General features: G+C 45.4%; 3 protein-coding genes and 1 long non-coding RNA gene across 11 annotated transcripts; 2 read left to right on the plus strand and 2 right to left on the minus strand.

Annotated features, from left to right (window-relative positions):
* Positions 1-3,377: 3,377 nt before the first annotated feature.
* LOC120664096 (APETALA2-like protein 1) lies at positions 3,378-8,448 on the minus strand. Of its 2 annotated transcripts, XM_039943099.1 has the most exons (10): positions 7,369-8,447; positions 7,247-7,272; positions 7,120-7,150; positions 6,940-7,027; positions 6,692-6,837; positions 6,376-6,420; positions 6,141-6,244; positions 5,912-6,042; positions 5,393-5,500; positions 3,378-3,953 (listed from the first exon to the last, which is right to left on the minus strand). In XM_039943099.1, exons 1-10 carry the CDS (start codon positions 7,908-7,910, stop codon positions 3,714-3,716), a joined length of 1,461 nt encoding a protein of 486 aa, XP_039799033.1. In that variant the 5' UTR covers positions 7,911-8,447; the 3' UTR covers positions 3,378-3,713. The 2 variants fall into 2 exon arrangements, with proteins under 2 accessions (XP_039799033.1, XP_039799034.1); XM_039943100.1 differs by lacking the exon at positions 6,376-6,420 and having other exon boundaries at positions 7,369-8,448.
* Positions 8,449-18,563: 10,115 nt separating this feature from the next.
* On the plus strand, positions 18,564-19,548 carry LOC120664097. The gene is made up of 2 exons (XM_039943101.1): positions 18,564-19,012; positions 19,148-19,548. The coding sequence occupies exons 1-2, from the start codon at positions 18,621-18,623 to the stop codon at positions 19,473-19,475; spliced, it is 720 nt and encodes a 239-aa protein (XP_039799035.1). The 5' UTR covers positions 18,564-18,620; the 3' UTR covers positions 19,476-19,548.
* Positions 19,549-42,258: 22,710 nt separating this feature from the next.
* On the plus strand, positions 42,259-45,134 carry LOC120664100. 2 transcript variants are annotated; one of them, XR_005670729.1, is made up of 3 exons: positions 42,271-42,832; positions 43,964-44,047; positions 44,530-45,134. It is a non-coding gene; the product is annotated as an uncharacterized LOC120664100 (long non-coding RNA). The 2 variants fall into 2 exon arrangements; XR_005670728.1 differs by having other exon boundaries at positions 42,259-42,832; positions 43,964-45,132.
* On the minus strand, positions 42,934-53,085 carry LOC120664098 (DNA repair protein RAD51 homolog 2-like). 6 transcript variants are annotated; one of them, XR_005670724.1, is made up of 14 exons: positions 52,906-53,085; positions 52,693-52,806; positions 52,422-52,571; positions 51,760-51,863; positions 51,598-51,661; positions 51,363-51,418; positions 50,834-50,914; positions 49,857-49,922; positions 49,630-49,721; positions 49,431-49,547; positions 48,626-48,769; positions 48,486-48,536; positions 47,575-48,314; positions 42,934-47,110 (listed from the first exon to the last, which is right to left on the minus strand). XR_005670724.1 is itself a non-coding variant. In XM_039943102.1 (12 exons), exons 1-12 carry the CDS (start codon positions 52,987-52,989, stop codon positions 48,514-48,516), a joined length of 1,095 nt encoding a protein of 364 aa, XP_039799036.1. In that variant the 5' UTR covers positions 52,990-53,085; the 3' UTR covers positions 42,942-48,513. The 6 variants fall into 6 exon arrangements, 1 of the variants encoding a protein (XP_039799036.1); XR_005670727.1 differs by having other exon boundaries at positions 45,341-47,110; positions 47,575-47,609; positions 47,773-48,536; XR_005670726.1 differs by having other exon boundaries at positions 45,341-46,673; positions 46,978-47,110; positions 47,575-48,536.
* Positions 53,086-71,578: the final 18,493 nt, after the last annotated feature.

Below are 71,578 nucleotides of genomic sequence, written 5' to 3' on the forward strand. Positions count from 1 at the left end.
TGGGTCGTTTAGTACCGGGCGTGTTGACCGGTACTAAAAGACGTCTCATTTAGTACCGGACAACCAGTACCGGTCGGGCGCCTGGTACTAAACCAGGGTTCCCAACCGGTACAAATGCCGATTTTTCTAGCAGTGATAATTTGAATTCTCTATGGCCGGCCAGTCCTGATCTAGTATCGTACAACTTAAGTTATACTGCAACTGGCATTAATCTGTCACCATCAACTGGATCAGAAAATAAAAAAGGAGAGTGTATTAAAACTAAAAGAATCAGCATCGGATCACCATTCCAGACATTAAGAAAGGCACAAGCTGGTTCGACTTACAACTGTCATCTGACTCTCTGCATGTATTTTATATTAGCTTAGCAGCTTGGTTGAGCAGGTTGATGGACGCCTTTTACTACAACCGATTAGTGTAGTTTGGCAGGAAATTAATTTGCATGATGCCGAGTACAAAGTTTAAGATCATCTGTCACGCATATGACCGAAGGTACTAATCATGCTGTTTAGAAAAATATAGCAGCATACTAAAAGAAGCAGTACACTAGTACATGCATGTGTAGTACACTGCTCTTTGCACAGAGTATAGAAAAGATTATCTCCAACCAACAAAGAGCGTTCAAACAATGTATAGAGCTACTTTTAAAAAGGAGCTCAACTGATCCTTCGAGTACACCTAATACAAGGAATCAATCACACCAACAGAAGATAAACAGACGCCATTATATATATTTGGACTAGGCTAATATGGTACCAGCAGTACCTGTCTGATTTGTTTTATGTTGGTCCATGATACATGTCATGCAATAAGGTTGTGTTATATTATTACTATCCGATTGGGAATTAACGTAAGCAGTGACGTAATTCGGGGATGCATAAAATAGCAATATATTTCCTCTCCGAGGGGGAATGGAATCATGCCAAAAGGAGAGAGAGACCCACACCCCATGGAAGAAAACAAGGACACCTCCAATCCTTAAAAAATCCAAATAGGGACTTGTCAGTTTTCTTCTCATTATTGCTATGGGTACAAGCAATTTTCTTTGAATTCAAAAGCGGAAACTAACATCAAAGACCCACATTCTTTTTAAAATAATGTGGGCATTATATATGCCGCTATTTTCTCATCTCATCTCACGTAGCTCATTAATTATACTAGCCTACTAACTCATGCTCCCCCACGGGCTATTTAGAATTTATATAAAATAAGGGTTATGGTTAATAATTATAATTATCTATCTCACGTCCTCTTTTATCTATTAATTATTCTAATGCATACTCTAAAATACATATTTATCATTATCTAGCTGCAATAGATTTTATTTTGCATGACACTTCCACGTGTGTTTGATATATATTCAATTGTTTATGAATTGGCATTCTTATCTCTTCTATATATATCATACATGAATATATAGTGACACATATCGTGGATAGTATTTTTATATAAATAATATATTAATAATGATGGAACCAGTAATTTAGAATGTTATACATGCACATCAATATTTAGTTATAATTATATAATTTCCATTCTGATTTAGGGATTATTTTAACTTTTAATAATGACATAATTGGATAATTTATATACAAATTTAGGGGGTTATTTGTGTTATTTTTATAATGGCACATGTGGGTAATTTACATGAAGATTAGGGGTTACTTTAGATTTTATTTCATAATAGCAGAGGTGGGTGATTTAGATACATGTTTAGGAGTTACTTTAGTCTATTTTTATAATAGCTTTGGTGAGTAATTTATTAGTAAAGATAATAGATTCAGTGATCATTGTAATTAGAGTTGTCAGATTGATAGCCGGATGTATTTTTATTTTTGTGAGAATTTCTCTATTTTTTAAATGTCCACTTAGAATTCTAGGCGGCTTCACGTGGAGGCTTCAAAAGAGCCTCCAATTCGTAATAGTAAGATGTTGGTTGATTTTGTTTTTTTCTCTCTTTTCGGACACCAAGAGGATATGGGGTCAAGCTGACATATTTAACGGAAATAATCTTCATTAATCTAAAAAGGACATATCATACGTACTACGACGACTTGTTGTTTGTTTGATGCCTAGGGTTACTACTATCTGTCTATCTCGGTGTTGCAAAAACGGGCGGTTGTACTCTCAACTTTGTGGCTACTTTTTCGATGGTACCTGATGGTCGTTTGTCGGTGATCTAAAGGATGAGCTGTTCTTTGAATATTTGTATGGGTCCTTTCTAGGAGGGAATAATGAAGGGGCAGAGACTTGCAGGTATCAACAGACTACTTCTCGCTTAATTAGCTATTATTTATTTGATGTTTCAGAGAATCCCTGTGGTTAAACCCTTTATTACTGACAAGTCGCATGGACCACTTATATAACCAAAGATTGACACATATTATACCTCATTGCTCAAAATAAGAAGGAAAAACAAATGAAGATGAAGATTTGGAACTATTAGGAATATAGAAACTAGAAAAATCAGAAGCTTTGACCAAGCTCTTCATTATTATTATTTTTGTTAAAAGAAAGGCACGATTTATTAACTCAATGTCTTATACACTAGACATTTCTCTACGGATTAGATGAGATCTCATATAAATGTTGCTTAATTCCTTAGTAAAGTTGATGCCGTTCTCGTTCCTCCCCATGAAAAACAACAAAGTATAATGGCCAACTTGTGTGCCGCGATCACCGTACTCCTTCAGAGGCACATGGAGACACGTAAACAAGAGATCGAAGGGAGCCATGGGATTGGTCCTAGTACACTACACATGCAACCATACCACATGGATGCACTGCACCTATGTTGGTGTGCATTTTTATCATCGACAATTCCGGCACTGAGACCATGATCGAGAGGGAATGAACGAATCGATGAACAAGCGGCAGCGCGCGAATCTCGATGCGCCCTCGAGTTTGAAAGGGAATCTATCCAAGTAATCTAGTACGCATCTAGTGGGCGTCAAAAAAATTGTGCCCTAGCACATGGCAGATTCCCTTCGCCTTTTCGCCGACAGTCGTTGCTGTCGGCATTTCTCGCGATCATTTCCTTGACAGAAGTTATTAGGGATGACGGCAGGGTCAGCAACATACGTTCAAGGTAAGAAAAGTTGGACATTTCTAGCGGATTCTCATTTCTAAGTCATACTTCGTTCGAATGACCAAAGTTAAAAGGTTACGTCACTAACGGCAGTCCCCTCAAAAAAAAGAAAAAGAAAAAATGCAGTGTCCTGTATGATTTCTAATACGGACACAAGCAAGGATATTATAATGCGTAACCGTCCATTCAGAGATTTCGAGCTAGTAATAAATCTGGTAACTCTGCAAGAACAAACAACGACAGGACGAGACAGTAGGAAATTGGCTCCAAAGCAAGGACAAGAACCGAATTGACAGCCAAGATGAACTTTGTCCACAAGTAGAGGACATGGCTTATGATACCTATACTGATCTGTATGTTAATAGTTCAGAAATGATTCTCTACACAATGTATAGATCAATCTCAGATGTTGAAGTTAGTCAATCTCCAGCAGCAGCAACTCCCAGAGCTAAGGATGTTGAAGTATGTGTAAAGAGAGAACCATTTCACTTGGGCGGTATGAAAATGCAGTTACCAATCCAATCCACTACAAGAAACCACCCCGGCGCAAAACCGAAAAAGTTGCAACGCCCAGAGGGGGAAAATGCCAGCTTCCCGGCAAATTTACAGCGTGGCTTCTTGATTTTCAGCGGTGATGGCTCGACGACGGCGGGTCGAACCGGAGGGAGGCATACGATGGGGTGGCAAGGGCAGCTGTCGTGGCGGTATTGGAGAATCCTGATGATGCTGCAGCGGACGACGACGACGACGAGAAGAGCGGCAATGGCAGGGTGGGAGGAGGGGCTGTCACCTTCCATGCCCAGCTGGGAACACCACCCCCTGTCCCCCCCTCTGATGGCCTCCTGTTAAGATCTCTTGATGCACTCTGCATAATGCAACAACAGTTATTTACTCAGCATGCTTACTGATATATATAGGATATGAGTTCAAGAACAATTGAACAGTTAAATCCATATGCTTTCAGATGGAAGCAAGCTTTGTTCTTAATTAATCTCTCCATCAGTTCAGTTGGATAGAACGACGAGCTTGAAATGTCAAGCTCAAACTTTCCATCCAATAGAATCGGAAAGCGACACATGTGAGCCTGACTGCCTGACCTTAAAGTTTAGGAGGCTAGGATCCCAAAGGTTCGAGAGTTCACTTTGACCAAACTCTCTAGTTGAATAGTAAAAAAAAATAAGTTTGTTGAAAGAACCGGCAAATTTAGTACTTCTATTCTATAATCGCATTACAAGAATATGTTTTTTTTTGTTCTCACGGAAGGTTTGAATAGTAGTCACACTTCTATAACAGGCAAGGAACCATTCAAAGGTTATTGGCCGCAGCCAGGAGTAGTTGACCGATGATTTGAGTAGCTTAATGTTGAATTGTCGTCGGCCTAGGATGTTCCTTTTGAAGGAAAAAGAAAATTCAAACTATGTCTATTCATAAGACTTCTAGTACTTTATTCCCAGATTAGGCCAACCCAAAATATTCAATCCTATATGAAACATTGTGCCGTGCATTAATATCTCCGAAATCGACAGGGAACAGGTGGACTCTAGAATTCAAGAAAACTATGCGTACAGCCCGCGCATTTGCGCGGCTAGTATTGAAAATTCAAAAATAGCTATATTGTTGTAAACTTATTTCCTACCATACATCACCCTATTCATTATCGTAAATTATGTCTTATTGTTTAACCAATTCAAATATAATCTACCTATAATAACAATTTAATTTGTTGAGTTTTAATAATATTATGCATATAATTATTCTTATTTTTATTTTATTTTGATTGATTGTTGTTAGCTTTAGTTTTTATTAATAATATATGTTTGTAACTGATACATAGCTAATTGGTATTTTATATTTAATTTTTTATAATGGTATTGGTGGGTGATATTTAATTAGGCACAGGGGTATTTTAGGCTAATTTTTATCATAATGGCAGTAGTAGGTAATTTTATTTTTCTATTTTTCTCCGATTAATGTGGGAATTTCTAGCCTTTGAGAGCGAACGTGGAGGCTCCGTTTGTTGGCCAAATAATAAGATAATAGATGAAGTGTTGATGTAAGACTAGAACCAAACTAATGGCCGCACAAGAAATGCAATTGGGTGAAACTAACTAAAAATCTATGTCTGAAATTAAGTACACCTTTAGGCTGTGCATGATCTGCTCGTCGGATGGTCAAGATCACACATGACAGATTTGTGCAATACGGACAACTTGACTCAATCATGTGACGCTCATCAGACAATCCTTGCAACTATAAGAGCTAATTTTTAGCTGTCGGTATTTCAGTAATTTAGTACCACCTAACCTCATTATTTGTAAAGAAGGGGTGAGATTGGGCAGGCCAGATCGGTGGATGCTCAGTCATAACAGGAAACCGATGAGGGCGGCCGGCCAGCTCATGGGGAGTATCAACCTGCATCAGAAGCAAAAGATTTTCAGTTGAATTATCAAGACCGTACCTAAATATTTGCCCGCGCTCTATAATTCCTTAAAAAATTCATTTTGGTAGGAAAAAAAGATGTTCTGCTCAACTGTCATGATCATTCTGAAAAGAGAAACTTGTTTGTACGCGATAAAATAATTTCCCTACTGATTCCGACTTGTCAGGGCAGTCAAATGTAGTAGATTGGATAACAGCTGTAGAAATAGGATCTCCTACGTAAACTATGAAAAAGACTTGATCCATAAGAGGTATCGTAGTTACGTCATTAGCATGGTGAGAGCGAAACTTTGGTTATTTTGCGCAGAGCGCATCAGGTAGCCACTAGAATTCAACAAGAAAATTTCACTGCTTTTGATACATGTCAAAGGCGTTAGCACTTGCCTTTGTTCTTTTCAACTCGGAGCCCTCAAAGGATCCATGGTGGAGTTGCAGACCGAGGGAGTTCTTATCTCTTTTCGGACTCTGAGATGCCGGTTGAGATATGCTCAAGTTCAGATCAACATCAGCACCCGCTGAAAAACAAAACAAAATTCGAGTTTATTCGATACCTCAGTTCAAACAAGTTCATCAGCTAGTAACTTTATCTGAAGATTGTGAGAAGAGTTTCTACCTTCAGTTCCAACTTCGGACAGCAGCTCCCCGTCATATGTGCTAGGCTCGAAGTTCGTCACGGCCTCTCTACCATTGCATTTGATCGCGGCCTTGTCATAAGCCCTGAATTTGGTAACCAAAAGAAGAGAAACAAAAGAGGAGAATCGAGTCGGTACTCAACCCTTTGGAAATCAAAAGACAAGGTAAAAGAGAAAAAAATTTGGGCATCAATGGCAGAATCCAAGATGAACAACCTTGCAGCCTCTACTTCGCTGTCGAATAGCCCAAGATATATGTACCTGCACCCAAGCATGGCGTTCCAATCGATGAGGACTTAGGAATTCCCTATCCACCTCCCTTTTTCTTTAATTTCTTTTGTTGAAACAACCATTAAGCTACATGCATCTAGCCTATACTACTACTGAACTATAAACTTCTACTGAATCTTAGGAGTTCATCTGCTAGGAGCTCATAGCTCTAGCATGGGAGTAACATATGAAATTCACAAGGATTCACACAGTACAGCAGCATCAAGGAAAATTGATGATTCAGGCTGTGAAGTGTTCTTACTTCTTGCCGAGGAACTGCCCCATGCGCGCCTCCCAGCGGCCGCACTTGTGCAGGGTCACGCCTCTGTACTTGGAGCTGCCCCGCGAGAACCCCGTGCTCTGCCGTCGCAGGACGTGCACGAACTCCTCCTTGGACAGGCTCTTCATCTGGAGCACCAAAGAGGACAGGACAGGCCGTGTCATGTCATGCATATTCAGCTGCAGAGACTTCACCGAATGTTGCAAGAACATGGGTTGCTTGCTCCTCACCTGCGTCATGTCGTCTTCGTAGTCACTGAGATTGAAGTTTATGTCCGCGTCGACGCCGCGGAACTTGATCGCCGCTCGATCGTACGCCCTGCGAGTTCCAAGATTTAGTCCGGGGTGAAACAAAAATGGATAGGATGAATTCAGCACAGTACAGGGTTCAGAGCACAATTCTGTGCATACCTTGCAGCAGCATGGGCAGTGTCAAATCCACCTGTGTTAGTCAGATCACTCAATCAGTTAGACCGTGGGCGATTACAGATAGGAACGGGAGGATTTGTAACAGAGCATTAGTTGGCAATCTGCTCACCTAAGTACACTTGCTTGCCGCAATCCCTGCATTTCCGATCGAGGAACAAGAAGACGAAAAGGTTCGTGTCAGAAGTGATTGGTTGGCAGCTGAAACAATGAGAAGATGGCTGGTGTACTGACCAGATATGGGACTCCCAGCGGCCGGTGCGGCGGTAGAAGGTGACGCCGCGGTACTGCGAGCTGCGGGAACGCGGGCCGCGGCGGCTCTTCTTGGCCGCCTGTGGCTGCACGGGCGGCGGCGCCGGCGGCGTGGCGTGTGGGTGCGGCAGGATCCTGATGTCCGGCTGCGGGCGCGGCGGCTCGGCGCGGAAGAAGCCAAGGTCGGCCCAATGCTGCGGCAGCGGGCGCGGCGGGCCCGCGGCGGCCGGAAAGAGCTCCCGGGTGATGAGCTGCGGCTGCTGCTGGTGGTGGTGGTGCGGTGGCGACGGCGTGGCGTCGTCGTCGTCGTCGGCGCCGGCCGCGTCGCTCTCGCTCCTGAGGATGCTGAACTCGAGCACGGCGGGCGGCGGGGGCGTCGAGCTGGAGCCCTCCTCCGCCGGCGCGGCCCCGCCGCTGGACGCCTCCGCGTTCAGCACCGACGACTCCGATGAGCCGGAGTCGCTCGTGGCCATCGCCGCCGTCTTCTCCGGCGCCACCTCGGCCACGTTCAGATCCAGCTCCATCTCCTCCCTCCTTCTCGAAGCACCTTGCGATTCTTGCCGGAGCAAACAACCAGGAAAGAATCACCTCAGCCTCACACGGACCAAACAACGAGACAGCGATCGATCTCAATCGCAGTCGAGTTGCTCTCGCTGGGCCGGGCTGGTCTATTTCAAGAAGAAGAACCAGAGGAGGAAGAGGTAGAAGCAGGAGAGTGCCGAGTCGTTCTTGCGGTACATTTAGCCTCCACGACTGCGTTGAGCTGCTTCCTCACTCCCAATCTTTGACGACCATCCTGCACGCAACCCTCAGGCGGCGCGAGCACGATCCTACTGTACGGTCGCTTCACGAATCAAGAACGCCCCACCAATCAACTAGCTAGCTAGTACGGAGCAGGCGAGGTTAGTTGGCTCGATAAAGCAAGGTGGGATCTTAGCAGGAAAGGCGGGACCTTTCCGAGCTCGGATGGCCGGCGCCGCCGGCGAGCGGTGGCGGTGGCCGACGGAGTCGAGGAAGAAGGATGGGATCAGAGGCGAGACGGGTGCGAAGGGAGGGAGAAAAAGAGGCGGGTAATATATAGAGGCGGGGCCGTCGAAAAGAAGGGTCCCGGGCAGTAGCCGGTGGCAGCCGGTTAACCTTAACATCCTTCCTGATTTGGGCACCCTGTGCTCGGCCGGCCGGCCCTGCGTCGTCCGATTTGGTGGGTGGTTGCGGGCCTGGATTAGTGGATTTGTCCAAGAATAACAACACGAGGGAGCGAGCAAAAAAAAAGAAAAGTGCTGAGGTGGCAGATGATGCTATGGCTTCGAGAAAATATCTTTTTTTTTTCACACCACCCCGGGTACAATTCTTTGGTTGGCTGCTAATTCATGACCGCGTGCAGAGCAAGGCTAACCTGCATAAGAAGAAGATACTTGAAGATGCTGTTTGTGACCTCTGTGGGTGCACTTAGGGGTGGTAAAGGGCCCAACATTTTGAACTAGAAAATCTAAGGATCGGGCCCTAAAAGGGCCGGGCTCTAAACATATGTATTTTTGAACTAAAAATTTTAAGGATTTTATTGGGCTGTGAAGAAACCATTAGGGCCATGGCCAATTACCACCCCTAGGTGCACTGCAGAGACGACGGCACACATGATGTTCGGATGCTCAGTTGCGTCTAGTTTCTGGAGGGCAATCGGGGTACAGGTCCCGGCTGGCTTTGAGATCAGCTCTCTGCACGAGATCCCGAAACCACCTCAAGTCCCTTGTGCGCATTTTGAAACGCTAATCCTTCCCTGCTGTTGGCAACTGTGGAAGCAGCGAAATGGAATCGTCTTCCGGCAGGAAACCATGACTCTTCAACAGCTACTTGCAGGATGCAGAACGGAAGCAAGACTTTGGGCAGCACGGCTGCCCCGGAAGGATATCGCCGTTGGCGAGCAATGGTGTAATTTCTTTTCTTTGGCAATGTAAACCAGGGAAAACTCTGCAAATGTAATCATCTCATGGGCCGTGCTGGGCCATAATCAATCAAATCAGGTGGGGGATCCTCTCCCCTTCCATTGACCGTCAAAAAAAAAATCTTTTTTTTCTGTTTGGGGCAGATGCTTCTTGTTCGGCTTCTCCTGCCTGCATCACAGCATGGGCAGTCTCTACCGTTAGTTAGACTTGGTGAGCTGAGGGTTTTCCTAATTTTTAATCTACTTTTAGGAAATTAGTTAAGCAATTTTGTAGGCCCAAGGCTGTCGAGAACAAGGTTAGAAAATGGACTTCATGTAAAAATGCTACGGAACAAACAACTATAGTGATGATCTTGTATGGCACCTATTCTATTTAGTTATCTTATTAGTAGTAATTGGCTAACAGAAGAAGTCTGAAGCCTCGTTTTTGGCTCCCAAGGTTAAGAAATTATCACATTAATCAAAATAGAAAGAAAGATAAAATTACTTGCCACTATCGTTATAAAAAGATTATTTTTCTGTTGGGCACTAATGTTCCGTTAAATTTGTTACGCGACACAAAATAATGTTTTTGTAGGACACACCTTTTATTTCCAGTAAAACATGTCTAGTGTCCTGTAACAAATAATTTTTTGACGGTCTACCATGCATGGCAATAAAAAGTTGATAGTTTGCTTTAGCAAAATTGACCTATGTAAAACTAGCAAGGCCAAGATATATAATTTAGTTATATCAGACGATGCTATTTGCACACTCTATAGCAAACCGAGGGAACGAGTTCTTCGTTGGGTTGGCGGACGCATCTTACTATTACTAATTGGATGCTCTTTTGAAGTCTCCACATGAAGTCACCTAGGATCCTAGGTGGACACTCTAAAAAAATAGAGAAATCTTATAAATTCTCATAAAAATCAGAAACATCTAGCCATCAATCTAACAAATCTAATTATAATAGCCATCAGATCTGTTATCTTTTCTTATAAATTACCCACCTCTGTCATTATGAAAATAGACTAAAGTAACCTCCTAAACATGTATCTAAATTACCCACCTCTGCCATTATAAAAAAAATCTAAAGTGACCCCTTAATCTTCATGTAAATTACCCACATATAACATTATAATTCAAATAATCCCCTTATTTTCATATAAATTATCCAATTATATCACTATCAGAAGTTAAATTACTCCTAAATCCGAATCTAAATTATATGATTTTTTTTATAGAAAAGGGTCTTGCCTGGCTTTTATAGAAAGCGAATGACAGAGTACAGTCATACTGGGGATGCCCGTTTACAAGAAAACAGAGCCAACAACAGCAGTTCACTACGAGCTGACAACCCAAACACTAGAGAAGAAAACCAGAACTTAGAGAAAAATATCATCTACTGGTCGCCGTCTTATTTCCTCCTGGAAAGTCTCCATCTAAATTATATGATTATAATAGAATATAAAAGTGCATCAATATAAAATTCTAAACTACTATTTCTATCATTACTAATATTATTGTTTGTATGAAAATACTAACCACGATATTTGTCATCATGCATTCATGTATGATGGAAAGAGATAAGACTACCAATTCAAAAATAAATATTCAACAGAATATATATATCGAATAAATATAGAGGTGTGATACAAAATGAAATATAGTCACTCCGTTCGGCTGGACAAAGGACGGCTGCTGGCTGATTCTGGCTGGCTCCAGCCGTTCGGCTGCCCACCCAAGAAGGCAGTAGCTGGCTTCAGCTGCTACAGTGCCCGGCTGGAACAAGGCAGCTTGGTTGCTGCACGGCTGCTGCTGGCTGCAGCAACTCCAGCCTAAAGCAGCTGCTACCTGACCAGCCGAACGGAGTGATTGTAACTAGATAATGATAAATATATATTTTAGAGTATGTGTTAAAATATTTAATTGATGAAAAAGAACGTAATTATAATTATTGATCTTATTTTTATATTAATTTTAATTAGTTCGTGCGAGAGCACGAGTTGATAGCCTAGTTAATACTAATTATGTATGTCGAATTGGGAGATGGCTTGGACCACATAGCCAGTGGTAGATAACTAAGGTGGATTCAACAAAAGGAGAAAGCCAACCATCCACCATGTATTTGATCAAGGCGAATGCAAAGAAAAGGACAATTTTTGTTTTCATCACTGGTCTGCCACCCATACCTTCTGAATATATATTTCCATGCTGTGCCAGTGATGATGATGAGGCAAGTAGTAAAAAACAAATGGAAACCGTACCGAAGAACTACTGTGCTTCTGACGAGATCAATCAAGGAAGTGAACCGAGGAGAGATCGATAAACTGGCAGATATATTATGTATACTATTATTATATTAGTATAAAGACAGGTTGTCAGAAAGAATATGGTCATGTGTCCGCGACTGACTCGCTGACGTGGCCCTCCATGAGCTACGTGTTTTCGAGTATTCTAATGGCCTCCTGATGCGTGAAGGCTGGTGAGGCGTCGCGGCCCCTGTCCCAATTCCCAAATTGTAATGGACCACGAGGAGCACGCACCTCGTCGATCGCAGGGGTCACGTGCCAACCAGGGCACCCTCTCGTCTTCGATCTCTTACTCCGTTTGTTAGTTGTTGCCTAGGGTATTTGGATTCAAATGTTAATGTTCATATGTGCTAATAAATTTTAGCACTAATTTATTCAAATAGAAGTGCTAATGAACTAGACTAAATTTTAGTAAAGATTTATAAAATTTGCAAAAATATAAGTGTTAATAGGTACTAAAATTTAGCTGGTGAAAAAAATTAGATTTTGGTACTGTAGCATATTTTGTTGTTACTTGACAAATAATATCCAATTATGGATTAATTAGACTTAAAAGATTCAGCTCGTGCTAATCAATTAGACTATATAATTAGTTATTTTTTCAACTGTATTTAATGCTCTGTGTATATGTAAGAAGTTTCGATTTGCGGTACCGTGCAAAATTTTTTGGGAACTAAATAAGGCCTTAGTTCATCCAAACAAATCCGATGCTAGTGCATCTAGCTGCAGACCTGTAGCGTAGTATAGAGCTCCACACCTCAAGGCCTCCGCGATGGTTAAGTAGCTATTTAGCTAGCTAGATCTGAGGTGGCAGTAAAAAAATAGAAGAGAGAGTAGTCACTAGCGATGAGCAAATAACTGATCTATTTCACGTAGTCCAAGAATATGTAAGAGGAGCATGTGAGTCCATTAGTATAAAATAGTTTTTTTTTCTCTCCCACTTTCACATCAGCAAACTAAATACCTAGAACCCTCAGAGAGGATCGAAGTAACGATGCAGCAGCTGCGTCAAGTTGTGCGGCCACTTGCCATTGGACAGCTAAGCTAGGCCAAGCTGATCTCATCATCCCCGGCCGGTCCAACGTCGGACACTGTCAGAGCTTTTTTTAAAGCAACCAGGAGCATTGGGGGAGTCATTTAAGAATTTTAGATGCACACGTTAACCGGACTCAACGCAGACGAGGCTGTCCGAGTAGTCTCAGAATACGCCATACTGAGGCACTCACACTACATGCACGCACACACTCATGCCTCAACACCCGTGGAAAAATCCCGCGCCGAGTGACACTCGAACGCGGGATCGGTGGCCTCCACACTTGGAGCGCGCACCACCCGAGCTACGGGATCGATCCATGCTACATCATATCCCTCATCATTGTATACATGGTAAATCCCATGCGTATATATGGATTGTGATACCAGTAATTTCTTCTCTTTCATGGTGACCGGTAATCAGGGTTCACGTATCCGACCGGTGACCGGTAACCGCCGGCCTCCGGTTCCGGTATACCGGTCCGGTTTGGCCGGTTACCGGTCGGAACCGGTGGAATTCAAATTTGAATTCAAACTTCCCCGTTCAACCGGTTCCGATCGGTATGCCGGTCGGTTAGACCGGTATACCGGCCGGTTTGGCCGGTATACCGACCGGTTTGGATGGTAACCGGCCGGTTTGACTGGTACAGATCAAATTCAAATTTTTTTCTTTTTTTTTAAATTCAAATGCCCACAAAGTATACTAAATAAATGTTTGTACAACATATTTTAGTCTAAATGAACCCTCCAACTCTTTTTTATACTACTTTTACATTGTATTTGTATACTTTCGTATGCACGTTTTTTTTATTTAACTTATAAATTCCGCAAACCATACTAAATGAACGAATTTTTGAGAAAATTTGACACCATTAGATTCATCACACCTTGAAATATTTTTAGGAATTTTTTGAGAATTTTTCATTTTTTTGAATTCAAATTCAAAATTTGAATTTGGACCGGTTGGGAACCGGTCGGAACCGGAACCGGTCCGGACCGGTTTGACCGGTTACCGGTCAAACCGGACCGGTTCCCACCGGTAAGGTTAACCATGCCGGTAATACGTAATATATAATTTGTTTTCAAACACGTGGTTTTACGTTAATCCATGTGCTCCGTTGAGTCGATCGCCGCAATTAATAGCTTATGCACCCAAAATTTTTAGCTGAAACAAATTTTTTTATACTTGATGTCCTGTTCATAATTAATATCGTAATTTATCAGATATTATAAACTATGATGTGGGTAGAAGGTTAACATAATATTCAAGTTCCACCTTGAACACCGCGAATAGTCAACAACCTCGAATACTTTCTTATATTATCAAAGGGAGCTATACTGACACATCTTCATTATATTTTGAAATTATAACCACGAGACACCAACTCGAGTGAGCAAGTAGTTTTACCACAATGCAAGAAACCATGAAGTGGATCAAATTGTTACAAGTGGACAGTGCACACGACACAATATATACATAGAATGCGAAATGGCAGCAACAATCGGTCACACGACGCAATATATTGCTTTCAACCTTGCCTAGCTAGCTAGAAATTAAATCGTGTGGGCTGCAGTATTGACCACAGAAATTTAAACAATTGTATAGCCCATAGTAAGGTAGCAACAACATTTGTTGGTCCCAGCACGTGCTCATAATGGACAAAAACGTACTGGTACTAATTTCACAACTGCACGCTGCGCATATATATTCCATAGAACTCAAGTTACCTACAAATTGTATAATCTTTTGTTTTATGACCAAATCGATGAAGTTATATACTATGGAAATTAAACACTGTGACTAATACTTCCTCCGTCCATCCATTTTTATGTCACTTTAATCATTTATTTATCATATATTATATCACTTATGGTTATAAGCTTAAAGTCATGGTAAAGTATATTTGATTATGAATCCAATCATATAAAGTTTATTATAAAACAAAAAATTTAATAGTCAAATTATTGATCAAATATTGCAAAATTTGAATGTTAATATACGTGCACACCTTATAAAAATAGATGAAGGGAGTATATATCTATGTGCATTCCGTTCTTATGGTCAATTAACTCGATTTCCACGGCTTGTTTTGATAGCCTATAGAGTACATTTGCACACAATTTATACGAAATAAAAACGCGAATTCAAAAGAAAATCCAATGGATTTTGTGCATGTATATATGCCGGAAAAATCTCTATGAGAGATATAGAATCATTAATTGCGACCGACTGATCGAAAACGTCGCCATCCGCGAGAAAAGCGTGTTTTGTTGATTGATTTGGCGCATACTAAATAAAATAGAACGGGTGTACCTGCGCAAGTGTACGTGGACTTGGAAGCCACTAGGAAATAAACTAACCTTTTTTAGCATCAGGAAATAAACTAACCTAAACAAGGGATTATATTCTCGTGGGTATGAACTATGAACATTTTGATGGAACAGGAACGGTGGGTGCGTGTGGCCGCTTTCTTTCGGTCCGGATGGGCACGGATTTTAATGCGATAGCACTACTGAAAACGGAAGGTCAACGTGCTCGCTGCCCAGAGCGCACTTGCTGGTGTGGGGTCGCCAGTAGACGGAGAGGCCAATCCATATGGATGGACGGATGCGTACACCCACAGCCCAAATTTGACCAAAATTTAGTTCCTTTGAATAAGACTACATCTTTTCCAGACAATACTAGGCTTCATTGATCTGCATGTAGAAGAAGTAGAGGAGTTAGGCCAAGATCAGTACGGTACGCGTACGTGCATGTGTGAGCGACTGCGCGGTACAAAATCTCGTACGCTCTGATTGGCTGGGATCACAGAAAGGATTCATTGCAGGGCCTAGTCTTGGCCTTTGATCGATGACCCATCATCCAACAGGCGTCGTTCACTACTCGTCACCCATTCATGACCCGATCGACGCAGATATTTCATTCGCCTCTTCTTCTCGATGGATGGATCGATCCCCAGCAATCGACGAGCTGAGCAAGAAGGAACACACGCATCACGAAGGGGTGGTTGGGACTGGAACATCATACGAGATGTGAAAGCGCACGCGCGGTGTGTTGGAGAAATCTTGTTGTGTTCATGCATGTGTGCCCGCACGGATTGATTCGTCGTGTAGGCGATTTGTAGCATGAAACTGATAGCTTGGATTTGTGGGGGAACTAATTAAGCTAGCGTATGACTCATGTCATTGTTTAGAGTCTATGCGTCGATCGACCTCCCACTGATAAGTGTGTGTGTGTGTGTCACTGTTATTGTGTTGGCCTGGTCCCACAACTCCTCTTAACTCTTCCTATGCACGATATAGGTGGTTTTTCAACGAACGTGCCCGGACATGTGGTATGCGCGATATAGATCACCATACCCGTCCAAGTACCACTACTACAGAATAGGCCTTTGTTCCAGGTTATTTATCCCGGTTATCTTTGGGCCCGGGGCAAAAGGTGGCTTTTGTCCCGGGTCCAACGACTAGTCGGGCCAACATGGGGGACATGGGCTTTTTGTCCCGAGTGGAGCCACCAATCCGGACAGAAGGCCCCCCTTTTGTCCCGGTTGGTGGCTCCACCCGGGACAAACCTTTTGTCCCGGGTGGTAACACCAACCCGGACTAAAGGGTGACCCTTTTGTCCCGGTTGGTGTTACCAACCCGGACAAAAGGCCCCTCCACGTGATAGTTCAAAAGAAAGTTATTCTATACTGAGTCACGTGTACTACTTAGGTGAGTTGGCAAGGAAACCATGCGCTAGGCAAGAGGTCTTGGGATCGAATCCGTGGTGTGCAAAAAAAATTTTAATGTCAGACACCTTTTATCCCGGTTCTGCCACCCGGGACAAAAGCCAGTTTGGAACCGGGACAAAAGGCTAATGTGTAGTAGTGTACATACTCTCTCCGTTCCATGAAGAGTACAATTTTAGATTTTTTAGACAAATTAGTAGTAGCGTGAAAGACTCTCATACCCTCATTTATTTTTCACATACGGTTAGTTTTGGTATGCAATTCAAATCTGACCACCTAATTAGCAGGCCCGGCCCTGAGGGGGGGGGGTCGAGCTGTGCAGCCGCCCCGGGCCCCCCAAAACCAAGGGCCCCTCCCCACTTATAGAGACTGGCAGACTGCAGGTGTGTAGTATAGGCTCAAGCTGTAGTTTGGACTAGCGCAGCAGCATCCGGACAGCACGGGGCAGCAGGCCTGCACACGTTCATCCACAACACAAAGTGCATGACTGGGTGAACTCCTTTAACCCCTTAGATTTATTGCCGTATCGAATCTAATCTCCTGAGTCCTGACTCCCCGGCAACTCCATTTTCTCCGTGTCTCCGAGAGCTCGACCACGATCGACTGCCGAACAAGTAAAGGCAATGGAAATTGCCTCTATGTCTGATATGTGAAATTCAAAATTCATCAGTATGTCTTATTGCTTGATGCGCTATTTTCCATCTGTACAATCTTCAGAGTTTAGACTTGAGAACCCATTGTCCATATCTCCATCAGGGGCATTAATTTAGCCAAGTGGTTTTGCAACTTGATAATTTACTAGTTTTGTGGAGTTGATCATGTATGGCATTACATTTAGTAAATTACTAATTGTATTTTCAAAATTTTTAGAACTGTCATGTTGATAGAATGTATGTGTTAGAGCGTGCAAAAAGGGAAAAGATGAAATAAGTACTACTATTATTAATCTCTATCTCTACTATTTTTAAGGCAAGCAATGATTTATTAGTCCGTCAATTGTTATCTCTTCTATTTCTAAAACAAACAACAAATAATAATGTATGTTTAATCTTCAGCCGTAGCACATAGGTATATATTTGCTACTTAGTAATAGGAGGGCTCTTATTTTAATTTCGCCCCGGGCCACAAAAATCTCAAGACCGGGCCTGCTAATTAGATAGGTAGTTGAGATTCAATCTCTAGAATATTAGAATAACTTACAATTTAAAATGGAGGGAGATTCAATCACGTTTTCACGGCGTGCCCATATCGAGCAGAGGCTGAGTGCCCCTGCATCCAATGGAGGAGGGTGCGCACCACATCACTGCACTGTGGCCGTGTCCTGCAGCCTGCAGAGAGTGCCCCGCCTGCCGATTATTGAGGAGACAGCCAGACCTACTACTAGCCCAGACACGCAGGGGCCAGAAGTGGTCCTGCTCGCTATTCCCCACATTGCCATTTCGAGGTTTCAATCGCTCTGCAGCGTGCGGTGCTCTGATGCCCCCCCCCCCCCCCCAACCAAGCTCAACGCGAGACCATCATCACTTTCCTCTAGTACTGCACAAGTGTACAACGCTACTACAAGTAAGCTAAGAGCAAGTATTATGGAGAAGTTTGAGCCGGCGACATCTAATAGGAAAGAGAGAAAAGAGGAGAGAGAGAGGAATAGGCGACTGCCGAGTCGCCGCTTGAGCCGGCTAAATCTGAAACAAGTCAGATCTTCTCCATTCAATTGCTTCCATGTATTGAGCAACACATTAAATAGCTGTGGGACCCGCTGCCACAACTCGTAGCCGAGTCGCTGAGTCGCCCACAGCATACGAAACCATAAACCATGCTCTAAGCATCACCTGGGAAGTAGACATGAGTAGCTAGCTAGCTTCTCCTATACAGGAGTACACATTGCCATCTGCAACCTACTTTTTCTCAGTGAGGTTAGAGTGTGTTTAGTTCGTGAACTTTTTTGGAATTGACTACTGTAGCACTTTCGTTTTTATTTGATAATTAGTGTCCAATCATATACTAATTAGGCTCAAAAGATTCATCTCATCATTTCCAGCTAAACTGCGCAATTAGTTATTTTTTAAAACTACATTTAATGCTTTATGTATGTGTTCAAAAATTTGATGTGACAGAGAATCTTGAAAATTTTTGGGAACTAGCATTTCTCTGTGAGTAGCACAGCAGATCTATTGCATGCATCCGGTTTTCGCGTCCTTATCCTCTCGTCAACAGTAAAGACCAGGCGAAAGGGCGATGGAAAGCGAATCCGCCGGCGATTCCGCCGGCGCCTTTCCTCTCCGGTGGCCGGGATGCCGTCGGAGAGGGAGGGGGCCGGGGGAATCGATGGGCGGCCTGTATAGGGTAGCTAGTTTTTTAGCTTCTCCTAGGTTTAGCTCGCCATCGTCGTCGATGGCGGAGCTGGTGATGCCGGGAGCGGCGGTTGTGCAGCAGCTCCGGCGGCGAATAAGTTGTGTTGCCGGCCTCGACGATGACCCTCACGTCCTTGCCGGCGACAATTTTGGATCTCTTCAGCTCTCTGGCGATGATGGTGGTGGCATCGTCTCCGGCGTCTGGATGAGGTCAGATCAGGGTGCTCCTCTCTGTTTCCCTGGCAGTGGCGTGGTCTCCGGCAAGGATCCAAAGAGGTCAGCTTTTGTCTTTCTCCTTGCATTGGGGAAGGTTTTCCTTTGCTCCCCCGTGGGCTTCTCTTTCCTAGTTGGTGTCGTCATGAGCGCTGGCTGCGGATCTCTTGCTGGGCTACTGCTTCTTCCCGGAAACAGTAGTGCCGGCTTTGTCTCTGGCAGTCCAGGGATGGAGCTGCTGGAGACTTCTTCTTCTCCTCCGTCGGTGGGATTGCCGATGTTCGTTCAACGATTTACATCCACTTCGGCTGGAGCTTCGTGGTGGTGGGTTCTGCGGCTTAACCAAGGTTTGGGATCTGCTGATGGAGGAGCGGAAGATCTGTGCTTCGATTTGGCTTTCGGTGCTCGCCGGACTGAATCGGAGTTGGGGAAGATGATGAACGGGTGCTCCATGGACTTGGTTATAATTTTAATTTTCTTTTTGGACCTATTTGTAAAAGGGGAGATGTACTGTGCTCCAGTTTAATATTTCTTCCCTTTCGCAAAAAAAGTAAGTAAAGCACCCAGAGTCACCAGCTATACTACTACACCCACAACAACTTCTATGTGGTGAATGACTTTTTTTTCGAAATATAGGAGTATGATTTTGTCCTAGGAATATCCTAGTTGTGTGTAGCGTAGCACAAGAGCAATAATGCATACTACCACTCTGTTCGGCAGCTCCAACAGCCTCCAGCCCAATAGTATTTTCCTCTCACACCGCTCCAGCATCAGCTTCCAGCCACCAGCCAGCCAACATTATTTTTCTCTCACACCACTCCAGCCACCAGCTCCAGCTCCAGCCCAGCGAACAGAGCATACATCTTTTGGCTGTGCCCCACTACCGGCAAGATTCCTACAAGGAAAATGAGCGCCGGCCGGCACAGGGCCCAACCGCAGCGAGAAGGAGGCGCACCGAGTGCCCACATGGAGATGAGGGCGGACGATCGATGGGCCCGGTATCTCCTTCTTCATTGGCTCCTTCCAATTCGGGCATCTGATCTCTTGGGTAAATCAAAGCGAGCGTGCGTGTGTGATCCTCGGCGAGTGCAGCAAAAGGGGTAAGGCGAGGTGCGGTGCGGGCGCAGCCATGAGTGGTGAATCCATCTACATACGCATCGATCCCGCAAGCTTTCTACCGACATGGATACCATGCATGATACCATCTTCTTCCATGGATAAGCTAGGCATAGCCTGGCAAGGGCGACACCACGGTCATTTTTCCTGGTGAAGTGCAGCAGGGTCCAAGTGAAGATTTAAAGCTACTCCCTCCGTATCGTTTTAATTGTCGCCCATAGTTCAACTGAAGAGGATCCAAAATAAATGTCGTCGTTAGTTTAGACATGAGTGATTGGTCATTTTTGCCCTCCTCTACAGCTGCTCTGGAAAGCCTCCGCCGCCGTGCTTGGATGCCTCCGCCGCCGCTGTCGCTTCCATCCGTTGATTTGATGCTTCCGGCCGCAGCGGGGAGTAGTTCGGATATGGCAGCCACGGGGAGGAGCGGAGTTCGGATATGGCAGCCACGGGGAGGAGCTTGGATGGGGCGGCCGATTGGAGCAGCTTGGATGAAGCGGCCGCGGGGAGCACCTCGGATGGGCCGACTGCAGGGAGCAGCTCCGACGAGCCGGCGATGGGGGCACTAGGCGACCACACGCCCTGTGGTGCCATTCTCCACCCGACGCAGATGGTGGCGGTGGCCGCCGGTAGCAGCACAAAATGGATTTGAGCAACACGAAACAGAGGACACGTTGATTGGAGTAAGGGTATCAATGGAATTTCACAAGCTTTTTATTTTTTCTATAGCTGTCGGAAACGACATTTAAAATGATACGGAGAGAGTACTTAGTGGAGCAATTACTTGATGATTTTTTTTTGCGGGTTACTTGATGATTATTGAGTTGCTAGGAACATGATAATGAGGTGGACCAGGGTTCTCTTCCATCTAGCCTCGCCCCTGCCCCGGTAAAGTATCCTGCCGTCTATCCTCGTGCTTGCTTGACCGTCAACTAGCTTTTACGTGTCTTCTGTCTCTCCCATAATCCAAAAGAGGGAAGCTAGGAAATTAAGTACGTCGCGCATTCACTCATGCCAGCTCTCGCCAGTCTCCTCTTATGATCCGTTCTTCTCATCGCAGTCACCAAAGTCTTCTCTCTCTCTCTCTCTCTCTCTCTCTCTCTCTCTCTCTCTCTCTCTCTCTCTCTCTCGTTCTGCATCTGTATCCTGGCAATTTCCTTAATTATTCCCATCGCCAGGCCCACGTCCCAACTACCGGCCCCTTTGAAACGACGTGCATGGCCCCGCGCGGACGCCAATCCGGAATCGACAGGTCACCGCCCGGGCCACGGGCCCACGGACCGTGACACGGCTGATTTGGACAGTCTAAACAAACAATAAACCACCACTTGCATAGTAGTACCACGAAGCTCCTGATTGTAAGACATTTTGGTTTATCCTAAGTCAAAATAGTGTAAATTTGATCAAATTTGTAGAGAAGAATATTAACATCTAGTATATCAAATAAGTAAATTATAAAAATATATTTCATAATTGATATAATTATTCTCATTTGATATTGATAATATTATTACTCATTTGACTTAGAACAAACTAAATGTTTTACATTTCAGGAGTACTACATCCATAAAAAGCAAAAAAAAATCAAGAAGAAAGACCCCGCAGGATCCGACGGACGAGGAAGATTTCTTGGTCGCCGCATGCAGGCAGCCGGCCGGCCCTTGAGACTGAGAGGCGGCAAGAGGCATGCAGGCAGAGACGGGGTCCGCGGCGCCCGGCCGGTGAGGTAGATGGTCGACGACGAGGCCCACCGGTCTGGCTCCAAATCCTGCGCGCGGATGCGGATGCTGCCTTGACCTTGGAGTAAGATCGAACGGCCAGAGCCGTCAGCCCAGCCGGGCCAGGGATTTGGATTGGACAATATTATTGCAGCCAGTAGCCGATCATATGGATGCCGGCGGGTTCAGGCGTGCGTGCGCGTACGTCGAGGCCGCGTGACTGCCGACCCGGTACCAGCAGTACTGTCCATCCGCGCACGACGAACCAGTGAACCTGCTGATGATAACTATGCCATGTCGGTCGCCATGCATGGTACTCCTCGCATGCTTGGCGCTTCTCGTAGCCAAAATCACTACTATAGATCCGGCCTTTTGTCCCGGTTCGAAATTGGTTTTTGTCCCGGTTTTGGAACCGGGACACGGCTTCCGGGACAAAAGCCTCGAAGCTTTTGTTTCGGGTGGCAGAACCGGGACAAAATGTCCCTGACGCTAAATTTTTTTTCACCCCGCGGGATTCGATCCCAAGACCTCTTGTCTAGCGTATGGTTTCTTTGCCAACTCACCGAAGTAGTATATGTAACTCAGTATAGAATAACTTCCTTTTGAACTATCACGTGGAGGGACATTTTGTCCGGGTTAGTAACACCAACCGGGACAAAATGGTCCTTTTGTCCCGGGTGGAGTCACCAACCGGGACAAAAAGGATTGAGCCTTTTGTCTCGGGTGGAGACATCAACCCAGGACAAAAGTCACCTTTTGTTCCGGGTCCAAAAACAGTCGGGATAAATAGCTTGGAACAAAGACATATTCTGTAGTAATGGATTTAGATTGGCGAGAGGGGGTTCATCTCCCCTCTCTTCCACCTCCTCTTCTCTTCTTCTTCCTCCTTCTTTTCTCTTCATTTTTTCATCCCAAAATGAAGAGTAGGCTTTTGATCTTAGAGAGGTAGGGGGCTTGATCCCCCAAACCCCATCCCTGGATTGTGTTGGAATTTATTATTTCGTTCATATTTATTAGGGAGATTAACATGAACACAAGCACATATTTTATCACCAAAATATCATTTATTTATGTCATAAATACATAATAACTGGGGCCCAAATGGAGCAGAAATAAATGGGGTACGCCCCGGGCGCACAACAGCCCTGGTGCACCCCCGGTGAATCTAGCGTACAATATTAATCTTAATCAGATGGTGAATCATGCGCCGAAGCCAAGCTGAATGGAGCCACGAGCCGAGCGGATGCTGCATCTACGCCGGAGCCGAGCTGACCGTGTGGGCGCAGAATCGTTAGATCTAGGCACACGGGACAGGTGGTGGTCATCCGGGTGGGGTCGCACCAAATTTTCTTCCAATGGAACGGGGTGTCAAATAAGTGAGGGTGGTCCTCTCACGCTCGTTAGATTAGTACATCCTAGTCCAAGATACTGACTTTTATTTCTACCATTTTCGACTGTACACACATGCATGCCTATTATTTCTCCGATCGGGGGCGGCGGAAAATGAGAAAGGAGGTCCAGGCGCGTCGATCAGGTTTTTATGGCCCGAAGACGGCCGGCCGGCCGGCCGCGGGGCCCGCCACCCTAGCTGGAAATGGAAACACGCCCTGCTACTACTTCCGGAATAAGGGTGGTACCACCGATACGCGCGCGCGTGTTCCATGTGTACGTGCTCGTGTACTTGCTCCACTAGCTGGATCCCGACACGCCAACCACCGCCGGCCCCGTACACGTACGTGAACGATCCAGAAAATATTGAAACCACCGCAGTTAATTTCCATTTTCCAACGGTAAATATATAGTACTAGTAATATCCAATGATTAACAAAATAAACTCTGCATGATTATCCTGTGAGTAATCTACTGGTTGTCCCGGTCATGATGATGCAGGTACAGCCGGGTACGGTACAGGTAGGGAACAGTGCCTTGGTTGCTAGGGGCACGCTACAGTCTGCCACTGTGCTGAAATAATTAAGAGCAAGCAAATTGAAAGGATGCGCACATGTATATCTAGAAACTCCGTGAACTGAAAAAAAAAGGCACACGCACGCGCCATGACTCTTGCTGGACTTTTATAAGGTGCTAAATATATACGTATATGTATATATATACTCGAGCATCATGAAGAAAATAATAAAAGAACTGAAAAAAAAAAGTTAGGGAGGGAGGAACGGGAGAGATCGGAGGAACAATTAGTTGAATTCGACGGACGTGATAGCCAATAATGAATGGACAGGCCGGCTGGCCGTGTCGATCGATCTGATATCGATAGGGATAAGGAAATCAATAAAGGCGAAGGCGAGAGAAAGAAAGGGTGGAATAGTTCGTGCTGTAGACACACCGTACCACAGGATGTCTGTGTAGTGCTGAACTTTCCTTCAGCTGTACCTATACGTAGCAAAGATTTATAAGAATATATGTATATATATATATGCATATATACATTATTGACCATTTCGATCGAGGAGCACAACTATTGTATGGCTTCGTTCCAAATTGTAGATAGTTTTAGCAAATTGAAGAAAATAGTTGAATTGATTGGTTGTTGATCTCTGTTAATATAAAGCAAAGTCGGCGTTGGAACTCCTCCACAACTGGACCGTAGGCGTACCAGATACGAGATTAAATTCAAGAGCCGACTATCCTGATGGATCACCCGCCCCTAATCACTCCGTTCGGTAGCCAGCTTCAGCTCCAGCCCAATAATATTTTCTTCTCACACCACTCCAGCCTTCAGCTCCAATTACAACTAGCCCAACAATATTTTTCTCTCACACCATTCCAGCTCCAGCCTCCAGCTCCAGCCTGCCGAACGCAGCGCCTGCCCGTACACGGTTGATGCGTGGGCGCACAGTATTGGTCGGCAGCGTACTTACCAGCAGAATTGATGAGGGAGCTAGAGTACCGATAGGTGCGCACGCATAGCATCATTTTCTCCCCTTCTTCCAATGCGCAGTGCGGGCCTCGATCAATGGCTATATATCTACGAAAATAGCAAAACTGATGTGAGGTCTATTGTACGTTATCCAGCAGAAGTTGACCAACAATACTACCTCCGTCCCAAAATATAATCATTTGTTGACTTTTGCTGGTTTTATTTGACTATTTGTCTTATTCAAAAAATTTGAGAAAAAATAATAATAATATATTATTTTAATATAATAGTATTAAAAAAAACCACCATGTTCGCCGATAGAATCTAGAAATTCCCACATTAATCCAAAAAAAAGAATATGCACCGTTGGATTTTATAAAAATGTAACAGTCTAGATTAATCTAAAGAGTCCATGTCAAATAAAACTATAAATATATAGACTAACCTAAGAAATCTTACTAAATATTTATGAATTGAAAAATAAAAATAAAAGGTATATGTCCTTTACAACAATAGGAGAGAGACTAGAACTTATGTACATATTATTTCCTAATTAGATTACATCCCACATTGATGACGAGAGAGAGAGGAGGCGTGCAATTATATAAACTTATTTGCTAATCAGATTACTTTCCAGGAGACATAGGACTAGATATCACCTACCATAATTTTTCTTTATTATTATCACCCGCTACTATATCTTAGCAGACTTCGATGCCGCTGAATTGCAAGTAAATGCTTTGGAGAAAAGCTAGAAAATTATATATCGAACCATACAGCTTGGAAACCCCAATGCAAAAGTGTTCAAAGTAGGCTGCAAGTTAAGGCAAAACACATATTGTTGTCTCACTGGAGTTGTTAGCACTAGCCTAGCCAATAATTCTCTACATGATACACTTTTGATCTACATATGCAGTGGCAATAGCCAGTTGATGAAATGTATGCATGCATCTCCATGTATATATGTCATGCATATGGCCGACCGGCAAGAATACGGAGCCATCATTCTGTCCACCTATTCAGATAACATGGATCTAGGATATGGTGTACCAGTGGTCTAGCAAAGTAGCACGAAATAGAGATATGACAATGGTGTAACCAAAGTGTCATATGCATCACAATAATGTGCTCAAAGAATAGGGCACCCACCTCACCCTATTAGCACTTTCACATCTTCTGGCACAACCACTACTGGTGCACCTTATTTTGCTGCTTTTATAACTAGTTTACCACATAGGTATAGTCTTGCATGAGTAGTTGTTGGTGTCGCAAAAAACAAAAAACAACATAAAAATTGTCACCTTTACAATAGAGGAACTCACCAAATAGTGATGTTGTAGAGTCGAGATGGCGGACTAGAGGGGGGTGAATAGTCCTTTCTAAAACTAATTGCGCCGGCTAACCGAAACTTATGCGGAATTGAAACTATTCGCTTAGCCAAGACTTCACCCCTCTAACTATGACTCTAAGGCACATCCAAAAAGATCCTATACAAAGCAAATGGAGTGCCAAGCTAGTAAGAGCTCTCCTAACAATTCTAATGCTAAGTCACACAAGCCTAAGCACTAGTACTTCACAAACCGAGGGAGCTCCTACACAATTCTAATGAGCAAAAGCACAAAACCAAACCTAACCTCACTAGATGCTCAAGGACAAGGATACACAATCCAGATCCAAGAGCTCAACTTGCTTAGCTACACAATCTAAGCACGAGCAACTAATTAAGCTACACAAGCTAACTAGTTACACTAGGATCTCTACTTCTAGCTACACAAGCACGAAGATGATTAGCAAACTACACAAGCTAACTAATCACTAGAGAGCAACTACACAAGCTATAGATGAATGTAAATACAAGGCTTGTGATTTGGAGAATGCAAACCACCGAGAATAGTAGACAAAATTGACACGGTGATTTTTATCCCGAGGTTCACTTGGTTGCCACCAAGCTAATCTCCGTTGAGACAAGCTCCAAGGTTGCCGCCGATCCTCTTGCTAGTGGTGACTCTCAAGTCACACTCTCCCACGTGGAGAGCTCACACCGAGCTCTAGCACATGATCCGGCCGGACCACTTATTGCTCTTCACGTCTCGCTCAACTAGAGTTGCTCTTCGCGGCTCCCGCGGGGTGAGCACAATACCCCTCACAATCTCTTCTCTGGAGCACCGCACAATCTTCTTGCGGGCTTCAACGGAGCCTCTTGCCACCAAGCCGTCTAGGAGGTGGCAACCTCCAAGAGTAACAAGCACACCGGCTTGCAACACGATCACCTAGTGCCACTCGATGCAATCTCTCAAAGCATTCGCACTAGAATCGCTCTCTCACTCGATCGGATGATTACTATCAAGTTAGAGTGAGTAGAAGGCTCTCAAGCACTCTCACACATGGACACCAAGTCCCCAAGGTGCTCAGCCTGCTCAAATGGCCGGCCACACCCTCTATTTATAGAGGGAGGCCCCAAACTAGCCGTTACACTCAAAACCCGTGAAAATAAAGTTTTCGCGGACTGTCCGCGTCACAGAGATCGGACCGTCCGCCATTCAAAACAAACGGCTAGAACTGCAATGATTATGTGTCAGAGTCAACCGTTAGAGCCCCGAGCGGACCGTCCGCCGCTCAAAAAGTGAGCACACACAGAAACAACAGTGTTTCTGTCCCAGAATTTTCAGTAGGAGGCGGATCGTCCGCCCCCAAGGGCCGGACCGTCCGTAGTACAATTTGGACACCCAAGGCAACTACCAAGTTTCTGCGCCCGTTTCAGCTTTTAAAGGCGGGCCGTCCGCCCCATGGACTGGACGGTTCGCAGTTTATTTTGGACCACCAACAGAGCCAAAAACAGTTCTGTTCGAGCTCATCCGAGATAACTGCGGACCGTCCGCCCCCCAGGAGCGGACCGTCCGCAGGTCTATTTACAGCAGAAATGTGCCTCGGTAAAACGGCCATAACTCATAGCTCCAATGTCCAAATTTGGTGATCTTGGACTCTATGGAAAGCTTATTCAGAGGGCTACACAACCCAACTGAATATTTGATCCAAAAAATAATGGATCAAAGCACTATTTTACTCCAAGAGCCAACCTAATCTCCGAAGAACACCGAAAAGCCTTTCTTGCTTCCCCAAGTTGATAAACATCAACTCCAACTCTTTCTCCTTTGCAAATGTGCCAACACCACCACGTGAACAACACCATGTGCATGTGTGTTAGCATTTCACAATCATTTTCAAAGAACTTTCACTTGATCTTACCACGCCACTCGATCCTAGCAACATCGCAATGTTAGATCGCTCAAGTGGCACTAGATGACCGATATGCAAACAAGTTTGCCTCTCTTGATAGTACGACCATCTATCCTAAATCCAGTCATGCACTTCTCTACACAAACTTTGGCCGGTGAAATGAAATGGCCTACAAGTCATACCTTTGCCTTGCACATTCCATTTCATCTTCCCAAATGTTGATGTCACACAAGCACCAAACTCCATCAAGCCTTTTGATCATCATCATGAGTCAACACTTGGCTTGATCTTCCTTGAATGATATGATCCACTCCATATCATCACATGACATCTTTGGTCCATTGATCTTGACCTTGCTCGCTCTTCACCGTTGCCTCGGTCCATCGGCGCCAAATCTTGCCCAAGCTTCACCGCCTCGCGGTCCCTCGCTTCAAAGCCTTGACTTGTCCTTCTCCATTGCAACCGGTCCATCAAGCCAAGTCTTGTCTTGATCTTCTCCACTTTGGTCACATAACTCCATGTCATGTCTCATATGCAATGAGTTCCTCCATCACACTATATGAGCATAGCATCAACCCTTAGCCATTTTTCCTCCATGGCACATGTCGCTCATACTAGTGTCTTTGTGTGGACTAATCTCCTGTGTATCTCGACATAAACACTTATTAGTCCACCTAAGTTATCACTCAATTACCAAAACCAAACAAGGGCCTTTCAGATGTCCAACTGTTGATGCAAAATCTGGTCACACACTTGAATGCGCTAGAATGCGCAGCAAGATTGTCAAAACGACCAACACCAGCAACCTCTCTGCACAGACCGGTCATACCGGTGCTCCAGGGAGACGACAAAAAACCTAGAACCACAAGCTCGAGAGGGGACGGTTGGAGCTAATGGAGCTAGGGTTGCTCTGAGGTCGGCAGGCCACTCGGAATGCCATCAAACGCCGTAGAGATGAGCGAAGAACAACAGATGGGGTTGGAAAAACTATGATTTAGAGGTAAAAAGTAATGGATAAATGTGTGGATCAATTGGGATTACCCTCAATCGGCTGTGGTGCTTCAAATATATAGGGTTTAGAGGTAAAAAGTAAAGAAGAAATGTGTGAATCGATTGGGATTACCCTCAATCGGCCGTGGCTCTTCATATATATAGAGTGGGGAGGTCTGTACCCATTAGGAGTCGAAACCCTAACAAAACCCGTGTAAAAATACAACTTCTAATTCGAATTGGGTGTTTCAGACCGGTCTGATCGGTCTCCAAATCAGTCTGACCGCTGGTCAGACCAGGGTGCAGATCTTCCGGGAGACATAACTTCCTCATCCAGACTCAAAATTGGACGTTCTATATAGGTGTTTCGATCATCTCGACGAGATCTACGCAATGGTGAAGTCAATTTTATAATTTGACAAAGTTGTACTGATCAGTTTATATGACAGGTCTGATCAGATTGTCCAGCAAACCTGAATTGTGCCAATTTTGGGTGTCAACACCAACATCTGGACTGGAAGCAGCAAGCTAAAGACTTTCATGTGCGGGTGCAACATCAAACAGCTCAAGGTGAAAAAACATATGAAACAAAATATGAGTGTTACAATTTACTAAATTGTGAATTTGAAGAACAGTGCAAAGATGCATGTTTTTTTTTCGATCAAGCTACCAACAAATAAATAAATAATAAATGTTACAAATAATTCAGTTTGTATTGGTAGCTAAGTAGTAGCTAAACAATATTTTCTGCTAAGCCTAGATGTGCCCTTCATCATATTGTTAATATCTCAAACACCACTGCGGATGGTGATGCTGCAAAGAAGTGGCTCTAACTATAATTAGATTGCTGGCAATCTAGCTTTTCGTGGAGTAATTCTAAACTTAAAGAAAATAGAATAGTGTGCAATTTAGAGAGAATCATGACAAGTATGGATAAAAGCACCATAACTTAATAACAAAATCTTATAGGGAAAAAGTATTACCAACACAAAGGGAGAGAGAGAAAAGGCAAGATTAGTCATATTATTATGAGAAGGTGATGTCAATTATGAATGATAGGTTCGCTTCGCTAAGAAAAACTGTAGTATCATAGGAGCAAATAGAAAATAAATACACAAGAAATAGAAGGAAAAACAGCAATAACTAAGAAAAGACTTCGATCTACAAAGCAATGAGAGTCGCTAGAGTTAGAAAGCGCAATGATAATCGGTTACAGAAATAAGGATCAAATGATAGCACTACATCATAACCACGACACGATCCCAACACAGTTGTTGGAACGACTATCACCCTAACTTAGTCTACACTGTCATTGCCATTAAGGTATGGTGATTACCACTAATAATAATGAAAAGCAGTGAGACGGTGATGTCTTCCTGCGTAGAATTGTGATCAATGGTTTTTTTATGTAACATTGTGATCAATGGTTGTCTGAGAACTAAAAATTTAAAGAAAAAATGATAAATGATAGAGCTGCAATTAGGTGTTCGGGAAGGTATAGACTACAAATGTGAAGTGTCTAGAAGAGTTTTTTTTTCAAGCAAAACAACAAAATTGTTGGTAATGGTGCACGATTCTTGGTGAGGAAAAAGTGCTGCAACTATGAGACAAGGGGAGCTGTATGTACGAGGATGTAGTAATTGGAGCTTGGAGAACAAAGAAAATAAAAGAGATATTTAGATACGTGACTTGAGAGGTCGCATCCAATTTTTATTAATGTTTAGATTCAAATGCAAAACTAAACTTCAATTATTATACACGGTAGACACTCATCTAGATCTTTATAAAGTCCTAGGATAATTTATCACCATAATTAAAAAATAAAAAATTTACATAGCTGGCCAACAATTAAAAATTATATTTATATTAAAATATAAAATATTTATTTTAAAGTAAAAAACTCAAATGTCAGCATAAACAATACTAGGTACTCGCGCTATTTGCGCGGGCCTCCTTGCTAGTTAAGATATATTTCAAATATATACGATGATAAAACATGTCATAACAAAATAAATAATATTTTCACAAATTTTTTGAATAAGACAAATGATCAAACATGATTAGCAAAAGTCAACAAATATTTATATTTTGGGACGGAGGTAGTACTAGACTTGTGAGCGAAGCATATGAGTATGCCCCGTTGTGGGAAAAAAAGGTCGCGACTTCGCGTGCAGCGCGTCGGGACGGCCCTAGGCATAAACGCGCCAATCATTGTGCACAAACTTGGTAAGGGCGGCGGCGTTCACAGCATCATAGGTACTACGAGTAAGTAGATCATCGTGTGCACTCGGGTGCATAGGACATCGGTGGAGCACGCTCGAAGCAAACCCCAGAATGGTAACCACGCACTTGCACTTGGGGATCTTAAGGTTATACCATGTCCTCGCGTGTGTGTGTGAGAGAGAGAGGAGCTGTGGTGCACGTCCAACATTGGAAACCCCCCTTGAATTGTACTGTACCGGACCAGTGTGTGGACACCAGCGGAGGCAGCAAGATAAACATGAATCTGTCGACAGCAGAGCAACGAGCCAAAGACGAGGCAAAGACAAGCAAGGGCGGGCGGGCGGGCGGTAGAAAGACAACCAACCGGCGGCCCCCCCTGCCTGACAGCCCAATCACGACAGGTCGACAGCTGCCTGCGAGTGAGAGCGAGAGCGAGACCAGCCATCCCTCCCAGCACCGGGGATCCGTGTGCGCGCGGCCCACCCCCCGCCAACCCGAAACCCACGACCCGAGAGTCAGAGAGAGGTAACAGAGAGGGGCTCCCAGGTTTCGGAAAAGAAAAGGAGGTTTTGCCCGATCGGGGTCTTGTTTACATGCATAAATTTTTTGGCCTAAAATACTGTAGTATTTTTATTTATATTTGGTAATTATTGTTTTACCATTGGTTAACTAGATTTAAAAGATTCGTCTCGCAAATTACAGACAAACTATATAATTAGTTATTTCATTTAACTATATTTAATATTTTATGCATACTTTCAAAAATTCGATATGACGAAAAATCTTGTAAAATTTTGAAATTTTAAAGACATCTAAACAAGAGCCGGGTAAATCTTGGAGCGCCCCCATCCGGCTGCCGGATCCTTGTATCGCGCCTCCTTCCCGCTCCGGCAAGCCTGAGGGCCACCGGCTACTCCCGGTGGCGGAGGCTGGCTACGGGACAGCGACGCCACTGCGGGCGGGTCCCACACGGCGCGCAATTATTCGCCGGGCGAGGGCCTGGACCAAACACCGGATGGGGGCCGCCGTACTTGTGTTTTTTAATGATTTCTCTCTCTCCCTCCTCTCATCGTCCGTCGTCGTCAACCCAACCGGCGTGTGGACGGGGTTGCGCGCCGTTTGTTTTGCTGTTGCGTCCAAATCGATCCTCTTATGCCGTCGCTCGTCGACTTCTTTGATGTCATTGTTAATCTTTAGCTCCACTTCACCATCCATTTTTATGAGGAGATCGAGTGGAGGTTTGTTCGATTATATTCTTTTTTCTAGGACGATTTGAGGGTACTGAAAGTGAAAGAGATTTTGATCCGTCGGGCGATTTATTTTTCTACAATCATCTCCATCAATCTTCATCGAACCAAAGAAACCAGCAAGGTTTTATCTTTCTCTTCTACTCTCTCCGTCCCGCAAAGGTTGTATATTTCTCTTCTACTCTCTCCGTCCCGCAAAGACTGTTCGTTTAGCCTTCAAATTTTATCAAACAATCTTTGTGGTATAAAATTTGAAGGCTAAACGAACAGTTTTTGCGGGACTGAGAGAGTATGTCTGAAATTTTCTAGACGAACAATCTTTGTGGGACGGAGAGAGTATCCTCTACCTCTTGTCTTGCTCCCTCCCTCTCGTATCAAAGGTCGGCACAAATCCAAAAGTATACCTTTACGCGTGCGACAATAATAATAACAAACGTAGTATAATTATTCGCATAGACCTAGTGGTCTAGATAGACCCTCCACAAGCCATCGACCCATACTACCTTCCTTTTGACATTATACTTGCGAAACACGAACCGTTTCTTTTACAAGGAATGGATTCCGTATTCAAAGCACACAAAAAAACAGCTTGTCATTTCTATGATGAGCACGCAAAGTGTGGCAATGGGATGGAGAAGTAGGGGTGAAGGTGGGGAGCACAGTACAAAGGCTATCGTACACCGCAAATGCCTTCACAAACCAGCCACGGCATGCACGGAACTTAACTCACTCCGTCCTAGGCTAGCAGCTAACACAGCAATATACAGCAGCACACTTGCAGTTGCAGGGATGCAGCTCTAGATTCAACTCATCACTTAACGTGGGTTTCGGAATAACCTCATAGCGATCGAGGATAGATCACGCATGAGCGTGACCTCTTTTGCCCCCCGAGAGCGAGTCCGTGACTCCTCTCGGCCACACGTACGAGAGGCTCTTACAGACTCATCAGCCCAGGCAACTTGCAGCTCTGATCTCCAACGCAACCATGCTGATCACCACCCAACGCAAGGATACTGCATTAGAGTACCAGCTACCACCGGTACTAAACAAGTGCACATATGGGCTGCAGATCATTATTGCCTCCATCACCTGTCTCCACAGTATTCGTCCTGCAGAGCATGTGTACGGAGTACTTTATACTAACCTCCGTTCACAAATACTTGGCAACTTTGATTTTTTACTATTACTACTTTGACCGCTAATTATTTAAAAAAATATCTTGTTAACTAGAACACTTAGAGTATCATTGTATTTAGTGTCAAGAATACTTTAAGTATGATGCATGTTTGAAATGGCATAACAATGAATTTATGAGAAAATTGAAAGTCAAACTTTGAACAGTAAAGTCAAAGTTGTCAATTATTTGTGAACGGAGGTTAGTAATTTAAGAAAAGAAAAAAAAGGGTTAGGGCCAGGTCGTCCTACGTTGCTGGCAGGCGAGGCAGTCCCGTGGTCAAATTGGCCGCAGAGCAACTGGGTCTCCTGAGCTGAGCATCTCTGCTGTGGTGGCGTTGTACAAGGATCATTGCCGCCGCCGATCTTGTAGGAAACCGAGGGTTTTTCATTTTTTTAGCAATAGCAAACGATCCAGCGGGGGCCAGGGAATATACATATATATACTACGGCGCGTCGGCGCCCAGCATCACGCAACGATACATATATATGTATCTTTATTATCAGAAGAGGGTGGGCGTGCAGCATGAGACAAGAAGCAATAGGAAATGCCCGCTAGCCACACTGGGGAGGGAGGGAGCTGGCTGGCTGGCTGGCTGCTGCACTTGGAAAACCTAGGAGCTCGCCGCCATGGTTTCCGTGGCGCCGCCCATCGTCTACCGCTCCCTATCTCGGCTGCTTGCTACTCGTACTACTATCTTAATCAGTAAACGCAGGCGGAAGAAAACTTTGAGATCGCTTTCAGTTTTTTTCCCCCCCAAACCGCGGCACACGGGTTCGTCCGTCCAGGCGGCCCTTGGGGCGAACCAGGAGGCGGCCCCGGCGAGTGTGGGGCCAGACCGGGCGACCTGTCGCGTGGCTCAACGGCGGTGACCAATGCGCCTACGATCATATGGCCTCCGGGCTCGGCGTCAAGGCGGGCCAACAACCAATGACTGCGCGACAGCTCAGCAGCAGCATCGGTACCGATACGCCGCCGTGCTGTACCGCGGAGCTCGATCGCCGGTGGAGATCGCCGTGCTACCGGTCTACGGAATACCATGATATGATGATGATGCAGCAGCAAGCTGCGTCCTTTTTTTTTATAAAAAAAACTTCTGAACAGATCATCGTACTACTTTTATCCCTCGAACCTGCCGTCCGCCGACAAACCCGGAAAACCGTGGGGGCGGCTGCTGCAACCTGCAAGCATGCAACTACTGTGATCAAATCCTTGTTTAGTTGTATAATTCAAAATTCCAAATTTTTTTCGACAACTGCATGGAGATTTAAATTTAGAAGAAATAAAAACGCATTGCACAATTTGTCTGTAAATCGCGAGAGGAATCTAATAAACCTAATTAGGTCGTAATCAGACACTAAATTGCTACAATAATGCTACAGTAAACAATCTCTAATGATGGATTAATTAGGCTCATTAGATTTGTCTCGCGATTTACAGATGAGTTTTGTAATTAATTTTGTGATTAGTCTATGTTTAATACTTCAAATATAGAAAAATTGTTTTTCAAAAATTTTACACGAGGCAACTAAACAAGACCCAAGTCGGGTCGTTGATTGCGGCGGCCTAGCTACGAAAAGATCCCACGGTAAGAAATTGGAAAATAGTACCAAAAGGTCACGGAAAAGCAATGCATGAGACTGCGCCCTGCACACAGGTAGGGAAGTAGTAGCAAAAGATCGTCGACAGTGATCGGAACGAGCTAAATTGACAGTAGTGGATTGGAGAAGACATTGTTTGTTGAGTGGATGAGAAGATGAGGCACATCAGATACGGTTCCCATCCGCTGCCGTCCCATCCACGCGGCACACGCAGCGCACGCATGCGATGCGACACTGTTTGACCCCCAAATGCGGTGATCATGATTATGGAGAAAAGGAAACTCAACATATCTCCATTGAAAATAGTGCTCTCCAGACGTTGTACTAGAATCCGTATTAAGCCGCCACGACCGACGTTTCTCTTCCTTCAAATAAAAGAGGAGAGTTGCCCGGCCGAGACGCTAGCTAGCAGCCTGAAGGAGCCCGGCCAGTCCAGGGTACGGCCGGCGTGATCTTATCACGAGGGCATATGGTCCCAAGCACGGCATGGCACAGAACAAGGACATCCAGAAGGGGTATGATGGTGATGTGTGCTGGTGTGTCATATGATTTTTCTGGGGGCCATGGTGTGGTTTTGTTCTCGCCGCCGGCGGGGCGTCCGGGAGCCAGGAATGGTAGGAATGGTGGTTTTGTTCACTAACAGGAGAAAGCCTTGATCAGAACAGCAATGGGAAATGCCATGTAAGTGGACCTTTACTGCATTCTTGGATGGATCATATTTACTACTATTTTGGTTCCACAAATGCACCAATGATAAAAGTGTTGCCCACCATATTTTGCAAACAGTTTGCACATGCTAATTTGTCAATTAAGTTCTAGCATCGACTTTTACTGGACTTACATTCCTACGCCAAGCTCCATGTATTCTAATCGTACTGCACTAGATAAAGAATCACTTAAAGTATTCCTGTAGTGAAATGAAAAGCAATACCTTGCTCCGAAACTGCTATCCTACTATTTTCAGATTGACATAGTTAGACATTTGTAGCCTATTAGTCTACTTATTTATGAAACTCTGAAATCTGCAACTTTACATCTCACCATGCCTTCTCATTTTTGTGTTGTTTACATAAACCTTCCTGAAATTCTTCTGCTTCAAGTACCTCATTTTTTTCATGCCTTTGTAACTAATTGCTGTGATATTACGTGTTTAATAGAGATCTTCGAGATGTGAAGCATATTGTTTTAGCTTACGAGGTGCAGTCTTTTCTGCTTTATTTCAACTGAAATGCTCCAAATTCTAATTACTACAGGAGTTTCTCTCTCAAACCAATCCAGCAACTGATAAAACATTACAATACTCGATCTGTTGATTGTACGAGGTCCAGTAATATAGTGGATATATTAACATCTCCATAGCAAAGCTTACTATTTGACATATTATTATCCTGCTACTGCATAAATATTTTTACAATATATTAGATACTTTCTTTCTCTCTCTTTTTTGGTTTGGTACAGGAAGAAATATCTGGGAGGCTTCTCACATTTGGTCCTTATCTTTCATGGCCAAACAAGAAGGCAGACTCAAAAAAGACATAGAAGCACATGTACTGTCACACCCGGTTTTAAGGACAAAATCGAATGCATAGCTATATGTATGTCAGGATCAAGTTTCATACATATAGAGACATCATAAGTGAATAATCAGTAACATAACAGTATCATGTAAAAGAGAATTAAAACAAATAAAAGACTATCAGAGTTATACAGCTTATCCTGGAAACGAAAGCTCCAAACTTCACAGGCAATCGACTGGGGGTTGCGTACGCTTAGAACTCAGCATCATCTTCAAAAGACTTCACCACAACTTTCTCCTTCTAAGCAGCAGTAAGCAAGGGTGAGTACACTTATGGTTGGTACTCAGCAAAGCCACAAGAAATAACCAGAATATGATTTATATCCATCTTTAAGTTTATTAATCATGTGAGGGTCCAAGCCGCTCTTGACCGTGAGCACGGCTAACCGGTTAGTTTTAACTCTGCAGAGGTTGTACACTTTCACCACAATTCGCGTAAAAGTTCCGACGAACTTTGAACCCAACCATGCAAGTGCGGGCCAAGCACCGTATCACACTTCCTTAGGTATGACTGCATAGGGACGCTACGAGGCCTTTACAAAGATTCCCTAACCTATGACAACCCGCTAAGGTTTTCAGTCAAAGTGGTCATAACACTGTCCTAATGAGGTGATACCTTGCCAAAGGACCATAAACAATACCAATTGCCCCAAGAGGACCGAGCTATACCCCATCAATGCATCCCCTCTTACCCTTTCGGTAAGATTGTCACAAGCTAGAGTCTCTAATTAATCAGCCAAGACCAGAGCCATACGATATTGTGGTTGTACAGTTTTCTTGGGTGTTTCTCCATGTTCCAATTACCACATATGATCTTGATTACAAAATTAAGCCATCATGAACATGAAGTAACAAGTATAGCATTTGTAATATTATCCACCCATATCCAAGGTAAAGCAACTAGCATAGCTACCCAACATGAAAATAAACCCAAGTTGATCAAGGAATAAGGTAAACAATACTAGGCATGTCCTTAACTCGGTTCCCATCATATTATAGACACATGCATGAACATAAAAGTAAATGTGATAGATTTGGTGATCTCATGGGTCAAAAACATGATCAAGGGTCCACTTGCCTTCCTCAAACTGCTGCTGGTCCGGTCCTCCGAAGTCTTGATCTTGCTGCTGCTCCTCGAACTGCGGATCGTCTATCGCATCGAACACGCACATACAAGCAAACAAGTACAAACAATAAAAAACAGTACACCAGACAATATAAACAGTACAAAAAGAGGTTACTAAACTATACTACTCGTTGCAACGATCGCGTGAGCGTAAAGATCATCGAAAACGGATCTAAAACGAGAAAGTTATGGATAAAACAAGATCTAAGGGCTAGATCGTAATTAAACCTTATACTCAGGGGCTAGATCATAAAAACAGGGGCTGTTTTGTAAATATTTTCCAACAGCAGTGGACGGCGGATTCTAATATGGAAAAATAGAGGGGTTTATGTGCAAAAACGGCATGGTTGACCGGCCATGGCTGAGTTGACTTACATTGAATCTAATTCGGGCCGTTGATCTCAGATCGAACGGCCACCACGCGTTGAGGCTGAGCGGGCGGCGCTGGAGGCGGCGCAGAGCGCCGGCGGCGAGGCTGCGGCGGTGGCGCATCGCCGGACTTGGCCAAATCGGTTGTCCGGGGCTCGATTTCGAGCGCACCTGGCACTGGAAGCATGAGCGCGGCGCGGGCAATCGATCTAGAGTAGCAGCGCGAGCTAAGGCGGGCGGAGCAGAGCTCGCTACGGCGCATGGCGGACCGACGGCGACGGAGAGCTCTCCCGGACGGAACAGAGCGGGAGGGAGGGATATAAGCGGTCGGCGAGGTTCCTCTCACCACAGCGAAACTCCGGAGCGGCGATGTCGTCGAGGGAACAGAGCGGAGTGGCGGCGCGACGGCGGCGTTCGAGCTCGGATGAAAACTCGACAATGGCGGCGGCTGCGTCTAGGGTTTCGCGAGGCAAGAGGCGGCGGCTTCGGTTCGATGGGGGTTCAAGGGGGTCTCGGGTTCCTTTTATAGGAGCGACCCGGCGCCTGGGCGTGTGGGCCCAAGGGAGCACGGCGGCGCAGAGATCGGACTCGGGGAGAGTCCTTCCTGGATACGACGCGGGAAGACGGAGCATCCGATGGGCGGGGCCCACGCATCGGTGAGAGAAAAGGAAGAGAAGGCCGGAGCAGGCTGGGCCGCGAGGAAAAAAAGAATTGGGCCGGCGGCGGTGGTTTCTGTGCCGCGGGAAAAGAGAAAAGGAAAAAGGGATGGGCTGGGCTGGAAAGGAGGGAGAAAGAGAAAAGGTTTTGCATTTTCCAAAACGATTCAAACACTTTTAATTTAAACTCAAACTCAAAGATTTGAATTTAAGTTGAACAACAAACAAATACAAATGCAAACCAGCATGAGATGCACACACCTATTTTCCTTATATTTATTTTATGGCTAAATAATTTATTTAATTCCCGACCAATGCTCTAGAATCCAGAAAAATTAAATAAAACCTTATCGAAACTATAACAAATCTAATTGAATTTATTTAGGCTCCTAATTTGAAAATACGGGTGTTACATGTACTTAAAGAAAATGCTACTCATACGTAATTCACAGTTTTGGCAGACCAACATAGACCTAAAATATTATCTAGAACTGTACTAATCATATACCGCATATAGTTTCATTGTATCATAAAAAATAATTACTTGCAACAAAGTCTAAATCTAAGTGCTGAACAGTTCAGCTTTTCTCTCAGACCTTCCATACAGTGGCGGACCTAGGATTGGAACTTAGGGTATGCCATGTCAAAACTTCAACATATAATTCGGTATTCGGTATAATCTAAAAAAATCGATACACAACAAAAAATTCCACGAGCAATTCGGTATATAAGCACTTAGATTCAATACTTACATAGATTACAATATAAGTAGTAGAAGCACACTAAGTCCTAGAAAAACATAAAATAAGCTTACAAACCTATAATAGTTCAAAGAGATTACCTAATTTCTTCTTATCAGGCTTACGCTTCTTAAATATTAAGTTGTATGCATCAATCAATTCAACCCAAAAGCTTAAATTGATGGGAAGAGGTGGGCAATTCACTTATACTTTAACACTCTCCCTCGCGTGTAGGCTCTCCTATGCCTCAAACGTGAAAATAAGAGTCGGTTGCAATTATTTTATTTAATCGCACCTGCTGAGGTTCGAACTCGAGACTGTCAGACCCAGGGCAGCGGGACTGCTCACAGACGTGGAATATTCTAGAGTAAGGAATAGCACATGGATACACCTTACCTCTCTTGTAACTACTCGTACGGCAGTAGGACTAGTTGATGTACATGGAAACTACTCGACCTCGTTGTAGTAGGACTCTAGTAGTACTCGGCTAGTACTTTCCATATAACCCTGTCCTCCCAGACTATATAAGAGCGGGCAGGGATCCTTCCAAAACATCTCAACACCTAAGGCAATACAAACGACCACACATAACGTATGGTATGACGGTCTGAACCTGTCTAAATCTTTGTGTTCCTTGCACCATCGCGTTCTGATCTCGACGAGTCCGTGCCTAAAAACAATCTCCTCGAAATATACCTCGGAGAGCTTGGCAGTAAAACACCGACAGAGACCTCCGGCCCTGATACCATATTGAGTTGCATGTACCAACCAATTCAACCCAAAACCTTAAGCTGATGGGAAGAGGTGGACAATTCATTTATGCTTCAACATTAAAGTCCATGAAGTATTAATTATATCATTTTCATCCACTCGAAGAAGATATCTCGCTTGATGAATGTGTGTAGACAATCATCCAAAAGACTATCTCCCATCTTATTTCTTAGCTTAATTTTTGCTAAAATCAATGACCAATTTTAAAAGATTATAAACCATATCATAAATCTTATTTCTCTCAATTTGAACTAGCTTAACTGAGAGATAACCATGATTGGTCAGACATTTGAAGTTGTTCCCATGTCTACTATCACCAATATAATTATTAATTTGTAATTTGAATTTGATCAAATCTAAGTTAAAGAAGTCATTAGGGTAAAAAAGGGCTGGCTTAGGGTATGCCACGGCATACCCTGGCCACCCTTTGGGTCCGCCAGTGCTTCCATATCCTTCTCTTCATTGTAGTCATCACCCTGCACATGCTTCTTCTTATCACAGAAATAATAAACAAAAACTATGGATTTCACCGCACTGGTCTACAGGTCGCGGCGCCGCGCCAGTCTTTCTAGTACCAGATTAGATTAGATGGGAGGAAGCCGTCATGGTCGAAGGGAAGGGGGAGAGGAAGAGACGCTTTTGGAGTAGCCCACACGCGACACATCAATCACGTACTGTCCCTACCCCGACCTTTACCACGCCAAAATAAGAACAGCTGACTAAACAAAACCTTATATGTGCCACTTGCCCAACCAACAGGAAAACTATGGTTTTGTTTGTGGACATTATGGTTTGCAGGTCACCTCACCCCACTGCCCATCTGCGCTTTATCTACCTCCATGTAATTGATTGATGAGCTCAATTGAGTAAGACGCTCTGGAAACGACCTTGGAGCGATCATAAATATTATTAAACACGAGATGCTGTTGCGGCTGTAGCCTGTACTTTAGCATCTGTCCACACCTGCCGAAAATAGTAGGTGTCGTGTCGCTTCTATGCAAACCCAGCAGGGTCGGTCAGGTGGTTAAAGATATCGCTTGAGCTTGGGCAGCCCAGAACAGTCGAACACCATGGTGCTGCAACTTGCTCATGGCAACTTGCAGCCGGTTGCTTTGCCTTTAGATGTGTGTGGGTGTTCGGTCCCCAGCTGCGCCAAAGCCCCGCCCGCCCGGAGCTATCAATGGGGCCGCAAGGATAAGGGCATAAGGCAAGGCAAGCGGCCGTGAGATGAGCCGTATCATCATGCGACAGTGTACTTGTGAACACCTACTATTGTGGGAAAAAAGGTGGTCTCCTATGGCTATGGATGGTCCTACCATAGATAGATATAGATAGATAGGGACCCGCGCCCCCCCTTTAACAACCGCCCAATCTAATTGGTTCACATTTCGCTCTCAGCCACACATGTTAGCTACTAGTAGGCTCTTCTGGCGGCCATACGAACCTTGGACCCAGCTAGTAGCCAGCCTGCCAAACAACTGGGGGGCGTGCCCATGTTTGACTCCTAGGTTAGAAGCTTGCTAACACTTTTTTCGTTTAGGCCCTATTTAGTTCCCACCCATAAACCCTATAAACACAAAAAAAACATCACATCGAATGTTTTGACACATGCATGGAGTGCTAAATAAAGTCTATTTACAAATTTTTTTTATTGATGGGCTGTAAATCGCGAGACGAATCTAATGAGCCTACTTAATCTATGATTTGCAACAGTGATGCTACAGTAACCATCGGCTAATTATGAATTAATTAGCATCATTAGATTCGTCTCGCGATTTACAACCCATGTGTGCAAAAAATTTTAGTAATAGACTTCATTTAGTATTTCAAATTAGTAAGATTTTTTTGCAAAAAAATTTTTGCGTTTACTAAACAGGGCCTTATTCTTTTGTACTAACACATACTATGTTTTGGTCTGCGAGAGCAAGACAACCCAACCTAAAGGTTAGGCCTTCTCTAGTGGTGGGTATGCTAAGTGGCATAAAAGTCTGACAAAGATGGTGGGTGCGATTTTGCTTGTTCCCTCTGTAGTCGTCCGCATTCTTGTGTGGGTCCGTATTATATAAAAGATTTACTTGCCTCTCTCCAGAGGAAGGACTCGCGCGCTGCTAAGGAAACTTCCGTTCCCCATTTACTCTAGATCCCCTTCTTCCTCTCTCTCCGGGCAATCCTACACAAATCAGCTGTGGAATTAGAATACCAGTCATGCAAATCGGGTCCAGGAAGCGTGGATTTGGCGGCGCGCTCGACACCAACGCAGGCAGTGTCGTCGTTGTCATGGCGACCTTGCCGGCGGCACAGCCACGGTCGTCTCGGAGGGAGCAGCACAGCGCGGGGTGATGGCGGTGTTGACGAAGGAGCAGGATAAGGTCGCGGCCTGCGGCGTCGGCGCCACGCCCATGAAAGTGCTGCCGCTACAGGACTGGAAAGACGCATCTACGAGGGAAGGTCAACGGACTCCAAACTGGTAAAGCTCCTTGGTTGGATCCATCTATTGTACACACGTTCGTAAAATTTTCTTGCTAGCAGCATGATGCATTAGGTTGTTACAAGAAGGATTTTCACATAAAGAAAACTAATGGAATAAATAGACTTCATTGAATCTTGGAATCACATGTAGAGCAGAGGACGGAAGTACTGAATTTTTTAGTACAGATTACATAAGAGTAAGAAGCAAAGAATGAAAGGTTCAGATGGTTGAAGAACATAAATTATTTAAACAACATAAACTAATCTTCATTGCTTCCAGAGTCTTGCTCCATATAGTTGTTTCCATATTGTTGCCATATATGCTCTGTCAGGTCAGCCTTCAGGTGACGATGTGTAGACCGATCATGAATAGCAGTGTTTATCTCAAGCATCCTAGCAAACTCATTAATTGCTCCTTGCTGATACTGGATCATTGGAGCAGTGTTTTCCTGATCGTAGTCAAAATCCTTGCGAGCCCCATACGAATCTCGTTCATCCTCTACGATCATATTATGCAATATAATGCAAGCATACATGATCTGAGAAAGTGTTTCGCTTTGCCACATACGGGCTGGGTTGCGAAGTATAGCAAAACGAGCTTGCAAGACACCAAATGCACACTCCACATCTTTTCTTGCTCCTTGTTTCTGAGCAAATAGTTTATCCTTTGCACTTAAAGGCCTAGGTACTGATTTCACAAATGTTGCCCACTCGGGATAAATACCATCTGTTAGGTAGTAGCCCATGTTATACTCATTTCCATTAACCATAAATTGAACCTCTGGAGCTCTTCCTTGCAACACTTCCACTACAACTAGTACATTCATTAATGCATCTAAGATTCATCGCCAGGAAACAACTCCTTAGTGAAAAAGTTTAACACCTTGTCATGACGAGCCTTTTCTGCAGCGCTGAGGTTTGTGGTATCAATGGTCATCAACTGGATATACTCCTTCATTTTATCTAAATTGTTTTGGTCAGCAATGGCTTTAGCATGCTCAGTTGTTGCCAATGCCATTTTTTTCAATTGCTTCTGTCTTCTTAAGCTGAGAGTCATTAAAAATCTGCACCGTTTCATTTGACAGTCTGTCAGCTAAGCATTGTGAACGTAATTTGCTGTTTCCTTTAGGCTTTGCTCTTGATATGTTCCTTCATGAGGCCGGGGATTTGCTGGAGCACTTGCTTCATCAGTATCTTGATTGGAAGAAGAAGTGTAAGCTCCAGATGCATTTAACTTCAGCCTCTTATTCTCTAATGGATATACTCTAGCCCACTTAGGCTGATCCTTAATAACTCTCCACCAGTACTCAAATAGGAATGGCTTTTGTTTGTTTTCACTTTTGTAAACTGCATGGGCTCTCTCCAGTATTTGCTCATCTGATTCACCACTGCCATGTGCGCTTTTCATTCTATGCCAACATGAATTGAACTTTGTAACCTTGGGTGCATTCTTATTCCAATGGCTTTTGCATTGCGGCACTGTTCTTCTACGGTCCTTAGGAGAATACTTGTTATATTCTCTAGTGACTTCCTTCCAATAATGATAAAATTTCTTGTCATTGCCTTTAACTGGATCATTGGAATTGTTCAACCATGCACTTACTAGACGTATGTTCTCCTCTTCACTCCAATACTTGCGCCCAGGATTCTTTTTTCCTTCCTCAGGACTGCTATCACACTCTTCTTCAATTACAGGGCCTCCTTGTACAGGCTGAGGAATAGAGACCGGAGAAGCTGATTCATCACCACGTGATCCACCACCACCTGTACCTCCAAAGAAGAAAGTCGATCCAACTGGAGATGATGGATCGCTGGCCATACCAACTCCAGATGGTTCTTGCTGCTGTTGCCCCACACCTCCTTGATAAGGGAAGCAAGGATAGCTTGAAGATCCAGGATGAAATTGCTGATAGCCTGGTGGAGCTACATAAGGATTGAAGTTGTGTGCATAATGTGGCTGTTGATTGGTTGCATATGGTGGTGGTGGGATATGTGGGGGAAAATAAGGTGGAGGAAAACTATGGTATTGCTGGCTGTAGCCGCTTTGTACTGGTGGGAAATCTGGAGTCGAGGATGGGTTGTTCAAACTTGTGAAGCTAGCAGAGGAAGATGATGGCTCCATGGATGTGGAGAGGAGAGCAGCAAGGAAGAGAGGGGACTGTAAAATTTTCAGTCTCAAATGGAAAATGCGTGTATATGTATAGGCCAAGGAAGCAACGGCTAGTTCGTTTCTTCCAACGGTCAGGCTGTCCGTTGATTTCACTGTACATTTCACTGTATATATATTTGTTTATTTGATAGGCACCGAAGCCCAAATAGTTGGGCTTCGATTCTTGTGTGAAGCGCAGGGTGCTTTTCTCTCCAGTGGTGAGGGTGCGGTTTGGGCTTGATAGGGTGCGGTTTCCACCCACCACTGGAGAAGGCCTTAGCTGACTCGAGGATGAAGCAATCGACGCAAGTGTTTCAGGGGTCCTACAGCCGGATGCTAGATAAAATGTTTTTTTTGAGGGGTCTGCTAGATAAAATGTTAAAAGTAAAGGCTGCGTCATCAGACATAGGAATATGGTCAAATACCTAACTCTACAGCAGGCCCTAGCTAGTGTTTCCGATGAGACGATACGCCATAACGAGAATCAGCTGCGCCGGGGAACAAAGTTGTTTCTAGACAGAATCCAGTCTGCATGCATCCTGATGTTCTTTAGATGCCCGGGTAAAGCTTATGTCGCCAAATAGCAGCGACCGGGTTTATTATTATAATACCGTATCCCCAAATGAGGAAACGCACTAGCAAATATGGTGAATATTTTCTGCCTTTTCAGGGCATGTGGGGGAATAAGTGGTTAGGCCTTTGCAATTGCAAGTGCACACTGTTTCTCCTGGTGCTCTAAAAAAAAGATGACATGTCAATAATGAGTTCCATGGACAAATATGTTGCTTCTAGAGACATACCCCTTTCGTCCAATTAAGATAACCCATCGCAAAAAAGTGACTGGTAGCATTCCATCAAGATCGCACGAAAGGAAGCATTGGACTTTAGTTCAATTGCCAAGCAATCAACACCCGGTAAAGTGATTCCTCCTGTCTACTAACAAGACAGTTCAGTTGCTTCGCCTCAATTGGTTCCCCTAAAACCTAGTTCTATTTCTTTAAGTTCCCAAAAGCAAACACTGTCCCTTCGGTGAACACTAACCTCCCAGCATATGCTATCCATATTAGTGCCACGATGTGCGCAAAAGTTACCCAGGTGAGCAGCTTCTTTTTCAGGAGATTAATAAGGGTGCCCATTCCAGCTAGGAAGGGCGAATAGACGAGAAGAGCAACTCCTAGATTGAATAAGCAAAAGCCAGGCGGAGAAGGATTCAAAGAATTCGTGTGATTTGGTGATTGTTGATTTTTAGAGGAAAAGGAGCCCATAAGGCGGCAACTGTGGGCTGTGGCTCCTGTTCTTTTCTGTGGGTGGAAACAGAAAGCGGCATGATGTGGCGCACACACCATACGAGGTTATCGAGGTACAAAAAATGCTATCGCAAGACGTGGAGGATTGGTATCCCTTCTTAGAAAGTCCACTAGCCCAAACCAAACACACAGGTCAGACCATTATTTCCACTAAATTTCATGGTTCCGTGTCTTATATTAAATGTCCAATCAGGGATTCTATAAGATTTTATACATTATTTAATAGTAATGGATCAGGCAGCAGAGTCGCGAATGAAAGAAGACTGTTAAATTTTCTGCAATCAAGATAACTCAAAGCTCATGAGCAAATTTGTTGTACCTTTGCATTGATGCTAAAGACCAATGACGACTGCTGATCTCATCAGGTACAGGTAGGGTGAAACCTAGAATTCAGAGTTCTTACAAAAGCAAAGTTAGTTAATTCAGTAAAAACTACTACTTTGGCCTTCTACAAGAGTTACAAAAAAAATGTATCGTGGTGATTTTTCTCTTGTACATGATTGCCATTTTTCTTCCAACCATTAACCATGATATCATAGTTTACTAGCATTCTTCATATAGCGTTTAACTTCATTTTATTATGCCCCTAACACAGTTCAGGATTCCGAAAACAAAAGGTTCGTTTCTGAGATCATTGAGCTAATGGTTGGAGGCAAATACATGATGTTTTGGAACAGAAGTATTTACCTTGTTATGAATGACTTTTCTGAACAACACTTCCTACAGAAGGCCATTTCTGATCTCCCATTAATGGTATTTGGAAAGATACCTCGCCTGCAGGATACCAGCCTTGTAGCAGGACTTATGGAAGGATACAAACCTGCGAAATTCCAAAACTCAGAAATAAGTTTCTTTGCAAGAATTGATCTTTACAAAGTAATAGGAAAACTGCGGAGGGTTCACAGAAACATAAGGGGAAAACATTGTATAACTGCCATTTTTTTATGCTCAATAAAGCAGGCAGCAGCAGGAATCCCCTCCCACTAACTGAACAGAACACCCACAAAAACCAGATCTGACATATCAATCAAATTATCTCGAATAGACATCAATCAATTTGACCGGCACAGGTGAACCTTATTCCTATACAGCCCGTAGTATTGCTAAAACCGGATCATCACTGGAGTTAATCACGTTGCTACCATAATTATACATCACTGGAATGATACCTACAGGTGACAATTGCAACACAAAAGAAACTAGGACGAGATATTTAAGACCATGATAATTATTTGTTATCACCTTTGGATAGGCACATACAGAGTGACAATGATAGAACATTACCTGTCTGTATAACTGGACATATGAGTAGTTGAGTACTGAAAGTCAGAAAAATAAACAGATTAGAACCGATCAGTGAATAGTTCAAGCAAAACTGTGAAGTTATCATGCCTTTGGCATCAGTTTTCAGCAAGCTACAAAAATAATACATGACCTCACAGTTTACAGATCATGCCTTGTAAGTGGTTAGACAAATCTTACATAAGGAGTCCTTTCAGACATCCCAATGAATATCTTATTCTTTGTGCTTGTGGTTATAAAGAAGCAGCATTCCAATTTCCATCACCATAACCTCTTTCTTCATTGTTCATTTAGCCAGTGGTACTGGTAATTTGTGGACATTCAGTTGATCTTGAACCTTAACCTGCCAATTCGTGGCATGGTCATTAAAGGCAAAGATTTAGAAATGCTGTTTGCAAAGAAATACTCCCTGCGGCTTGCTGATCCATCTGTTATCACAGAAATAGCAAGATTTTCTAAGGGGGTATCCTTTCTCTAACAAGATGGAGGACAATTCGAAGTTGAATTTGCCCAGGATATACTTAGGCCAAAACTTTCAGATAAACATATCTTTAATGATTGCTGAGTAGCTTCTCTTGATGCTTCTTTCCTTTTCCCTTTTGCACTTCCAGGCTGTGTAACTCCATTGTACATACTTTTGTTTCTTTTAGTTAGTGAGAAAAGATCATGCTGCAGATAACTCCCCCACAGTTCACAGTTTCAGGTCCAAAAACATCCACCACCTGAAGATCATGAATCCATACAAGATTGCCACAGCCAATCAATCGCAAAGCCTTGTTACGACGAGAAAACAGGATACACAAGCGAGACTACTTATGAACTTGAAGGAGAGTGTGCTGAAATTAATAAAATCTATTCATAGTCATTAGACAACAAAAAGTGCAGGATTACACCTGTTCGATACAGTGGCATTCAAATGGTTTATCGAGACAGAACATTTTGCCCTGGAGAAATATCTGAGTTAGAAGGACTTATAACAGGAAGATTGTGAGCTTAACAGGAAAATATCTGCAAAGCAAAATATATATTGTACCTTGACAACGAATTGAGGTTATCTCAGGACCAGTCACATCAATGCCCTCATCACTTAGCAATGTAATGCCTGATGATTCAACAATGAATGGAAATGCTACTGCTGGAGACATAGGTGATTTTGCCATCTTGATGAACCTGTGGCCTATGGAGAACAAAATTTATATAGTTATTTCATTTAATATTATGCAATGATAAATGTGAAATGGTTATGTGATTCGTAAAATCTCAAGTGAAGAAGACTAAACATACTAACAAAAGGGGATTATTTTAGTAACCAATATGACATCTTCAGTAACTATAAAGATTTTGTGGACAGAGCAAGCCTCCTTAGCATAGTTGCAATTCTGTTGCAACGCTATGTGTATTCATATCGTACCATCTTTACAACGTGACATCAGTTTTTCCATACCATTATGCCGCACTACATGTTACCGACTCCCGTAGTGCTATTTTATAAGGTAAAAGAGGCAATGCATTTTTAGAAGTTCCTATGTTTATTTGTGCTTCCGTGCGCTTCAACCACACATATAAACTGATTTCTCAAGTTCTAAGGTAAAAATAACGTGATACGGACATAACTAAACAATGTTTTGCAAATGAAGTTGTGCGACATTTTCTCGTAACAAGACATGCAGCATATCAAAAGGACCAAACCATGAAAAATTACCAAGCATTCCTATGATCTTAATAGGTAGTAATATGATGTGAGTTCAAAAGTTAGTTATGAGTCTTGTGATCCATCAATGGTGGATGAACAGAGGACATAAGTTCCCTTCTATATTTAGGAAAATATCAAGACAAACCTGAATGAGACTCAAAGACTAGGCGGACAGTTACAGCATGAGCCCACTGAATCCCTAGAGCAGCAATAAGATGAGAATCAAACTTTTCAGCACGGTTATTACCATCCTTCCTGTCCACTGCAGATGATTTTGTACAAATACTTCAGTCCAGTTCAGAAAATTGTCTAAAACGTTGAATTTATAGGAATTAAGTCCAAACCTTCAAAGGAAAAATGGTAGCCATCATCACTACTTTGGCTGCGTACTTGGTTTGTAACGATAACTGGAATTCTTGAGAGCTCTGCGATAGACCTGCACGAGAAAAAAAAAGAAGACAAAGGAAGGAAGGAAGGAAGGAAACCAAAGGCATTTCAGCGGGATTAATATTGGTAAACTAGAAATAACATATAGAAAATGATGTGAACATTAAGAGACTGGGAAACCCACTTAAGAAAAGAAAGGGCCCATCTTAAAGGATGTTGTCTGAAACCTGCTGTAGCTTTCTCATTTTCCCTGTTACAGACAGGATGTAATAAAGGTTAGTTCTCTACCAAATAATAGCGTAACTATTCAAGAACTTAACTGAGCTGATGTAAAAACCTAAAGCCTAAACACAACAAGCATTGGAGGTGTAGGGTGCGGGCATGCGGCTTCAACTCTAGCAGCATGAGAATTGAGAAGGCACATAAGCTAGCCATTTCATAGCAACCATGGCCCTTGTTTTGCTACAGCAATAGCAACCTCTGTTCTCAAGGCGGTAAGGCGGACGCCTAGCAAGGTGGGGCGGCTGGACGCCTAGGCGAGCAAGGCGGGCGCCTAGGCGAGCAAGGCGGGCGCCTAGGCGGGCAAGGCGCAAATCAGTGGACGGCGCATGGACGCCTAGGCGTCGCCTAGGCGACGCCTTGAGAACAGTTAGCAACATTAGCTGATTGATATTGAAAGCTTGTCTATTGAGTTGCATGCACCGACCAGTTCAACCCAAAAGCTTAAGCCGATGGGGAGAGGTGGGCAATTCACTTATATTCCAACACTCCCCCTCACGTGGAGGCTCCATCAGGTCTTAGACGTGGAATAGGAACGAGCAGCAATTATTTTATTTAATTGCGCTAACCAGAATTCGAACTCGAGACCTCTGGCTTTGATACCATATTGAGTTGCATGCATTGACCAGTTCAACCCAAAAGCTTAAGCTGATGGGGAGAGGTGGGCAATTCACTTATATTCCAACATTGTCCTAATTAATCAGTGCATGTTGGACATGATGATATTATATGGTCAAACATGCTTCAGTTGAAATTGGATAATTTGACAACCTGGTAGCCAGCAGAAGATAAGCACAAGAGGTCTACAAGAATACACTTCAACCTTTTAAAAAACCAGGTTATTTGAAAACTAGACTAACAAATTTCGTGCTCATAGCTTACAATGACATAAGAGCAGCCATGCTATCAACAATGAGTAACTTCACATCATGCTGAAGAAGAGTAACCTTCATCTGTTCCAAACTGTTGAAAGACAGTAAAATATTGAGAGAAAGAGAGAGAGACAGTGTTAGTAGAACATGTTGAATTTCATGAGCAGAGACCTGAAACACAAGTTCTAAATTATGACTGCACGAGATTGAGCAGACAACAAGCATTTCAAATTTTCAACAGCATGGTACTAGAATCTTGAAGATATTTTGGGAAGTTCCAATCCTTCATGTGCCTAAGAACTAAAATCACTAAATTGGAAATAAAGTAAAAAAACAAAAAAAAATATAGGAGGAACTAGGTAGTTTTAAACAAGAAAAAAATGTGTAGCCAACACAAGCTGAAGAGGCCTCGAACATGGGTGGTTAGGACTTAGGATGCAAACCACGCCTTCCAGCCCAACCAATTGATCTAGGCTCACTTCCTAAATAAAGGAAAGAATGTTGGCAATGAAGCTCATTGATTTCAAGAACAGCTATACCTCTTGGTGAAATCAGCTAAAGATGCTGGTCGCGTCACTAGGATCCTCCCAGCCATCTGCAAAAGATAAACAAGGATATGAAACAACAGCCAAGAAATATCAAGATTGTGAACAGAAGTACAAGAACTGAAAGATATCTTAACAAGGTTCCCTAGCTCTTATTTTTAATGAGAGAGAAGGTTCCCAAGCATAAGCATATCAGAATATGGATTATAGATTATTAGAGTATGAGGACCTTTTGTGCCAAGCCTTCTTGACGAAATATTTGGGGAAAGCTTTTCTGACCAATCTCAATCATCCTACAACATATTAACGGTATTGTGAGAAGGTCGACTAAAGATTAATTCATAAAGAACATACTTGGGAGTAGTAAACAGTAATCAGAAACTTCAGCTACCTCCGTGAAGAGAACTTGGATTCCGTGTCAATATACACAACTCTACCGTCCAAACCTCCACAGTATTCTGGTAATGCTGCTAACAAGGCAAGCTTCAGGCAGAACTGCAGTGTGCAAAACCATAAGGACAGGTTTAATAAACATACAGCACGAGCAACAGAATTAGACAACAGTCAATTAAGTTAGCACAAGATTGGACATCAATTTAACATGCTTGAGATTCTCTCCAGATGAAACAGTATAAAAACAATTGGCACACATACATGCATAAATCAACCCAATAGGTGCATTTTGGATGATAAGCACAGCAAATGCCAATTATATTGGCATGACTAATGAAAGCACAAGGCAAATATTTCTGCAATAAAAATGGTCATAGATCCGTGGCCTCAATCAAGAGGCCTGGTCACTGTCACTGGAATTGGAGTTACGACACGTGCAAGCTCACAATGCAGCGCCGCATGAAGTGTATAAGCAAAGTACATTCCCTTAATTCCTTCCCAATTATGTGTTGTATATCAAGTTCATGCAGGCGCATAGCCTGTGCATATTCACAAACACTTGGAGCCCACATGCATGCACGGAAAATCCGCACATCCACAGCACCACTAACACCACTCAGTTAGAGAATTAAGTGCAAAATACCGGAATCAGCGGTTCACCTGCGTCTTGCCGATTCCCGAGGGCCCAACGACCTCAGTGAGCTTTCCCATGGGGATTCCTCCGCCCAACGCCTCGTCCAACCCGCAGAGCGTGGTGGCCAGCCGCCCGCCTCCACCTAGACTGAAGCGCTCCTCCAGAAGCGCAAGCGCCTGCGCAAGCCGACCACGTAACCGAAATCCCGAAACCTTAAATCGACCACACTCCGCCGAGAGACCCCGAATCTGCGGCGCCGGAAACAGAGCGTAGGACGGTAGGAGGGAGGGGTACTACCGTCTGGCAGGGCGGGCAGGCGGCCTCGCTGACGTGAGCGACGGCGGCGCGGGAGGTTGGAAGGCCGGCGTCGAGGACGGCCATGAGCTCCACCTCCGGCAGCGACAGCACGTCCTGCATTGAGAAGCTCGCCAGCGGCCGGCTACGCGGTCAGATGGGGTGGGGTTTCGGTGGGAGAAAAGTAGGGAGGCGGTGGGGGCGGGAGGGGCTGACCTTGGCGGTGTCGAGGCCGCGCGCGGCGAGGAGGTGCGCGAGGTGCGGAGGGAGACGCATCTCCGAGACCGGCATGTTCGCCATCGCGATCGCCGGGGAAGGTGAGGGGTTTGGGGGAATTGGGGATTCGAAATGTCTTTTGTTTGAGCGCTTATTCTTCTGTCGCCGTTTCAATCCTCCCCCTCTTTTCGGAGGAAGCTGCAAGGAGGACGAAGAAAACAAATGGAGGTCTATTTGGCCCATTTAACGAGCCCACCCACCGAGGTCTACTTGACTGATTGAGGATTTGAGGAAGAGGAGAGGGGACTAGGTGGGTTGGCCAGGTGGGCTTTCATTTCGCTTAAAAAGTTTCTGATACAGTTAGCAAGGCCTTCTCTTTCCCTGGGAGGAGTGGACTTTCTGGTGCACTCCCTTGCGACTTGCGTTCATCAAAACATCAACTACCTCCTTTGTGCGTGCGTGACGATTGGAGGATCGTGTTAGATCTGTAGGATCGTCTAAGAGTAGATCAGAAGGGATTTTTTCATTATCTTACATATCTTTCCACCACCGTTGTTCACCTCACTAGTTCTGTCGGTGGAGGCTGCACACGGGTAGCGACGGTCGGTGCAGACTCCTCTCGGTGGTAGCGCCGGAGTTGGATCGATGGCTGTGACGGCGTCGTAGAAGGCTGCGCCGGAGGTGCTTCCCGCCGCTGCATCCCACCCTCTCTGATCTGATTAGGGTTTTGAGGTGGAGAACAGTGACGGCGGTGAACCTCGTGTCGCGAGCTGTGAGTTCCCACCTCCTCTTTATAGGGCTGCGCGACAAGGGCCCACCAGCCTCGTCTTGGGCTGGCCCCCGATCAGAGCGCGAGGTCAAAGGATTAGTTGGCCGTTGAGCCAACTGATGGAGATCAATTCTAACATTCTCTCCCTTGATCCCACCTTATACTTTTAACTTTATATCTTTTACTTCTTTTCATATTTCGTCATAGATAATGCATAGAGCAGTTTCATCGTCACAGTCAATTGCCGATAGATTCAACAGCTACAATACATGTCTCTGTTCTGAAACAGATTCTTTAACTTTGGGCCCTTTATTGTCCGGAAAATATAGGCTATATCATAAACCCATGTCGACTATGTGTTCTCTCTGTACACACTAGGCGGTAAGTCTTTAATAAGCGGATCCGTAAACACTTGTCTGTCATCTATATTCACAATGCATTTTATCATGATTCCGGACTTTCTCCTTTACAATGTATAACTTTGTGTCAATGTGTTTGGCACCACGATTGTCTCGTTGTCATAGGAGCAAAATACTTAAATGGTTATTACTGCTATCAACCATTATTAACTCCGGGTACAGGTTCCATTAACCATTTTGCCTCGTATCATGCTATACCATATCTTTGCATCACATTGATCATAATTGCTTTATTTTGGAGATTTTCCACACAAAACCTCCAAGTGTGAAAGTTAGCGATAATTGTGGATTTCGCTAAACATTTCACAAGTTCTACTTTTGTACTCACAATCTTTTGAGAGTACTTGATCTTTTCAACTTAGCATGAGGCCGACATTCTCAATTCATTCCAGTGATCTATGTCTGGATTAAACTTTTGCCAAAATAACCTGGATACACAAAATATGTCTGGGTAAGTTCTTTACTTGCGCGCTTATAAAGCTTCCAACAACTGAAGCATATATAACTATTTCCATTTTACATTGGTTTCTGGAACAGTAAGGTTCCCAAAACTATTACCCTTGACGATAGGAACAGACGTAGGTTTACTCGTTTGCATACTTCATTTCTTTAAAATCTTTTCTGAGTATGCATTTCTGATAACCATAATACACCTTTCTTTTATCTAGATGAGTCTCAATTCTTAGAATGAAAACCCATCACCGAGATCAAAGTTTGAGGACAAAGATTCTTTATCTATAATAGCATATTAACACCACCACTAGAAAGTAGAATGTTATCTACATTTAAGATGTGGAAATCAAATTTCCCATTCTTTAACTTTTCTTAAAATCTATTGTCCTCCTCAACCTCTTTAAACCCAAACTTTCTTCTCTTTGCATCTTTTGACACAAAGTCTTACTTTATATCTTTCAACATTCCATCTGGAGTCACATTTGGCTTTGTAGGTCCATTATAACCTACTGTGATGGCTCTTTTAGGAATCATTCCTTTTTCTATGGACTTAACACATGAAATTCTTATGACTTCTTCAAATGAGGTGGAATCGACCTCCATTTGATTTTCTTTACTTTGTATAGGGATGTTGTTGCTCCTTTTTGCCAAATGGTAATGGACTAATGAGATCCTGCATAACAATATCCTTCTTTACTTTATTCATTTTCTTTGAGAGCTAACAACATGTGATGTATACAACATCAGCGCGTACGAGAAACTTGTTGTTCTTGAATCATCGAAGTGGACACGCATTCCTACTTCTCTTAAAGTCTTAGGTCTCTACATACTGTGCTCCCCCAGATTTTGCCATCTTTTGTAAAGATGGTGTATCAGTAAATCTCTTTGTTTGGGTTCCATCTGCTAAAAAACTTTATATGTGCTCTGTGAGCACCATCTTACTATCTTTGAGGGTATTCCAGCATGAATACTGAAATTTACCTATTTCTTTACATAGGGGTATCAGTATAGTGACTGTTGTACTCCACCTGACGGTCACATTCATTCTTTAATAGATCATCTCTTGCTTTCAATACACATTACAGGGGAGTATCTTTTCTAATTGTCTCATATTTCTCCCCCTCGAAATGTGGCTTGAATCTTTCTGCCACAATTTCAAAAACTATTCACAACTTTTGCGAATGAGGAAACTTTTATTACTTCATCCACATGATTACGTCATGCAGAACAAAGTAATTCTTAATTCTTATGGGAGTACCTTTTACTCATTTCACTTTAAGAACTCAACAGAGTCTTTTATTTCATATGATAGTTTTTTTTCCTCATTTCACTTTAAGGACTCAACATAGTCCTTTATTTAAGACCTTTTGCAAGTCACACTCGCATATCATTCTTATCTTGAGGTTCGTATATAACTTTTCAATCTTTTTAAACGCATTGAGTGCTTAATCACTGTGACACAATGGGTCATCACAACTTTCTCCCGCCATGCATGATAAGCACTATGCCAACTTTACCCCGCCATGCGGGTATTATTCCATACTTTTTCTGGACATAAATGCCAGGATTGGCTCGTATTCAGTCATCAAGTTCAGTATTCAGTCATCAAATTCAGAAATGAATCTAAAAATTTCATACACACATGTTTAATCCAATGTTGGTCAAATTAAACACGCATGACTTATACAACTTTGACTGAACTCAAAATGAATTCTACTTGATAGAGTACATAAGAGACATTTCTCAAAAAGATCTCTTATTACTCTATCTTCTTTTCCTTGGATCAATACCCATAAGTACTTTTCATTTCAAGCCATTCTTTAAAGAGAATACACTTTCTCATGTGATGACCTTCTTTCTTTCTGAGTCGCAAGTACTCAGTTCATTTTCTTTTGCCCCTTCAAGAAGCACTACATGCAAATCTTTGTCTGAAAAGACAACGATTAAAACTTTAAGTTCTATTCTATATCACCATTGGGTAGAAATAAAATAATCTTTTACATTAATTCCATATCACCGTTGAGCAGAAACGGAACTAACGTATCAAAAAACTCAATAAACTTTAAAACCATATATCTGCTCCTCAAAATTAAATCCTCCCGTTGGTTCGAATTTAATTAGAGGATAATCAACTTTATTGCAGCGCAAACTAGAAAATACATTTCTCTAGTTTGAGAGCAGTTATTTATCTATTTTCTGAAATTTTTTTGCTTTGAGGCAAAATATTACGAGATACTTTAAACTTGAACCTATGACTCATAAGAATTATAATATGGTTATCATCAATGTTGGTCAGAAAATAATAATACTATAATTAAATTTAAATTTCTCTGATTTAAGAATTATCTTTATGGTTCCAATTGCAAGGACAAAATAATCCTCAACTTTGAGACTTCAAATGGCAGTGTAATGCCAATATCAACTTTAACTTTAAAACAGCAAAAGCTTTTCTATCTTTTGCCCAACAGGGAAAAAGTCATTTAAGACTTTTAGACTATTCTTCCAATTAAATCTTCTCGTTGGTTCCGACTTAATTGAAAGATAGCCACAATATAACAGCGGAAATCTTTTCCTATCTTTATGGTAGTGGAAAACTTTTCTTTCTTTTCTGAAAGAGTACTTTGTACTCATTTTCTCTCTAAACTATCTCGTTGGTTCAAAATTGAATAGAGATAAAAAAAACTATACAAAACTTACTAAAGTAAGCTCTTTAATCATGCTCTTAAAAAAAAATTCTCCCATTGGTTTGAATTAAAATTAAGAGCAACAACTTTGAAACTTTACAGCGGAAACATGAAATTTCTATATTTAGAAGCATTGCTGTACACTTTAATTATGTAAACAATATATATGTTGGTGCAATATTGAATGGAGACCAAATTCTAATCAAATTCATCAACATATCAGTCAAAATGCTTCTGAAAATAGAAGAAACTTTAAAACGTTCTTTACTGTGCAAGAGGCCCAGTCGGCAAAACCGGCCCGCGCTGGACCAACAGTGCCCCCCCCCTGCGCGGCTCCCTTTCCGAGCCAAAAAACAGCCTGCTCGGCCGGCCTGCCAGGGACGCGGCCTGTTTGCGCGGCGCGCTCCCGCGACCCAGGCCGCAACCTGGGCCGGGAATTTGGCCCGCGGTCGGCACCCTCCCTGGGTTTTATCTGGCCCGAATAGCGCCGATCGTCCTCGGTCGTCGGATCGAATCCGACGGCCTAGCACCCTTCTCGCAGATCAAAACCGCCCGACGGCCGGTTTCCCAAAACCCTAGCTCATTATGTCCTCTTCCCTTTCTGTCTTAGCTCTCCCGAGCCGGGTCCGGCGGCGGTGCCGCCGGTGGCTCTCGCCGGAGCATTCGTGAGCTCCGGCCGCTGGCCGATGGCCTGCGACCTCGAGCCCCTTCTGATTCTCTTCTTTTTCTCTATCGCGCTCTCCTCCCTTTTCTTTTTCTTTGCTGCGCACCGAACGGCGGCTGGCCATGGCGGCCCGAGGAGCGGCGCCGGCAAGCGCACTCGCCTGCGCGCAGGCGCGCCACCGTCGAGCGGTCTGGCGTCAGTGCCCCGGCCTGTTCACGCACGCGATAGGGTGGCGCGCCGGCGAGCTTTGGTGGCCCACTTTTCTTTCCCACCGTGCGGTGGTGAAGCACCGCCAAGCCGGCGGCTCTGGTTGCATTCCTGCGCGGCGGATGTTGGCGGCGGTGCAAGCAGGTATATCACGTCGCCTCTGTGTTGCTAGGGTTAGGGTTTGGTTCTTTGACGTTCGATTCAACTTTGCATATTCCGATTCACATCGAAATGATGTTGGCTTTCAGATCCTCCACACCAGCTAGGGTTTGGGGTTCATTTTCTTTTTTGATCCATGATCGATTTTCCATTTCTTTTCCTCTGTTTCTTTTGATTCAAGGACAAATCCTTCTTTCCCACACTCGATCTACTCTCTAGATCGGCTCTGGTACCATTGTTAGATCTGTAGGACCGTCTAAGAGTAGATCAGAAGGGATTTTTTCATTATCTTACATACCTTTCCACCACTGTTGTTCACCTCACTGGTTCTGCCGGCGGAGGCTGCCCACGGGCAGCGACGGTCGGTGCAGACTCCTCTCGGTGGTGGCGCCGGAGTTGGATCGATGGCTGTGACGGCGTCGTAGAAGGCTGCGCCGGTGGTGCTTCCCGCCGCTGCAGCCCACCCTCTCTAATCGGGTTAGGGTTTTGAGAGTGACGGGGGTGAACCTCGTGTCGCGAGCTGCCAGTTCCCACCTCCTCTTTATAGGACTGCGTGACAGGGGCCCACCAGCCTCGTCTTGGGCTGGGCCCCCGATCAGGGCGTGAGGTGAAGGGATTAGTTGACCATTAGGCCAACTGATGGAGATCAATTCTAACATATGGTTGCTCTTGTCGATCGAGCAAGCAGCCACAAGCTCCGCCTACCATCCCAGGTCTGCCCAACGAAACCACCTTGCTGTGCCAGTCACGCAAAACTCTCCCCTACTCTCACTCCCCAAACTCTGTATGCAACGACCTCGTATCAATTTATATCAATTTAATCGTTCAGACCGTCTTCTTGCCTGCCGTGGTTTTTTTCTTCAAAAAAAACAAAACAATAGCACAAGAAGGCCCGAGTCAACAAACCTCTCTTTGCCATACAGGAGAAGTTTCAGCCCATCTATGTCCATTCAAGCTCATATGGTGGTCTTCCCACTGTATCCGTGTTGTCCCTCCTCGAATCATTGAGGAGATAAGGTGTAGTGTTCTATCGTTGTGCAGCACTAACTCATTCTAACCAAAAGAAAATTGGCATGACATTCTCACGCTTTGTTTGCCAGAAACAGAAATAGCTTGTGTATGCTCAGTGTGGAGCATGTATGTATATATACTGCACCAGTTAGGACTGGAAAGGAGATGAAGGAAAAATCGCACAAGGAGCCATTTGAATCCACACCTTCTCTGCTTTATTTGCTATGCCGTTTGGCAACCCCTCTTTGTTTTCATGATTAGCAGATCCAATTGAGATGTTGGAGTAGACCATACCCAATGAAATTGAGAGCTAGAACCAGAGAATATATAGATAATATTCGCGAGTTGTGTGCTACGGAGATATTGCATAGCATGTCTGTTGCATGTTTCTAGGAGGCTGTCAACCTAGAGGTGCTTGATGACATCAATGCAGCCCTCGGAACCAACACAGACAACGGGCTAGCTGCTGTAACAGCCAAACGAAAAGTGTCTGTTGGGTCCTTGAATCAAATAACAGGAAACATAATGAAGAATAGGGAAGGAATGCGTGTTTAAGGGAAAGATAATCGTGAATTAATAGCTCGAGCGAGGTGTTATGTATATCCGATCTGTTTCCATCCTTAGGTGTCAGGCTTGTTACGAGCCCGTAACGCTGCCAAGTGGGGCTGGATTGTCCCCGCGGATCACGCTCGGGGCGTGCGTTTCTTGCCCCGCGTTTGGTTGATGGTCGTGCTCAACCTTGTGCTCCGCCGCCTTGGCTTGGAGCTCATGTACCCGGTTGCAGTCCAAGACAGAGTTCACAGGGAGCTTGGAAGACAACGTTCACATAAAGCTTGGCTCCACGTGGAGGCCTTGCCGGCGGCAAGATGTCGGCGGCGTACGCAAAGCAGAGCCCCTAGACCCGCGTGTACCCGCTTGCAATCGAAGACGGCGGCGTACGCAAAGCAGAGCCCCTAGACCCGCGTGTACCCGCTTGCAATCGAAGACGGCTTCACACTGGACGTACGTGTAGGCGGTGTAGCCCAGCCCTTACCGGCAGCACGATGGTGGTGTCGTGCGTAAAGCAGAGCACGTCGAGGTAGGTGCCCTTCGAGAAGCTCACAAGCAAATGTGCAGCGCATCAGGTCGCTGGGCGTGTTTAGTTCGCAAATTTTTTTGGCGTTTTTATTTAGTAATTAGTGTCGAATCATGTACTAATTAAGTTTAAAAAATTCATCTCATCATTTTCAACTAAACTGTGCAATTAGTTATTTTTAAAACTACATTTAATGCTTCATGCATGTGAATAAAAATTTGATGTGACGGAAAATCATGAAAATTTTTGGGAACTAAACAGGACCTTAATTGCCGCCCCTGCGCGTCTTATTCCTCTTCCCTTCCCCGCCGGCCTCGTCGCCGTCTTCTCCGTGACTCTGCCTCGATCGTTCGTCACGGCCGCCGTCGCGGGCGATCTCGTTGGGCGGTGCAACACTCTGCGAGAGCTCGCATCGATGGACCGAAAGCTCAATCCGGCGCCGGGAGTGTGGGCAGCGAGTGCTCAAAGTAGCGGCGGGAGCGGAGCGCTGCCGGAGCTCGACGTTGCACCGACGGAAAGCGGCAGTCGAGCACTTCAGCGACGAAGAGAGAGAAAACCACACCCTTAAGGCCTTAACAACTGCTAACGCTAATCCTGACCGCAAAAATCCAATCTGACGGATGCAAGGTGATTCAGGGGGTGGACGGTATTCCATCGTTGTTTCGTCTACCGTCCACTCCCAAGGTCGCTTCATAGTCTAAGCGCCGCCGCGTTTTGCCACCGTTTCCTGCGTTCTCCCCTCTCGTTCATGCTGGGGGCCGGGGTTCCGCTCGCATCATAGGATCCTGTTCTCGACCGGCATGAGCTATGAGAAGGGAAGGCTAAAGCACGCACAGTGGCGCCGCCGCCGCCATGTCCGTGCTCCTCAAGACGACGACAGTGAGCGTGCTTCGGTGGCCTTCGGATCCAGCGGTGCCGAGGACATACGACGAGGTACGGCTCGGGATCGCAGCGCGCGGGCGGCAGCAGGCTGGGCCGCTGGGGAGAGGAGGGAGCCCAAGCCGGGCTACCGGCCAGCGCCTGGCTTGGCGAGGGAGGGAAGCGCACTGGCGCAGGCGGGGCGCCAAAGCTGCGGCGGCGCCGCCGACGAGTACTTCATCTCTACCTGCACGCCGTGCACGCCATGCCGCGCTCCATGCGCCTGACGGCTACAGATAGCTTTGGCCTTCGCGCAGGCGCAGCGCGCTCTCCGTGTCAGCCCAAGAGGATGCGGCGCCGGCGTGACTGGTCGTGGGCGCCTCTTTTTGTTCGTGTCGTCCGAGTTCCGACGCCATGGGCACCACCCTTAACCCTTTGATGCTCCTCTGCCCCCACGCTGTTGCCTTGGAAACTCCCGTTGGAGGGGACGACGGCCTTGTCCCGCTCGCCGCTAGTGAATCCGGCCACAAGCTCCGACAACCCCCGTGCACACGTCCGCCTCCCACCTGCCGGCCGGGGAGCTAAGGGCGTCGTCGAGGGGGAACAGGAAGTCGGGCACTCGAGGAGAGGGAGAGGAAGGCTGCTGGACGGGAGCCGCCCTGGCCCCTGAGCAATTACTAACATTAACCATGGCCTCACATATCCGATCCGACGCATATGTTGGATCCAGGGGGTGGACAGAATTTCATTTACCGTCCACCCCTAGGGTGGCTGCGCCGCTGCGTTCCGGCTGTTCCCTGCGTTATCCTCCCCCATCCCAGTTCCGGAGGTGTCGGGGAGCTCCAAGCGTACGCCGGCGTGCGGCGAGCCTCCTCTCTCCGGTCGTGCTCTTCCTTCCCCGATGGGCGATGGCGTGCCAAGGGCTCATGAGGACAGAGCCGCCACTGTCCGTACGTCACCGAGGGGTCGTCTCCTTCTCGGACGCCGATGAGCAAGCGCTACGACCATCCTTCAGATCCTGCAAATCGTACCTCTCGTGCGTGATTATCGAGAGGACAGTGCGCTCCGTGCTTGGCAGTGGCACCGAGCGGCGCTAGCGTGGCTCTTGTCCTTATTCTTCTAGTTCTATCAATTGGTTTGTGCCTGAATAGTTTGATTATTTTTGTTGGCACTCAAAATTGGCACAAGACAAGATTAGCTGGCAATCTGGACAAGCCGGTCAGACCTGTCATATAAACCGGTCAGACCGGTCATGACAACTTTGTCAAATTGTCAATTGGACTTCACCATTGCGTAGATCTCATCGAGATAATCGAAATGCATATATAGAACGTCTAATTTGAACTCCGGATGAGGAAATTATGCCTCCCGGAAGACCTGCACCCCGGTCTGACCGGTCAGACCGATCCAGGGGCGGTCAGACCGGCCCGAAAAGTCCAATCCGAGTTAGGAGTTGTATTTTGATGCGGGATTTGTAAGGGTTTCGAATCCTAAAGGGTACATACCACCCCACCCTATAAATATAAGGGTCAGTTGGATCCATGCCACTCCAATTTCTTGAAATTGGATCTCATGTTGAAAATCATGCCATTGAGTGGCATGATTTTCAACATGACACCCAATTTCACGGAGTTGTGGTGGCATGAATCGAATTTTCCCTAAATATAAAAGGTTACGGCCGATTGATACACATCCAATCGAACAAAACATTATTCATCTACTTTTTACCTCTAAACCCTGGTCTTTCCCAATCTCTCTTGCTGTCCATCGTGATATCCACGGCCATTGATGGTGTCCTAAGGCTTGCTGGTCAACCTAGGGCATGTCCGGCGACGTTCACGCCCCGACGGGGTCCTTCTGGGGCGAGATCTTCGGCGGCCTTTGCTAGTTTGCTCGTAAACTAGTCGTTCTTCGTCACGTAAGCGTGTTGGTTATCCTTTGCTAGTTTGCTCGTAAACCTTACCGCTCTTCACCATGTAAGTGTGATAGTTATCCCTCCAGACGACCGATTCCGGCGAAACCCTAGAAACCGGTCCGACCGGTCTGGTCAACCAGTCTAACCGGTCTGGACGGCCTTGCTGCCCTTCGGTCCGTTTGCGACTCGCACGATCGAGTGCTCTCGTGTGTTGGCCGAAACTTGAGTCAACACAATTTTGGCGACTCCGCTGGGGAAGAAAGGTCTGGTTTCTCTGACCATTCTATCTAGCCCTAGCCAATTACGTACCTAATTGATCCACTATTTTTTGGTTCGCCATTATTTTGCATCTGGTCTTTTAGACCGATTGCATCTACATATTGTGGTATTGCATCAGGCTGCTCAAGCCGATTGCATTCTATTTTGCTTGCTGTTGCACATCGAAGATCAAAAGAGAAGCAAAGGGCTAGTCATTGATTGCTTGGATTATCAAGGAAATTTGGATTTATTGATCACAAGACTAGAAGCATCAAGATCTACTAAGAAGCATATATGGCGGGTTATTCTTATGCTCCACAGCGATATTACTACACCACGCCTGAGGTAAAGCATACAGAAACATCACGTGTTCCTAATAATTATTGTGCTGGTACCACAAATTCTCATGTTGATGTTGGTAGAAATAATAATAGTATGCATATTGCATCGGCTAGTCATTGTTCAGATAATGCTTTTTATTATGCACATCATAAAAACTACATGCAAAGACCCATGTCAAATAATATGCATACTTTGAATTTTCATGCTACTAGCAACATTCAACATACAACTTTTCATACATCGACGGCGGAACAAGTTCATATGCCGATGAGCAATTGTCAAGGCCAAACTAATGTGGTGAGTTCGGCCAATCTTTATGATGCACCATATGCTAATGATTATAGTACTATTCAGCAAGGTGTTTCGTATATTAATTCATCGGCAGCAAATTCACAATATTTGACTTCATTACAGAGTATGCCGATGAATGAGAAATTTGGCCATGTTGATTTTAGCTATCCGGCCAATTATTCTCAAACTTCATATGCTGCACAACATGTTATTAGAGCGGAGGTTGCATCTGCAATTTCAGCACCACATACATATTTGAATTCTAATGATTCGGCACCAAGTGTTATTTTTAATGCAAGCCGAATTAATGAAAATTCAGCAACCTCACATGCACCTTCATCTGCTAGTGTAGTAAATATTTTGCCTCCAAATTCGGTCCACACTTGGAAAGAATCGGAACAGAGATTCCATGATCACTTTTATAGTGGAGGTAATGAAGCAACCTTGACAGATTTAACATTGGTTAAGCAAGGCAAAGATGAATCTGTCAATGAATACTTCATAAGATTTAAAGATGTTAAAGACCGATGTTTTAATTTGTCAATTTCTGAAAGAGACATAGCTAGATTGGCTCTAGGCAGTTTATGTTGTCATTTTAAAGAAAAGCTTGAAGGTTATGATGATCCTTACATTAGTCAACTTTACCTTCGAGCTCCGAAGCGGCCCCAAACGAGCACTTGGAGCGCTTCAGATGGAGGCAGTGCGCCCGGAGCGCGTCGAGGACGGTGCGGAGATGTTGCAAGTGTTCTGACCACGACGAACTATAGATGAGAATATCGTCGAAGAACACAAGGACAAACCTGCGCAGGAAGGGCCGCAGCACATCGTTCATCAACGCCTGGAACGTTGCCGGGGCATTGGAGAGCCCAAACGGCATGACCAAGAACTCGAAATGGCCATGGTGTGTGCGGAACGCCGTTTTGGCCACGTCCTCAGGGTGCATCCGCACCTGGTGATAGCCCAAGCGGAGGTCCAGCTTGGAGAAGAAGCGGGCACCGTGTAACTCGTCCAGGAGTTCATCGACCACCGGTATAGGAAACTTGTCCTTGGAGGTCTTGGCGTTGAGGGCACGGTAGTCGATATAGAATCACCAGGAGGAGTCGGCCTTGCGCACCAGCAGCACGGGCGCGGAGAACGGAGACATGCTTGGCCGGATAATGCCCTAGTCGAGCATAGCAGTGCACTGCCGCTCAAGCTCGCCCTTCTAGAGCTGGGGGTAGCGATATGGCCGTACAGCCACTGGGGCGGTGCCCGGCAGGAGATGGATGCGGTGGTCGTTGGGGCACGCCGAGGGCAGCCCACACGATTCCTCGAAAACCGGCACGAATTGCAGGAGGAGGTCGTCCAGGAGCGGCTGTGCTGTGGTGGCCGTCACGGCTCTGGAGGCCAGCTCGGTGATGTCGCCCCGATCTGAGGCCAGGCCCTTCCAGAGGAGGCATTGGCCCCCTCGGTTGAAGGCCACGTAGAGGTCCTCGAAGTCCCAGAGGATGGGGCCCAACGTGCGCAGGAACTCCACGCCGAGGATGATCTCGAACCCGCCCAGGTTAATGCCGAAGAACCCGAGGGCGCATTCCTCCGTACCATGGCGAGGGCCATGTCGCGGGCGACTCCGAGACACGGTGCCCAGTCTCCGTTGGCCACCAAGACCTGCATGGTCAGGTGTGGCGACGAGGCGAGGCGAAGACGGCGCATGAGCTCGGCGTCGATGAAGTTGTGCGTGGAGCCGGAGTCGATGAGGGCGACCAAACGGTGCCCATGCACAGTCACCGGGAGGCGCATGGCGTTCTCCATCCGAATCCCAGCGATGGCGTAGAGGGAAACGGTCGGAGGTGGCTCCGTCTCTGGTTCGGCCGCCGCTGCGGCGGTGTCGCCAGCAAGGGCGGCAGCAGCAGCAACGGTCTCAGCATCGGGATAATCGACGAAGTCCGTGCACTCCAAGTAGAATAGGCGCTGACACTGGTGGACCCGCACGTAGGGATCATCACAGTTGTAGCACAGCCCTTGCCAACGATGCTCCTGTTGTTCCGCTGGCGAGAGGCGACGGAATGTGCGCGGCGGAGGGTGTGCGCCCACCGCTGGTGGTGCCGTTAGGGCGAGCTGGGTGCCCTGGCCAGCCGGAACTGCTAGAGGCAGGTGAGGGAGGGCCGAGGGCCCGACACGCTGAGGAGGGCGTGTGCCATGGGGGACCATGGCCCCTAGTGTGGCGGCCGTGCGGCGCTCGAAGGCACGGGTGAGGTGCATGGCCGTCTGGAGATCCTGGGGGTTGCGCAGCTCGACGTCCACACGGATGTGGTCCGGCAGGCCGCCGGTGAACAGCTCCGCCTTCTGTGGGGTGGACAAGTCCCGTGCATGGCACAAGATGGCGTTGAAGCGGTCGATGTACTCCTATACTGTGGAGACAAAAGGGAGGCGCGCCAGCTCGGAGAGGCGCGTGCCGTGGAACGACGTGCGAAGCGGAGAGTGCACAGCTCCCTGAATTGGTCCCAGGCAGGTAAGCCCTCGTCCTGCTCGAGGGCGTAGTACCAAGTCTGGGCACCGCCGGTGAGGTGGTACGATGCCAGCCACGTGCGATCCGAGGCTGGGGTGCGCTATCCTCGAAAGAACTGCTCACAGTGGTTGAGCCAGTTTAGGGGGTCAACCGCGCCGTCGTACGTCAGGAAGTAGAGCTTGTAGTAGCGTGGCGGGTGGGGAGCGCCGCCATGGCTCGCCACCTCCTCGTAGGGCAGGGAGCCATCGAACGAGCCGGAGTGGCCGCCGTGTGCGCAGTGGGCCAGCGGCAATGTGGCCGTCGGCTGGGAGCTCGCCATGGTGAAGACCGGCAGGGGCGATGGAGATGGCAGCATGCTGAGCATGTGGATGGGAACCGACCCCGTCCCCATCATCGTCGATCCATAACCAGGGAGACCATATGGAAATCTTGGCGGCATGGAATACTGGGGTTGCGGCGGCGGCGCCGGATGGAGGGCCGCCAGGTGGCCGTAGATGTCGCGGATGGCGAACAACACGTCGGTGAGCACCTTGATCAGGGGGTCCGGTGACCCTTGGGCGCCCGTGGCCATGGCATTCATCGAGGATGGCGGCGGCGGGGGAAGTGTGGAGGGCGGCGGTGTGGAGGTGGGGGGGGGGATGGTGGACGCAGGCGGGGGACTTGACATAGCTGATACCAGATTGGTAGGAACTAGGTTCCACTATGCAAGATGTATGCAGTGAGGAAGAAGAACGAGAGCAAGAAAGAGAGGAGAGGGGCGGCTAGGGCTTCCAGAGAAGTTGGCAACAAAATATTTGTTGCAGCTTAATTCCTCAATCACCAAATGTTTACAATATATATGAGTCTCTAGGGTTTTTTTCTCTAATCAAAGGACAAATGATCCCTGGCCCATGGGCCTTGCAGCCGGCCGTGCCCCCTAGCCACGTCCCCTGCGCCGGCTATAGGTGATGCCGGTCATAACATCTCTCCCCCCCTTGACGAACAACTCGTCCTCGAGCTGGAAGGCGGGGTAGAGGTTCTGGAACTCTTGGAGCTGCTCCCACGTAGCCTCCTCTGCAGGCAGACCGTGCCACTGGATGAGGATATACCAAACACCCCGACGAAGCTGGGTGTGCAAGGCACGGTCCGGCGCTGGAAGTAGACGGCTGTCCAACAGTGGAGGAAGAGCTGGCGATGTCGTCGGCGGAGCCCCCTTGTACGGCTTGAGGAGATCGACGTGGAAGATGTCATGCAGGCGAGCGCCCGCAGGGAGCTGGAGTCGGTACGCCACCGACCCGATGCGCTCCAACACCTAAAAGGGCCCGGCAAAGCGGGGGCCAAGCTTGCCCTTGGCGCGCGGCTCCAGGGACAGGGTCGTCCGGTGAAGAAGACGCAGCCACACCCAATCGCCCACCGCGAACTCCAGATCATGGTGAGAGGCATTGTAGTACTCGTGGAGAGCTGCTGCGCCTGGAGTAGCCGTTCACAGATCTCTGCTAGTACCTCGTCACGATCGCGCAGGAGGCCGTCAACAGCCTCAGTCCGGGCCGACCCCGTGCGGTAGGCCAGCAGGGGCGGCGGTGGGCGCCAGTAGACCACCTCGAACGGAGTGGCGCGCAGGGCGGAGTGGAAGGATGTGTTGTAGCAGTACTCCGCAAGACAACCAGCAGAAGCCCAGAGGGCGCGCCCGCGCCGTCCTGGGCAACAACCTTGCCGTGGCTGTCGTGGCAGCTTCCAGTTTAGATTCAACCTGCCATCGGGGAGCTCGGCAGTCTATGCGAAGGCCTGCAGGGAAGACACTGGTGGGTCCAATTGGCCCCCGGCCAGCCACGGCGTGCGGCATGAAGCAGAGGAGGCGGTCTTCAATCTTCCACTGTTGCGTCCTCGTCGTTGTTTGATTTGATCACCCTTGTTGCGTGCAAGATGCAGCGGCACGAAGCTGTCAGGATCATGGGGGAGAGTCACCAGGGACGGCCGTGGCGCGGCGACGCTCCGGCGAGCGGCGGCATCAAGCGGCCGCGGCGTTTCATGCGGTGGACGGTATTTCAGATACAGTCCGCACCCCCGGGTTCCTAGCAGCCGTCCGATCCCGCTTTTGCGGGCTAGATTTCGCGCATCATCGCAGGGGGCGTTGTCGTCTTCAAGCTCTGACGGATTCAGTCATCCAGAGGCCGTGCGCAGGGGAAGCAGAGGCCGGAAGCCTGCTCTCTTGGTGTGGCGGCGAACGAAGGTTCACGCCGGCTTCCTCCTTTCTCTCCCTTTTCTCCTTCCCCCACTCTCTTTGCTGTTTCCTTTTGTAATCTTGAGACCTTTTTTATAACTTTATTTAATTTCTGTATGGGCTTGCCAGTACAGCCACCTATGTTGTCCAGGACAAAGTTCATCATGCTTTTGTGTTCAATTCAATCATACATTGCTGTGCAGTAGAGATTTAAGACTACAAAAAACTGGAGGAAAATGCGAGTGCAAATTAGATGTGTCAGAGCCTGGAGTTTCTGTAGCTGATCAAGAACAAATTGCTTCTTCAGAGAAGCAGCGTGTGTGGATACTGACAGATATCTGAAAAATTGCATTGACACAAAGTAAGACTTTGAAGAATACGAGACTCTGATGGTTCATCATCAATGGGTCAAGGCAAAAATTTACGGCAAGACATGCCTGACATCTTGGGTCAGTGTTCTCCATGGAATGGTTATTTCGGTCAGGACTGCCGCTCGCCGATCATTCTGAAGTTTTCATGGTTCAGTGTGGACTGAAGAGGGGACTTCTACAGCAGTAGACACCTCAAGATGAATACTGATATTAATTGCTCTTTCAGGTGACACATTTTGTCTTGACACCTGATTTTCTTTTTTTTTTCGACACCTGATTTTCAGGTAGCACCTCATTTTCAGTGTTTTTGTATCTCAGAAAATTATGAAGATACACAGGGAAAGGATTAAATCAGAGGATGAGGTTGTTGCAGACTGGCAATACTGAAATGAGTTCGTTGAATCTTGAAGCTGAAAGATGGAAGCACATGGTAAGGGGACATGACAGACATATGTGGCTGTACTGTATAGTCAGCTTTCTAAACAAACATCAGTACTGAAAGATCAGTGTTAATTTGACAAAAATGACAGGTTTCTCCCACTGTATATTCAGCTTTCCGAACAACGCATGAGTACTGCATTATTCAGCCCATGCTGCAGAACTAGACGTCCTTTGGCATTCAGACGACAATCTACTATCCATTTGGCCTTTGTAGTTTTTCAGGAGGACTGCTCTTCAGTTTAAAGAATGCCCAAAAGATAGACAATGCAAAAATCTGTTTTAAAAAAAAAGATAGACAAAAAGTTGTTCAGTTCCTTATTGCAGCCCAGACAACAATAATTGAGATCATATTATAACAGTTCAACTTCTTCAAATTTGTACAATTCTTCTTTGTACTTCCGGCCATCACTGTATTATTACGTACACAGAATCACAATCCTGCAATTCAGTATGCGTTTTCACATGAACACATGTTGCTTGTCTGAAGATTGACATGGTTCCTACTTTTGTCATTTCTCTCTTGCATGACTTTGATTCAGAATCCTACAAATTACCAGGATATTTGCTCACATCCAAACATGCTGCTTCAATGAACATTCAAATCGCACTCTCCTGTCATTTCTCTCTTCCAAAAATCAGACTCAGAGTGCACTGCTTTCTACAGAGCATAACGCACTGCACCATTTATTCAGACTCACTCATCCTTGGTCTTCAACACTGCAACGGCCACCGTCGTCCACTCGTCCTTGCCATGCAACGCCTTTTTCTGCAACCACCGTCATCGTCGATGCGCGTGCAAGAGGCCGGCCGGCGCGAGGCGAAGGCGCTAAGAGGATGAGCACGCGGAACCGAGGTCATGAGAGATCGTTCTGCTGCGCGCCATGCCGGCCAGCCGCGCCCAGGAGCGGGTCACTGCCTCACTGGGACTGTAAGCGCACGACGCCAGTGCGGTGGCAGCGGCGGCACGGTGTGTGGGAGGAAAGAAGCCATAGGCGGTGGCCTCCCGGAGTCGCCAGAGCTCCGGCGAGCCATGGCGTGCGCCGTGCGGCGCCGCGGCGGAGATGGCGTTCTCACGACCCCGCGGTGTGGACGTTGTTTAGGATACCGTCCGGGTGGACGGTATTTCAAATACCGTCCACCCCCTGGGTGTCCTTTATTCGTCCGATCGGGCATGTGTGGTCCAGATCGGGCATGTGTGGTCCAGATCAAGAAAGTCTCCTCTTCATCTTCCTCGTCAGACTTGACTCTGACGGATCCAGCCAGCGCCCCAGGTCCACGAGCGCCACCGCCAGCCATGCCGATGCCGCTTGAGTTGCTTGCCGGATCGGAGCTCCGCCGCTGCCCGGCCCCGCTCCTTTATCTGCGCCTCCTCGCTGCCCTTTTCCCAGGCAGAAGGGAGGAGTTGAGACGGCGGCTGCATCGCCGACGCGCAGGCGCTGAACACCGCTGCCTGGCCTGGTCTCTGCAGCTACCTCGCCGGAAGGCCAATAGTGGAGGCTGAAATTTGCCGTTTCATGGACAGCTGAGTGAAAAGATCTTGTTTGGAGCAATATAATTTTGCCACCACGCACACTGTCACCAGTTTCTATCGACGACGTTTTGCATCCTTCAGCTATGCTCCGCTCAGTTCATCCTTTCAGTTTGGTAAGTAAAAAGTTCAGTTATATCTAGTCTTCAGTCTATAATGGGCTCAGATCCTGTTCGGAGCAAAATAATTTGGTAATGATGCTTGCTATCTGCTGAAGCCATTCTGGCCATGCTCCAGTTCACTTGTATGTTGGTTTCCTTCTCTTGGTCATCGGCAGATAGTCGTCTAAACAATTCTGTACATTTGTTTCTTCAAGCAGTTGCTTCTAATCTCCTTGGCCTCACTCAGTCAAGACACTGAAGTACTGAAGGACTGATTAATCTGAACAAACTGTTTCAGCAAGATGGTAAATATCCATCCTTGTTTATCAATTGCTTCTCCTTGTTGGGTAATACGATTTCTAAGGTAAGACTTCCAGCTGTGCTTCAGATATTGCATCTTTGTTTACTTGGTCCCATGATGTTGCTGCAGTGAAATATG

This window comes from Panicum virgatum, chromosome 3N (genome assembly GCF_016808335.1).
Source record: "Panicum virgatum strain AP13 chromosome 3N, P.virgatum_v5, whole genome shotgun sequence".
Lineage (NCBI taxonomy): Eukaryota > Viridiplantae > Streptophyta > Magnoliopsida > Poales > Poaceae > Panicum > Panicum virgatum.

Coding starts and splice junctions, on each gene's coding strand:
- LOC120664096 (XM_039943099.1), bottom strand. CDS start 7,910: ATGGAGCTGGATCTGAACGTGGCCGAGGTGGCGCCGGAGAAGACGGCG. Junction 6,043..6,140: donor GTCCGAAGTTGGAACTGAAG/GTAGAAACTCTT, acceptor TTTGTTTTTCAG/CGGGTGCTGATGTTGATCTG. Junction 5,501..5,911: donor CCGAGTTGAAAAGAACAAAG/GCAAGTGCTAAC, acceptor CTTCTGATGCAG/GTTGATACTCCCCATGAGCT.
- LOC120664097 (XM_039943101.1), top strand. CDS start 18,621: ATGGAAAGCGAATCCGCCGGCGATTCCGCCGGCGCCTTTCCTCTCCGG. Junction 19,013..19,147: donor TCCGGCAAGGATCCAAAGAG/GTCAGCTTTTGT, acceptor TCCCGGAAACAG/TAGTGCCGGCTTTGTCTCTG.
- LOC120664098 (XM_039943102.1), bottom strand. CDS start 52,989: ATGGCGAACATGCCGGTCTCGGAGATGCGTCTCCCTCCGCACCTCGCG. Junction 49,923..50,833: donor ATGGCTGCTCTTATGTCATT/GTAAGCTATGAG, acceptor TGTCTGTAACAG/GGAAAATGAGAAAGCTACAG. Junction 48,770..49,430: donor AGTCTTTGAGTCTCATTCAG/GTTTGTCTTGAT, acceptor TGTTCTCCATAG/GCCACAGGTTCATCAAGATG.